The sequence below is a fragment of the Canis lupus genome, chromosome 7 (genome assembly GCF_011100685.1).
Source record: "Canis lupus familiaris isolate Mischka breed German Shepherd chromosome 7, alternate assembly UU_Cfam_GSD_1.0, whole genome shotgun sequence".
NCBI lineage: Eukaryota > Metazoa > Chordata > Mammalia > Carnivora > Canidae > Canis > Canis lupus.
The window spans coordinates 5,620,100-5,680,114 of record NC_049228.1 but is presented as its reverse complement, the minus strand read 5'-3'; the positions used below and the strand labels follow the sequence as shown (position 1 = coordinate 5,680,114).

The 60,015-nt window shown below is 54.6% G+C and overlaps 1 protein-coding gene and 2 long non-coding RNA genes across 4 annotated transcripts; 2 read left to right on the top strand and 1 right to left on the bottom strand.

Annotated features, from left to right (window-relative positions):
• Positions 1-12,189: 12,189 nt before the first annotated feature.
• On the bottom strand, positions 12,190-57,399 carry MAPKAPK2 (MAPK activated protein kinase 2). Of its 2 annotated transcripts, none has more exons than XM_038541991.1 (10): positions 57,061-57,399; positions 17,301-17,440; positions 17,146-17,210; positions 16,895-16,974; positions 16,297-16,423; positions 15,595-15,670; positions 15,067-15,191; positions 14,620-14,705; positions 14,404-14,484; positions 12,190-13,844 (listed from the first exon to the last, which is right to left on the bottom strand). In XM_038541991.1, the coding sequence occupies exons 1-10, from the start codon at positions 57,397-57,399 to the stop codon at positions 13,701-13,703; spliced, it is 1,263 nt and encodes a 420-aa protein (XP_038397919.1). In that variant the 3' UTR covers positions 12,190-13,700. The 2 variants fall into 2 exon arrangements, with proteins under 2 accessions (XP_038397919.1, XP_038397920.1); XM_038541992.1 differs by lacking the exon at positions 57,061-57,399 and adding an exon at positions 41,949-42,062 and having other exon boundaries at positions 13,464-13,844.
• LOC111096601 lies at positions 42,085-43,494 on the top strand. Its single transcript, XR_005361843.1, has 2 exons — positions 42,085-42,625; positions 42,889-43,494. It is a non-coding gene; the product is annotated as an uncharacterized LOC111096601 (long non-coding RNA).
• Positions 47,403-53,807, top strand: LOC119872486. Its single transcript, XR_005361844.1, has 3 exons — positions 47,403-48,772; positions 49,632-49,822; positions 50,436-53,807. It is a non-coding gene; the product is annotated as an uncharacterized LOC119872486 (long non-coding RNA).
• Positions 57,400-60,015: the final 2,616 nt, after the last annotated feature.

Below are 60,015 nucleotides of genomic sequence, written 5' to 3'. Positions count from 1 at the left end.
CTGAAGCTTCACTAGCTTCACTATGTACAGGTCTCTCTTGCAAGTCATTCTGGTGCAGTTGTAGGGAGGCCCTCCAGGATCAGCTGGGACAAGCCAAAGGAAGGGGTGTAGTTTCTGGTGCACGGGGGCTGTGGTCACAGTGTCACACAGCTATGGAACTGCTTCCTGGGAGGGAGCACCTCCCTGGACTGGTGCCTTCAGCCACAGAGTTCATAGAACTCCAGTCCCTAGCGGGTGGAAACAAGGCACACGTGCTGTGAGAACCAGGGAAGAGCTTAATGTTATAAATTTGCAGTTAGTGAAAATGGGTAAAGTGTTACCCCTTTGGGACTGCGATACCTTAAGAAATTCCATCCCCTTGGGTTTTGCTCTATATGTAGCTATTAGGCGGTTTGGAGCAAGAATACTTTTTTAAAAATGTTTTAAAAAATGTTTAAAAAAATTAAAAATTATTTATTTATTTATTTGAGAGACAGCGAGCACCAGCAGGGGGAGAGGATCTTAAGCAGGCTCTACCCCCAGCACGGAGCCAATGTGGGGCTGGATCTCACGACCCTGGGACCTGACCTGAGCTAAAATCAGGAGTCGGTCGTGCAACGGACTGAGCTGGCCAGGCCCCCCCAGGGCAGGCATAGTTTCAAAGCAAAACATTTATGGAGGTGAAACAGGAAAACTATAATTTGGTGTTCCCTGGGATTCCTGGGTGGCTCAGCAGTTTGGCGCCTGCCTTTGGCCCAGGGCATGATCCTGGAGACCCGGGATCAAGTCCCACATCAGGCTCCCTGAGTGGAGTTCGCTTCTCCCTCTGCTTCTGTCTCTCTCTCTCTCTCTCTCTGTGTGTCTCTCATGAATAAATAAATAAAATCTTTAAAAAAAAAATGTGGTGTTCCCTGATTCAGCAGGGTTGAGGAACAGCAGTATCCCTTTGCAGGCCTCCAGCCTGGAGATTCCACCTGAGGGATGCCGCCCAAACGTCCCTCACGCAGCCTGCTTTCTGGTTTGCCTGGGAGAGGGCCCGGGATATAAACCAGGGAAGAGCTAGGCCCCCCCAAATCATGACCCGTCCCTCCCCCTGGAGGCCCCATGCCTGTGAGAAGCCTGTGGCCCTGGGTGTCAGCTCCACTCGGGACCACCGGGTAGGAGCCCGGGGGGCATCCACTCCTCTCCCTACTTTCTCATCTTTCTTTTCTCCTTTCTTTGATTTTCTCCCCGGGCCCGGGCCTGAGGTCGGAGGGGTCGGGGGTCGGGCGGCCGCGCAGGAGGCCACGGCTGAGGCGCCCGGGGGCATCGGGGGCATCAGGCGCAGAAGGAAGCCGCCCCCTTGTCAGGGAGGGGGAGAGTGTCGGCGACAGGAGAGGCCACAGGAGTGGCCGTCCCCCCACCTCCAGAGACCTTGCCCCCCAACCAGGCCTTCCTGGGCCTCAGCTCCTGGGGCTGCTCGGCTGCACCTGCCGCACCTGCCGCGGCCTCTGCTCTGCCTCCTCGGCACCCGCGGGGCTCCGCACCCCCACCGTCGGGGCACCGCTGGGTCTGCACATCCTCCTCGCCGGTGGGGAGCCCTGGGTGCTGCTGGGTCCCTGGGTGCTGCTGGGTCCCTGGGTGTCATGCACTGGCAGGGGGGGGGGGCCCTGGGTGCTGCTGAGTCCCTGGGTGCCAGGCACAGGGAGGGGAGGAGCACTGGGTGCTGCTGGGTCCCTGAGTGCCAGGCACGGGGGTGGGGGGCTGGGTGCTGCTGGGTCCCTGGGTGCCAGGCACGGGGGGGTGCCCTGGGTGCTGCTGGGCCCCTGGGTGCCAGGCATGGGGGGGGCCCTGGGTGCTGCTGGGTCCCTGGGTGCCAGGCACGGGGTGGGGGGTGGGGTGGAGCCATAACAGAGCAGCCGCAAATGCCTGCCCTGGTGGAGTTTGTATCCCACTGGTGATCGGCTCGGTATCTAGATCTGTAGAAGGTGATCAGATCTTGGGGGAAAACATGAAGTCGGGTAGCTCTGCGGAGGGACATTGTATTTCAGTAAAAAAGGATGTTTAGAAATAAAGCCTTGGGGGCCACGTGGGGGGCTCAGCGGTCAAGCATCTGCCCTTGGCTCAGGGTGTGACCCCGAGGTCCCGGGATCGCGTCCCACGTCGGGCTCCCTGCATGGAGCCTGCTTCTCCCTCTGCCTGGGTCCCTGCCTCTCTCTCTGCGTCTCCCATGAATAAAGAAATAAAATCGTTTTATAAATAGATAAATAAATAAAATGAAAAATAAATAAAAATAAAGCCGTGGAAGGGAGTGGAGAGTGCCCAGAGGGAGGAGTCGGGGTGGGAGGCGGGAGACTGCAGTTTTAATTGGAGCAGCGTAGGCTTGGCAGACGCGCAACACCCCGACAAAGGGGAGATGAGCTTAGCTGGTAGCTGCAGGAGCAGCGTTTCACCCGGGAGGGGGGCACTGGGGGCCGGGGGAGGAGACAGCCCATGCTGGGCCCTCCAGCCCTTCAGGTCCGTGAAGGCCGAGGCCTCTAATTTGGCCTGGGTGGCTTCCACTGCCCCCCCCTTTGCTCCAGGGGGACGTGTCCCGAAAGGCTATATCCGGGCCCTGTTCCACGAGACACTGTTGCCTAAGCTGAGCCTCAGTTTATCGATCTATAAAATGGGGATAACAATACGTCTACCTTACAGGGCTGCGGGAGGCCCGAATTCAAAAGAAAAGAGAAGGGATGATCCCAAAGGGGACCAGGCTCCCGGAACAGGGTTGGGCAGGAACGGGGCTGAGGGTGTACACAGGTTGGCTGTTTAATTCTCCCCAAAACGCTGCGGTGAAGATGCTCTCCTGTCACCGCTCACGAGGGGCAGATGGAGGCTTCGAGAAGTCCGAGGCCCCCAGGCGGCTCGCGCCAGAGGCAGAGGCGGGATAGACCTGCGGAGGCCAGGCCGGAGCCCGTCTTCTCTGCAGGTGCGAGCAGGTGGGTTCTGGAACCCACGCCGGAGACCAGAGCAGCTCTCACGTTTCCTCCCCATCAGCCCTGATCTCTGCGACCGCCCGTGCGGGGATATAACCCAGTTTTCGTTGCCAAATTCTTCTAAGAGAAGAGAGCGATACTGCTGAAATCAGGGGCCTGATTAATTCTGACAGCTGTGGGAGGGGAGGCAAGAGACGCATTCTTAGAACCAAGGCGGGCCCCACGCTCAGCACATTCTAGATGCCATGGGCTTGGGGGTTTCGAGAGAAACCCTGTGACTCACCCTCGCTTCCCATGGCCCCTGTTTCACATGAAGGCACACAGTCTTCCCATCATTCTCCCCTGGCCCCCACTCTGCCGGGCACTGACACCCACCCCACCCCACCCCACCCCGCCCCACCTGCCCCCAGGAGGCACCCAGCTGCCCCCGCCCCGTCCCCACGTGAGTGGGGGTCCTCTCTGCTGGGCTACAGAGCCACCAGCCCAGGCCCAGGACACCCCTGCAGCAGACGCACAGCGGCCTCCTCTCTCACCCAAAGCTATGCAGGGTTAACCCCCTTTCCTCTCCTTTTTCCTGGAATCGGTTTGCTCGCACAGCTGCAGTCGGGCTGCTGTGATACGTGGCGATGAGGAGTGCTGCCTGCGTGCCGGGCCTCATGCTCCAGCTTTACCTTGTGCGTGTGCCTCGCCAGCAAGCCCGTAGGGGAAGCCGTGTCATCATCGTGCAGCTGGGCCTTCTGAGAAGCAGATGCCGAAACGCAGTGGACAGGCAAGGGGCTTATTGAGGGGAAAGGTCTTTCCAGAGAGAAGGAAGGAGGCCGGTCAAGCCGGGGGGAGCCATCAGACTGTGGGGGCCCACCGAGGGGCACAGGCGAGAGGGTCGGGCGTGAGCGTGTCCTGCACTACTGTATGGTCTAAAGGAGCTTCTGCACAGTGGCCAGGGAATCCTCAAACCCAAATCAGCCGTCACTAGAGGCCTGGGCCCCCAGGAACTGGCTGGGGGCAGATGGAGGAAATGTGGGCCCGACGCAGATGCAGCAGTACGTTTGAGAGCACAGCGGTTGGGGTCCTAGCTGTGATTGCAGGTCTCTGCAGCACATTCCATAATTAATACTTATAATCCTAAATATTATTAGCAATTTTTGCATGTGTTGTGGGGATGCCTGGGTGGCTCAGTCAGTTGAGCCTCCAAGTCTTGATTTGGGCTCAGGCCAGGCTCTCTGGGTCCGGGGATGGAGCCCCATATCAGGCTCCCTGAAGTCTGCTTGTGTCACCCTTCATGTGCCCCTCTCCCTGCTTACATTCTTTCTCTCTCTCTGAAATAAATCAATCCTAAAAACATTTTGTGTGTGTGGAGTGCCACAATTATTCTCACTGAACTGGCTGATAAACCGAGGCTCCGTGAAGTCACCTGCACACACTTTGAACCCAGTTTACTATGTGACTCCAAGGCTTTCTCCGGGGCAGTGTGCATCTGAGCTATCGACCACCACACCTCAAGCCTGATTCCTCAGACTCCGTAATCAGCAGAGGGCTGGGCACACATTCAGTGTCCCATAAGGTGGTAGGGGTTGGGACCCCTGGGGGGCTCAGTGGGTGAGCATTTGCCTTCGGCTTGGGGATTGAGTCCCACATTGGGCTCCCTGCATGGAGCCTGCTTCTCCCCCTGCCTGTGTCTCTGGCCTCTCTCTGTGTGTCTGCCATGGATAAATAAATAAAATCTTTAAAAAAAAGGGGGGCGGGGTTGTAGGGGTTAGTGTGGCTGAGCTCCTGTACAATGAGAAAAAATGCTTGCAAGTCTCCTGTGTCGCCGGTAACGCCTAGAACCCCGAGGCAGAGTCAAGTCCTTCAGCACGAGCCTTCCTTTCAGGATCGCCCTAACCAGAGGGGAGCCCCTTTCTCAGCTCCCGTGGCCCTCTGGGCCTCTCTTCCAACACCTGCCAGTCTGCCTTATGTCAAAGTCCTTTGCACAACTGTCATCTCCCACGAGGCGCTTTGCAGTCCAGGAAGCCGATCAATAACATGCTCAAGACCAAATGCCAGCAGGAGGCTGAACAAGGCTGGAGCTCAGATTAGTCTTTGAGCCCTTCTGCATACACGCCCCAAAGATATGCAAATAACTGTAATTGAGTGAGCAGGGCCACCGACTCCGAGGGGAGGCTCAAGGAATCCCCCTTGCCCCTCCACATCTGATTCTTCCAGTCTCCCACTAGGCAACCAAGGGTACACATCTATGTTTTGGGAAGTGCTTCAAATGTCCTTTTATTCTCAGCTGACTTCGTCTATCCCCAGATTGCCCCACTGCTGACAGCGAATCCATTCATGGACCTGTCATTCAGAAAGCAATATGCAAAATGCATTCATTCATAAATCGATACTGTCTTCCTGGGAGTGCCGCCCAGAACATGAAATGCACGTGCCCCTTAATCTTACTTCCACTTCTAGGAACCTAGGCTACAGAAATCCGTACACATGTGCACAGAGATGTTGTACAAGATGTTTACATCATTGCAACATTAATACTAATATTTAAAAAAAAGGAGGAAATAAAACATCCATCAAAAGCAAATAATTAAATAAATTAGGGCTCATCTATGTTACAGAATTCTTGGCAGCTATTAAGAATATCATAGTTTTGGTGCACCCGGCAGGCTCAGTCAGTAGAGCCTATGCCTCTTGATCACGGAGTCGTGAGTTTGAGCCCCTCGCTGGGTGCAGAGATTACTAAAAACAACAACAACAAAACAAACAAACAAAAACAAAAATAAAACAAAAACAACTTTAAAATACGGTGCGGGGGGAATTTGATAATTCTGAGTTCAGTCATGGACACACACTAAGATAGGCTGAGTTAAACAAAAAAAGAAAGGCTGGGTTGTTTGTTTTTTTAAAAAGGCTGAGTTTAAAGAGCAAGCTGCACACTGATTGATGGGTATGGAAAAGTTCTGGAGAGGGGTTGTACGACTATGTGAAGATACTTCACACTATTTAACTCTGCACTTCAGAATTGTTAGGATGGGAAATTTTACGTACGGATGTTCGGCCACAATTTCTTTTAAGGAACAAGTTGTAGAACCATATGCCCAGTGATCCCATTAGTACCGGTTATTACCCTCAAAGAAATTTCTCACCTGTGTTTTAAGCATATATGTGTGTAGATACAGTAATAGAAATTTTTGTAGGGCTGGGTACTATCAAATTCACACCCGAGTGTTATGCAAAATTACTTGTGGAGAGGGGGGCTGGCATGGTTGGGTGAGGAGGAAGAGGTTGTGAAGAACTTGCCCATTTCATTCTGTGTGTATACACAAGTGTGCGTTTCTTTGCTGTTTGAATTACTAAAATTGCTTGTGTTAATTATCCTTGCGCTGCGCTCATCCATCCGACAGGTCCTCAGCAGCTACGCCGGCTCAGCTGCCCTTTTCAGAGCTTGGAATAAGCCTGATCAGCCTGGATTTCTCATCTCTTTCTCTTTCTTGCAGACTGGCTCAGGGGACGGCCTGCCCCTGTCCCCTTCCCTCCCGCCTTCTTCCCCGCTGCAGGGGGTGGGGGTGGGTGCGGTGAGTTGGGTCAGAGTCTCGCTATGAGGACCGTTACTTAGAACAGGCTTCTGACCAGAAAAGGAGACGGCCGAGTGCCAGAAAACCATCGGCCCTTCTAGGTCTTCCTGCAAATACCGGGGCTCCCTGGACCGCAGGCTCTAGGCACAGCTAACCGAGGTCTGGGGTTCAGACTTAGATGTGATCGTGGTTTCTTTGAAAAGTAAACCTCTGACTGGTGAATTTGGAACCACAGGTCTCCAAATCAGAGGGTAAGGCCTGGGAGCACTCCGCTCATTGTGAAACTCGAGGCCCCTGAGCCCCGGGAGGCTCTGCTTTTTGAGGAACAAGATGCCACGGCTGCCTGGACTGCCAGAGGGACTTTGGTCACGTTTCCCTTGGGCTCAGGCAGCAGCGGCCTGCGCGAGCCACCGGTTTGGACTGGGCCCAGGGACTCATTTGCATAGCCTTTGTAGGTCCTTGGCCTCTCAGGGCCCCAGCAACCGATCAGAAAGGTTAGGACCAGCACTTGGTCACACTGGGCCTGAGGGACAGAAACAAAACCCAGGGGGAGGGGAATGGCAAAGGGGGAAGGACAGTCCTGATATTTCACTTGCAAATCCCGCTGGCAGTGTCCCATGGAGTAGGAAACTTCGCTGTCCCATAGAGCAAGAAAGTTATGCAAACGAATACATTTGCATGGCAGCCCTGGCCCCTAAAAATGACTTTACCACACACAGGTTCGTGCCTCTGCCTCTCGGCAGCTGCCGCTCAAGTCCCCCCCACCCCACATCTCGCCGCCTGCAAGCCACAGACGAGACTTCCTGGCCAGAGGCTCTGGGTAGTAATTTCCCCGCCACAGCAATAAGTATGCACCACCCCTCACCCGGGGTGGATGTCCATTCCGGTGTAACCCTAGGTTTGAGATGTTGGTTGGTTTGTGAAAAATAAAACAGGTGGAAGGTGAAGCATGTTAGAATTTGTATCTGCTCTGGGGCAGCTGTCAGGGGCCCTTGTCCCGGTGCCCGACGTGCGGTGTGAGGCCCACGAGGCTCCTGCAGAGAGGCCGGGCCTCTGGGTGGCCCTCGGAGGGGAGCAGGGCAGCCTTGTGACAGCCGTTCGGCCCACTGCTCCAGAGGAGCCCCCAGCTACAGGTAACGTTATCCTTTCTCGCCCTGACTTGTCAAATGTGTAACGAAAACTGACCTAAGTGGAAGGCGTCTTTCAAAATTGATGAACTGAAGTCGAGAGGGGAAATCCCTGTCAGGCTCTGTTCCCAAATCTCGGTATAGATGGGGGGCGGGGGGTGCAGGCCTCGTGAATGAGAGGAATCCAGGTGGGAGTGGCTGGAAAGACAGAGTGGAGAAGGGGGGCCCTCCTGCACTGGCCCAGCCGCTCTGGGAACCAGGGTGGAGGCTCCTCGAGGAGTCAGAAATCGAGCTACCCTAGGACCCAGCAATCGCACTACTGGGGATTTACCCCGAAGAGACAGATGTAGTGAAACGCCTGGGACCCCTGCACCCCGATGTTCACAGCAGCAATGTCCACGAGAGGCAAACTGTGGAAGGAGCCTCGATGTCCTTCGGCAGATGAATGGATGAAGAGGACGTGGCCTACAGATACGTGGAAGATTCCCCAGCCATCAGAAAGGACGATCCCCACCACCGACACTGACGTGGATGGACTGGAGGGTCTGATGCGGAGTGGAGCTGGTCCCCCGAGAGGGACGATCATCACAGGGTCTCACGCATACGGGGAATATAAGAAACCGTGAAGGGGATAAGGGAAAGGAGGGGAGCTGAATGGGGAAAATCAGAGAGGGAGACACACCTAACTCCTAACTGGGAACCGAACAAGGGGTGCTGGAAGGGGAGGAGGCGGGGGGGGCGGGGGACTGGGTGATGGGGGGGCATGTGATGGGAGGAGCCCTGGGGGTTATGCTGCATGTTGGCAAATCGATAACAATAAAATAAATAAAAACAAAGGTAAGAAAAAAAGAAAGTGGGCAGAAACACACCCAGGACGCCCTCTTAGGGCGGTAAATCAGATTTCCCTCGGAGGACCTGCTGGGGGTCAAAGGTCAAGCTGAAGGGAGGGCGGAGGGGGCACGGACAGCAGTTCAGACAGAAAGACAGAAGGGGGAGCCTGTGCCCCAAGGGAGGAAGGGCTCTGCAGGGACAGGCGTGGAAGCTCGCCTGCGCCCTCCCCTCGTCGTCTCCGTCCAGACTGCCCGTGCAGGGGGCGCCCCGGGGTCCCAGCTCGCCTGCCCCTGGGGCCCGAGCACCGGGTGCCGCGGAGGAGCTGAACCTGAACGAGCCACTTCAACCTCTGCGGGCTCATCTCGGCCGGTGAGTCAAGGAGGCCGAAGCACTGACCCCCTCACGGGGTGGGGGCCTGCAGCTTGGGGGGGGAAGCGCCCCTTAGGCCCTGGACCGTGCCCCCTGCTTCTCAGAGTCCTGGTGAGGCCGCCTGGGGCGTAGAACTGGTATGAGCCCCAGAAAGGCAAGCATGTGAGGGCTTCGTCCAGAAGGATCCAGGCTGTGCAGCTCTGGACCCCACTCATCCCTCCGACGTCTAAGCTCCCTGGTCCCCAAAGGCAGCTCAGTAAGCGCCCGGGTGTCCCGTGATGTAGGATGCGGGGCGTCTCCTCACACCTGTCCCACAGCACAGGGAGGGGACGGCTGGGTGACTGGGTGAACTTGCCAAAAGGACTCTCGGAGCTGCAGCTTGGTGTCCCTTTCAAAGAGAAGCTACCTCCACACCTGCCCCCCCCCCCCCCAGGCTGACGGAGCACTTCCAAGAGCCGGGCAGAGGCTGCCCTCCGGGCCCCACTCAGGCCCCACCGGTTTGTTTACATCCCCGGGTGGCTAGGACACCCACTTTCCCCGGCCGCACCAGCGCCTTCCTCCTCCCTTGAATAACTGAATTTCCTTCACACCCCAGCAGGCACTACCCACTGTACCCACTCGTCACTCACAGCCCCCCACAGGCACTTCCTGTCTCCGACCAAGGCAAGGAAACCCCCAAATTTACTGTTATTGTTTATCTAACCAACGCCTCCCCAACCCAAAGCACAGACAGGCCCTCCAACTGAGGGCGAGACTGATCCGCCTAGGCCGCTGCCCCACTCCAATCCTAGGGCTCCCTGTGCCCTCTGGGCCGTGGGGCTCGCCACGGCACAAGGCCACCTGGCACCTTCCGGAGCAGGGACATTCATGAGCTCATGGAGCTCCTCACAGTAGCCACGGGGTGCAGGAATGTCACCCCCACTTCAGAGAAAAGGAAACAACTGCACTCAGTGGAGAGGAATCCATTCTGTCTCACCTTGGGTGCCCCTCGGCCCACTTCCTTATCTAGAAGACGTTAGCGATTTTTTGTGTTTTTTTTATTTCAAGAAACTCTATCAACTTGGAAGCTGGAGCTCCAGGCGAGATTCACCTCTGCTTAGTTGTGAGACCTTGAGAGAGTCGTTTTACCTCTGTGAGGCTGTGTTTCCTGTTAGGGGAATTGGAGACTAGTCCTCCAGCCCTCTTGACACCTTACACCACTTTGGCATGTTCCGGAATCACACCCCGTTGCCTCCTGCCCCAGCCTTTGCCTTTAGGTCCAAGTTCTTTCTCATCCTGTCTGGGAATTTAGCAGGAGGAAGTTCAGTAACAGGGAATCACGGAGCCCCTCGTGCGTGGGTCAGGGGCACGAGGAGGAGCACAAAGGGAGGGCAAGATCCCATGGGCCAAGCAGGGCCCCTCCTGGCCCTTCCCCCCAGCCATCCTCCCTGAACACCACATCCAGGCGGGATCGTCCCTGGGCACAAGTGTGCTGAGCCGAGCTGACCCAGCAGACACAAGGGTCAACATGTGGGGCAGGAGGCTGAGAAGGCTGAGCCAGGCCTCTGCGCAGAGCGAGCACCCCGCAGATGCCCACGTCCTGATCCCCGGACATAGGCACATGGTTCCTTACACGGCAAAAGGAACTGCAGGGGGATTAAGGTTAAGAGCCTGGTGATGGGGGAGATTATCCTGGATCATCTGAGGAGGCTCAGTCTAATCCCACAAGTCCTTAACCGTGGAGACCGCGCTCCTGGCTAGGTCAGAGATGGGACCACAGAAGCGTCAGAGGGTGCGACGCTGCTGGCTTCAAGGATGGACGAAGAGGGGCGCCTGGGTGGCCCAGTCGGTTAAGCATCTGCCTTCAGCTCAGGTCAGGATTCCGGGGTTCTGGGGTCTGCTCAGCAGGGAGTCTGCTTCTCCCTCTGCCCCTCCCTCCCACTTATACTCTCTCTCTCTCTCAAGTAAGTAAATAAAATCTTAAAAAAGAAAAAAAAAAAGGAGGGAGGTAAAAGGTCATGAGCTAAGGAATGCAGGAGCCTTTTGAAGCTGGAAAAGGCAAGGCAATGGAATCTTCTAGAGCCTCCAGAAAGGACCGCAGCTCTGCGGAGACTTTGGTTCTAGCCCAGTGAGACCCCATCAGACCTCTGACCTGTGGAACTCCACTACATTTGCGCTGTTTTAGGCCAGAAATGGAAAATGGATGTGGCCTCCAAAGACGGCAGAGCACGGGCGCCGCCCCCGGGCACGCTCACCCTGGCTCCCCTCCTCCCAGCCCTCGTTCCCTCTTCCTCCATGTTCTCGGCACTTCTGACACCTGTCTCGGTGCAGCCAACACAACTGGACTTCCCGGGGAGCAAAACCGCCCGTGGGCTTATCCGAGCCGTGGTTTCTACACGGGTGAGTGGTCTCACGCTGGGCCCCGAGCCTGCCAATCCACCCAGGAGCCATAAAGGGGGGTCGGGGGCCACCAGGGGCCGCCCTGCCTGTGCCCACAAGCCCGAGCCGTGGAGCCGTGATCCTGCCAACGACTGAGGGGCACGAGCAGGCCTCTCCTGTGGGCAGAAGGCCAGGTGTGAGGATGGAGAACACCCCAGGCCTCTGGATCCTGAGTTCTAGTCCAAACCAGGCTGCTATGTGACCTGCAGCACATTCACGTGCCCTCAGTCAGCTCCCTGACTCATGCAGCCGGGGGAACCACCCTGCCTTGCCCTTCTCCCCAGTCAGCCCCGGGGACCACGTGAGAAAATGTGAACTAGTGCATCGCTGTTCCATCTGACTGCAGGGAAGAGCAGTGGGGCCAGCAGACCGATTTCCACCTTAGACCCCACCGCAAACTGGTCCACTGTGTGATCCCAAACGTCCCACCTCTGGGCCTTGCTCTTCCCATCTGTGCAGTGGGGGGAACAGGTCAGGTGACCATGGCAGGGCTCTTTCAGGTCAGTGTAGACTCTTTCAGTGTAAGCTTAACCCCTATTGCCCCCTCCTGGAACTTTCGGGAATGACACCACCCTGCTCCCTTGGTCTCTCCCAGGATTTGAACCCAGAAACACACCCCACCGCGGGCTGAGGCGTCCAGCACCTGGCTGTGGCTAAACAGGTCAAAGGATCATGTGCTGAGAAGCCAGCGGGCTCCCGATTCGGTATTTGACGAGAGAGCAAGGGCTCTCCACCCCATGCTGCCCCCCGACCCTGCTCCAGAGAAGAAAGAGCAGCATTCGTGCCCCTACAGCAGACACAGCCTGGCCAGCCTGCGGCCAGGCCAGGTGCTCCCGCACCCACACCCAGGGAGCCCTCCCAGCATATACCAGCACTCTCCACGGGGGTGCAAAGAGGAGAAGTGGGGGGTGGACAGGCTGCGTCCCACGAAGGAAGAGCAAGAAAACCTTTCAACTATTAAATCCGTTTAGTAAAGACAGTTTCGCTCATACAAAACAACAGTTTACAACAATCTGAGTGCTGGCCACGCCGTCAGGGACCGGGAGGCACTGGGGGCCCTCAGAGCCCTTGCCCACATCCGGAGAAGATCTGGGGTGCTCCTCCAGCAACTCGGCCCCGAGGGAGACGAGAGCTGGAGAATCAGTGCCCACCCCTGGCCCGGAGACCTCCCCCCACGCTGCTCACTAGTACCGGGGGGAGGGCCCTTCCCGCCCCCCCCTCCCCCACTGGCCTGGACACACAAGGCTGAGTTGCTTGGGGGTCGAGGTGAAGTGGCTAACGGAGGCAGGGGCAGAGTCGGGACATCTTTGGTGTGAAGACTCCCCCACCCACCCACGGGGCCACCCAAGGGGTGCCGCCTCTGCCCTCGAGGGGGAGCCGGCCGGTACCCCCAGGGGCCCAGGAGAGGCGGCAAAATGCAAAAGCTCCAAGTCACTTCTAAACAGCCCAGGCTCCCCCCATGGGAGCAGAGAGGAGGCCCATTGAGAAGTGGCTCAAAATATAGGAAAAATCATCAAGAACGGGTTAATCATGGCAGGAAGGGGGAGAGAGGCTACTGGGTAGGGAAGCGCCTCAGAAGACTAGGACCAGCACTGCACGGGCGCCCACGGGTGGGGGTGAGGGTGGTCCAGCCTTCCCGACCGCTGGGCCGGAGCCCAGGTGGCTCCTCTCTGCCTCCCAGAACCACCGGGCAGGCTGCGGGGCCGGGCTGAGTCGGGGCAGGCTTCTCAGGCACTTTGGCAGACCTGACGCAGGCACGGCAGGCCCAAGGAGGGGTGAGGTTCTTGAGCCACAGCAGGGGCCCTCCCTCTGCAGCCCTGCCTGCCCCTGGCCCCATGAACATGCACAGTCCCAGACACAGATCCGGGCACGTGCGCACACACACACACACACACAATCACACTCGCCTCTGTCTGTCTGGCACATCGGTGAGGTCTGAGGGCTCCCGCAGAGGCGGGTGGCATCCTGGCCCCGGCCCCGCAGGGCCCCGAGCTCCCAGAATGCCTCAGTCGCAGGGGCCCCCGGCCGGGATGGGGCAGGAGAGGCCAGGTGGACGCAGGGACGCTCCCTCGGACAGTTGCCACAAACACCCCTGAACCAACCCCGAGCCCTTACACATCCAGAGAGGAAGGGGTCTGGGCAAGAGGAGGCCGAGTGGGGGAAAGAACAATAAAAGAAGTTTCATAAAAATTCCAAGTCAAATTACTGATAAAATTGCAAAATGAGCACAGGTTCCAGAGCGTCTTGCTCTTTTCTCTCCGCACCGCCCGCAGCCTCCCAGCCTCTCCCTCTCCGAGGTGGTGGGAACCACAGGCGGGATGCGGCCTCGGACGGGCTCTGGGCTCCACGCCGCCGAGGAGGGAGGTGAAGCGGGCAGTCCTGGGTCTCTTCGTTTAAAAAATATATTCAGGTCGAGAGTTATTGCTTGTCCGCCAGTGGAGCGGGACGGGCTCAGCAGCTCAGTGAGCGAGGGCCGCGGCCTCCAGGGCCCGAGCTTTCTTCCGCCTCTTCAGAAGGAGAGGGTTGGACGCATCTTCGATCTTTTTTATCTTGATCTGCTCGTAGTCGACACGCATTGTGGCCAAGGCACTGGTCATCTCCTCCTGGGGAGGGGGCAGGGTGACCCCACAGGGCGACAGGGGAGATAAGAGACACAGGGAAGGGCAGGGTGAGGGCGACAGGGGGTGGGAGCAGAGAAAGGACAGGCTGGTCAGTGGGTCCGAGGCTGACAGTAGCCTCAACCCCCGCCGGGGTCACCAGAGCCTGCTCACAACCGTAGGGTGTGTTCCCAGAGCCCCCAGCGACCCCACTGGAAGCAGAAAGAGCACTGGACTAGGAGTCAGGGGACCTGGGCTCTGGTCCACCCCAGCCCATCGCTAGCTGTGTGACCTTGAGCAGGTCACTCTCCCTCTCTGGACCTCGGGCTCCTCATCTGCAAAACGAGGAGACGGTACCAGATAGCCTTTCGGGTTCCTTATAGGGAACCACCGCAGGCCCAGCCTGGCCAGGGAAGGGGCTCAGAGTCACTGCTCTCGCTGTAACAGAAATCCCTGGGGTGAGCGAATGCAGACTCACACCCCCCCACCCCACCGGCCAGCACCGCCCCTCACCCCCGGGCACCCACCCCCACCCCGGGCCCCTCGCAGCCAGCGGTCCCCTCACCTTGACATCCTCCCACCGCTCCTTGTCCTCCTTCAGGACCCGGCTGGTGTGCAGTGGGGTTTGAGGGACCTTTGTTGATTGCTGTGGGGGAGAAAAGGAGTTCAAGGGAAAGCCTGGCGGGGAGCAGAGTGGTGGCTGAGCCCTCGCCCTCGCCCTCGCCCTCTCCCTGAGGGTCGGTTTCCACTGACCCGGGTCCCTCCGGCCCACCAGGCTTACCATGATCCAGGGGTGGTTCATGAATTCCGTGATGGTCATCCTCTGAGTGGGCTCTGTTTTCAGCAGGTTCCGGATGAGCATCTTCACTGTGGGGTGGGGCAGGGGACAGAGACAGCTCAGGGGCCACCCTCTCTCTTCTGCTTCTTCCCAAAGTTTTCAGGGAGAAACCAGACTTAGGGGCACAGGGGGGTGGGGGTGGGGGGTTGCCTGGAGGCAGACTGCCCACAGAGCCGGTCCCGAGGGGCATTATGGTTACACCTCTTGATAGGTTACATGCAGCCCCACACCCGTGGCCCAGGGTGGGTCCCTCACGCAGACAGGACATGCCCAGCAGGTGTGAGCACAGGGATGGACCCACTGCCACACCACTCCTGGGGGCCGGATCCTGCAGGTACCACGTGTGCGCACGCATGTGCACGTGCACAGGGTGGGGGAGGGGGTCCTTACCTTCCTCTGATACCTCCGACCACTCTGGGTTGGGAAATTCATACTGGCCCATTCGGATGCGAGTCTTCATGCCCGGAGAGATGGCGAGACCATGGTTGGAGTAGAAGGGGGGATACCCACACAGCCTGAATCAAGAAGCAGGAAGAGAGGGGGACAGTGCGGGTGTTATTCGGGGGACTTGCACCAGGAACAGAGTGAGGAACAGGCTTCTTAGAAAGGTCACAGAGAAATGCACTCATGGATTTCAGGCACAATATACGAAATCAAGAACAGGCCCCAGAAATCCAACACACCCAGCATCTAAACCACACATTTTCCTGCCTGTGAGCTAGTTTATACCTGCCGCTTAGCTATCAGAATCCAATAAGCATGGAGACAAGGGGACATGCAGGGGATTCCCAGGGAATCCCCCATCCAGAAGGGGATGTGGACCTCTGCTCCTTCCTCTTGTCCCAGAGAGGTACAGGCCTCCTACTCCCAGCCCAGCCCAGCCCAGCCTCCTCCGCACACCCTCCCTGGCACACTCACAGGATGTACATGATGACACCCAAGGACCACATGTCACAGGACTTGTCATACTTCTCGGGGCCCAGCACTTCTGGAGCTGCAAACCAAAGGTCAGTGTGGGTGGATCCGGCCCCTGGAACACTGATATACCCCAGCTTCTCTGCGGATCATGCTCCCTATCCCAACCCTTCAGCCCATCGTGATGATACTGTGGCCGGGGGTGGGAGGGGGAACAGTCATAACCCCATGCTGAGGCTGCGTGGGGGAGAGCAGAAGAGCCTCCTCCAAGAGGAACCCCGGGGCTAGAATCTTAAGATGAGACGATTCCTGGACTGAAGAGCCTTCCCGACCCATGCTGCCCACTTAATTTGACAAACATGAGTTTATTCTGGATAAACGTGAGTTCACTTGGCTGGAGCTGCGGAACCCAATCTGTGTCCCGGGCTCTGCTGGGCATCTGATGGCAATGGCTGCTCTTCTGGGGGAAGCGCACCTGCGTGCACCAAATCCTGCCTATACTCCCAGACGGATCCATCTCCCATAACGTCTCAATTCCAGATTAACTCGCTCAAGCCCTACTTCTGGGCAGGTCACAGCAGAACCAGCTCCGGGAAGGTTCAAAGGACACGACCCCCCCAGGACCAGTGGCCCCTGAGAGCTATAGAGAGCACCTGACAACAGCTCTGGGGAAAGACCAGCTCCCCGGGCCCCCTCTGGACTTACCTACATAGTACGGCGTGTAACAGGGAGTGGTCAGAGAGTTGTGGCTGGTGGTTTCCTTGGCAAAGCCAAAATCTGTGAGTTTCAGGATGGCATTGGGCCTTTTGGAGGTGTACAGGAGATTCTCAGGCTACAGAGAGGGAGACAGACGGACAGACAGCAACGCTGCTGAGCCTGTGAGGAGGGTAGCGATTCCTGCCTCCCCTCACCCTTTCAACAACCATCTGTCGCCCTCGATCGGCACGCCATCAGGAGCATCCGTTGCGCGTGGCCAGGTGCCTGCCTTTGGGAGCTTACAGGGTACTTGGAGACAAGAGACGAGCCCAGAGAACCGCCAACAAACACCACGGGGACACAGAAACCAAAGGTGTGACTGTGTGGCGCTGACTAAGGAGGACCACAGGGCTGGGCGTAGCCACAGAAGGCTTCGCTACTGGGCTGGGGCTTGGCCCAGAGAGGGCGGCCCCGGGGGGCAGAGAACGGCCCCTGCCCTGCTCTGCCGCAGGAGGCGCAGCAGGGCGCAGGGCAAGCCCGGCCACCTCCCAAGGGTCACCGTGGCCCCCCGGGCCGTGGCTCCCACACGGCAGCGGACAGCGGGCACCTTGACATCCCGGTGAGCGATGTTGATCGAGTGCAGGTACTGGATGGCCTCGCCGATGCTCTTCATGATTTCTGACGCCTCTGTGGCAGGGGGGTGGGCGATAGGAAGCAGAGTCGCAAGATGTGGCAGGAGGGTTGAGGACCCAGTTAGCCCCCTCCCACCCCCCACCCACCCGAGGAGTGGCCCCGGTGTCCCCCCCGCCCCCCCGACGGCCCTGCCCGCCCAGGCCTGTCCCAGCAGACCCTTCCTACCTCTTTCCGTGAACGCTTGGTCTCCTCGGTCCTGGATCCGGCTGAAGAGTTCTCCACCATCCAGACTGAAACAGAGCCACGGTGAGAGGGGCGGGCCCGGCCCAGCAGCCCTCTCCGTGCCCCCTGGCCCTCGGGAGCCGTCCGGCCTGGCTTACCACTCCATGACAATGAGCAGGCACTTCCTCCCCGCGTACAGGTTCTCGTAGACATCCACGATGCGCACGATGTGGGGGCACTGGGAGGCCCGCCAGTGCAGCTCCACCTCCCGGCGGGCCTTGGGGCAGTCCTGAAGCATCTGCAAGCCCAGAGGCCTCCTGCGTGACTGCGCCGTCCCCGCAGGCGGGCAGCTGGCGGCCACCCGGCACGACCCGGCGGGAGTCTGTTCCGGGGCGCCCGGGCTCTCCCCACCGGCAGACCTGCTCCTGCTGGTCCCCTACTAGCCCCCCCACCCCACCCCCCGGCATTTTCTCTGGCCTCTCCTCCTAAATCCTGACTTAGAGTTTTGCAGCTCCCTTATCTGCTCTAAAGGGAACCTTCAAGACGACCCCACGACCCCACGGGGCCTCGGCCCAGGCTGAAATCAGCCCCGGGGCCACTCGGTCTAGCCGGGCCTGCAGGCTACCCTGGAGGGCGGCAGAACTGGGCCCTGGGGCACAGGGGCTGAAGGAGGCCTGAGGAGCACAGTCTGAGGAGAAGGCACACAATCACGGAAAGGAGCCGAGAGGAAGGAGAGACTCCAGAACCAGTAGGAACTCGCTCAAGCCCTACTTCTTGGAACTTCCAAGACCCCTCAAGGTCCAGCACACCAAATCCAGAGCAACGCGCTTTCTCAGTCTTGCGCTTTACTTCATTCAACCCCCCATGGCCTCGGGAGTCGGCCGATGTGGCCGGGACGCCGCTTCTCACCAGGTGTGAAACCTCGGCAGGTTCCTTGACTCATGAGCCTCAGTCCTGCACCTTGTCCCACGGGCCAGGTGGCCAGGGGCCCTAATGGAACCTGGATCCCTCACCTGGATCCCTCGCCAGCCTCAGGGGCTGAATCTTGACTAATCCCAGCCAGTCGCATGAATTTCTTTACCAGTGACGAGCTTGGGAACAAGCCTAAGACCCAACGGTGGCCAAGAAGAACTTGGTCACGAGTCTGCTAGCGGCCTCCTAAAGGAAGCACCACCTTTCCCGCACGCGGCACCTGGCGCAGCACCTGGCGGGAGGACGCATCAGCACACCGAGGAAGGCGGGGAGGAGGCGTGGCAGTCACCTGGGGCCTGGCTGACACTGAGCAGCCCTCAGGACTTGTGCTTGGTACGATAATAATCTTTCCTTGCTCTACAGACTGCTTTTATTTTTATTTTTATTATTATTATTTTTTTACAAACTGCTTTTAGTAGAATTTTATTGCTCAGAGCCAAAGGCATCATGGTCTATCCCCCTATAAAATGGGGGGTAGATCTGTCGCAAGGATTAAATGAAGCAATTCTGCAAAGCACCCAGCAGAGCCCCTGGCAGATGCCCAACAAGCAGAGCTGTCACTTTCGTCACGGACTGTTGGCTAAATGCACAGCACTGATGCCAAAATAACCAAGACGCCGCCCCTGACAGACTTCCCATCTCTGTGGGCCACCAAGATGAGCCCTACGCAGTCCCCATCAGAGGGCCGAGGCCGAGAGGGACACGGTGAGGCAGAGGGAAGGCAGGGGGATGGGGCCCTGCTAGGGGGGAGCAGGGATGGGGCAGGTGGGGGATGCAGCAGCTGAGGCTCAGAGACCCGCTGGAAAGTGCAGGAAGCTTGGTCAGAAAGCTGGGACGGCCAGGACGGAGCCAGGTGACCGAGGGCAGCGACAGGCAAATACGGGAACTCCCAGCCCTGAGGACAGACCTCGTCACGCTGCAGGCCACGACATACTAGGCCTTTTCTGACTGTGCAACTGCCATGTTACGGGATGAGGAAATCGAAGCTCAGGGAAACAGTGTGTCCAGGGCTAAGTCCCTAGAGAAAGGCAGGGCCAGGGCTGGACCCCAAAGCCCAGGCCTTTCCATGTCACCACAAAGCTTCCCCAGGAGGGGTGGAGGCCCAGACGGGTCAGGTCCGGACAGACACCTGCAGGCTGACCTCGCAGCACAATCTAAACAAGTGGGGCAAGCTGCCCACGGGGTCACACTGCCACCTCGTGGCCATCTGGGGACACCGCACAGGTTCGAGCTCGGCCACCCACCTTACCATGGCCCAGGAAAAAAAGTTTATTTTCCTCTCCCCCGCTCTAAGCAACGCAGGAGAAGGCACCGGCCAACTTCATTTGCAACTTCATTTGTGGAGCGCACTTCCACTCCACGGGCATTTACTGGGTCCCGCGTTGTGCAGGGCGCCAAGAGGAACAGAGCAGTCCCAGTCTGAAAGAACTCAGGCTGGCGGGGGTCAGGGTACTTACTACGGGAGGCCGACACAGGAAATATTTATAACCCAGTGAGCCAATGTGCTATACAACTGGCAGGTTCAAAGGGTTCAGAGGCAAGAGTCCTCAGAGCAGCCGAGTAAGAAAGATCTCTCTCGCCCCCTGCAGGTACCCTGATCACTAGGAGGCCACAGAAGAAGCACAGTTGGCGGATTTACTCAGAGGCAACCTGAGGTCCGGGATTTACCATCCGTCCAGGGGCGGGGTCTCGAATTGGTCAGTATCTCCAATGACCTTGAAGGCGTCATTACCTTTCTAAGCCTGTTTTGCATCTATCCGTGAGGGGGGCCCCCTTCCTTACAGAGCCATTCTAAGCATCTAATGAAAGAACACCCCTTAAGAAGGCTTTGTCCTCAGAGGGGCAGTTATCACTGGAAACCAGCAGCACAACTGCCACAGCAGAGGCACCCTCTCCATCACCTCGAGTTGAGGCTGGGGCCCACTGAGGAAGCCGGTCCAAGTCACCAGCAAGACTCCAGGCTGGGTTTACGGGCAGCCCAGTGACCACAGTCTGGGAACCAGCTCCATGCCCTGCCCAACCAGAGCTGTGCTGAGTGATGACACGTCAAAGCCCAAACCCAAGTGCCCCTTGGTCCCTCCTGAACTCAGAGCTCCCACTCCAAATGCTGCTCTTTCTGCCTTGGACAGGTTAGACCGTGTGGCAAAGGAGAATTTGTGGGCAGGAGGCATGGGTTCCCATCCCACCTCCGGGCCTACACGCAATTCTTCACCTGGTAGGTGAGCCAGATGGACCCAGTACAATACACTTGGCCTTGGGAACGGTGTACAACTCATACCCCAGCTCTGCACTTCCTAGCTTGGGTCAGGTAAGCCAACCTTCCCTTCTGACAAAAGGATTTCCTCATTTGCAAAACAGAATTAATTTAGTGAAATAAGTAAACTGGAAAGGGTAGCATTTTTTAATTCTAAAAGGAACATAAGAATTTCCCATGAAGACTGGAGACTGGCATCCAGGTACGTGTTATGAGAAATCTCTGAATGGATATGAAGACCAACTCCAGCAACAAAAGTTAAGACCTTCAACTGAGTCAGGCAGGCAGGCTGGCTGATGTCATGGGGGAAGAGCCTAAAGAGCCAAAGAGGCTTTGTGGACAGCTGTGGGGTGCAGAGAGCCTGGAGGGAGGACAGCAAGAATGTGCTAATCTGGAGTACAGAGCTAAGTAAAGAACGGGAGGGGGGGGGGGGGGGCTGAGCTCCAAGCCAGAGGAAAGAGGGAATGAAACAGGATTCCTGGGGTCCTGCCAGGAGCCACCAGCAGGTTCAACCAGAAGCCAATAGAGTCACCTAGGAGAGGTAGGAAAGGCTCACCTCTCTGGCATGGACAAAGACAAGGGCCCAGGTCTATAGATCTCAGGGACCCAGACTGGAGAGAGGGAGACGGGGAGGGTCTTCTCACTAAGAAGCCACAGGCCCTTAGACATTAAGAGCCTGGAAGGGTTTATGAAATATTTTAAGCCCACGCAAAGCACGGAGCAGATACTGTGACTTGTCTCCACCCCCTATAGTTCGCGTCTGAAATTCTCTTGCACTGTAGAAAAGGTTAATCGTTGCATGTGCTAGATTGCAATGCAATAGGCCAGGCCACCCTACCAACTGTGGCAAGGGCCTGGGAAACTCTAGGATGACAGCGGCGATGAGGGAGACACAGGAGCTCTCCCCAAATGCTGTTCCCTGTCTCAGTTTGCTGGAGCCCGAAGGCAAGAGGACCGGGGCCCCCAATTCTGGTTGCCTGTGGCCCCATTACCTCCCATCCTCCCAACCAAGTCTTCTATCATGAGGCCACAGGGAAGGACTCAGGAGCAGTCAGCATCCTAAACTGAGCTGAGCCAGAGAGATGGGAAGAAACAAAGCCCAGGGCCTGGAGCCCGGCTCGCCAGCAATGGGGACATGAGGACTGACGGGAAGGAGCCAGTCCCAGGCCCCAAGGGATCACGCCCTTCACAAGCTCTAACAGCTGCCAGGTGTGTGAACTTGTGGACGTCTTTAACCCCTCCATGCCTCAGTTTCCTATCGGTTAAAGCAGACTAGTAAGAGTCCTCAGCTATATTAAATGAGCTACTAGACTCCCCCTGTAACCTACTGTGAGCAGCACACGCGTGTGTTAGCACTCTGCTCTCACTTCCCGGCCACGCTGTCGCAGTGCCACGGGGTGGGCAGCTGGGCTCCCGCTCACGCCCCCCTCGGTCAAGGGGGTATTAGTAGTCCCGAGGGGCCCCAGAATACCGGCGGGGAGGCGGTCTGGGCATCCTGAGCACCCCTGGCCTCCCTCCACTGCCTCAACCGGACAGCTGGGGGCGGGGTGCACTGTAAGGAGAGAAGGAAGCCACCCCTTTCCTTCCCAGGCCTGACAGGGAGCCAAGAGTGATGCAAAAACCTGAGTCAGGCACTGGCTGTGCTGCCCGTGTGTGGTGTGTGTGTGGTGTGTCGTTAAACCAGACGTCCTCGGTCATAGCAGGTCAGCCCCAAGGCCCCGTGTGTCATGCACCAGCCACCCACCCCCTCCCCACCCCCCACTACAGGATGGGGTGGTGCTGGGTGCTGGGTGCTCTGCGGGCTAAAGAGAAGGATGTGGGCAGGAGGGCTGCTGCTGTGAGTCCCCCCCACACACAGTGCAGGACCCCCGGGAGCAGGGGAAGGGGGACCCTGCCCTCCTGCGTGCTCTGTGCTAAGTGGGTGCTAACTACTCTGAATGGGGACCCCTCATCCACCCCAGAGGAAGTACCTAACTTTTTTTTTTTTTTAAGATTTTATTTATTCATTCATGAGAGACACAGAGAGAGAGAGAGGCAGAGACACAGGCAGAGGGAGAAGCAGGCTCCATGCAGGGAGCCCGATGTGGGACTCCATCCCGGGTCTCCAGGATCAGGCCCTGGGCTGAAGGTGGCGCTAAACCACTGAGCCACCGGGGCTGCCCTCATCCAACTTTATATAAACGAGAAGACTTGGGCTCAGAGAAACTAAGCAATTAGCTCCAAGCCTTCCCGCAGTGGCCCGTGGCAGGGCTGGGATTTGATGTGGGGCCCCACTGCTCCTGACGCTCCTTTTCCACCGCCCCATGGGGGAAGGCAAAGGCACAGAATCCTCCAGAACCATCCATGACATCAATGCCAAAAATGGGGGCGGAAAACATAGACATGCCTGAAAGTACAAACGCTTTGATCCCGAAATCCTGCTTTTAAAATTTTACCCTAAGCTACTACCCTGGATGGAACCTGAATGTATGTACATCCCAATCCCGAGTCCATTATGCCAACCAGAAGCCAGCGGCCCAGCAACCAGCAAATGAGATTGCTTTTTTTAAAAGTGCACTTAGCTATATAATCTATAATCACGAATGTGATGTCTGAAGTGAACATTTAATGCAGAACGGAGTCCCGAGTCTGTTAGGTCCTCCATCACCGTGAGTGGGGGCACTCACCCTGGCTCTTTCTTTGCAGCACAAATCCCAATCTTAGTTTCCCTACACTTACTCATCAGAAAGTATATGATAGTAGGTGAAAAAACCCAGTTTCAAAGGCTTATTATGGCTAGTGCAGTTCTATATTTTTATTTATACGGGGGGGGGGGGGGTGTAAGAGGAAGAGTATTCATACTCAGTAAAATGCTAATTGTAATTCCATCTGAAAAGCAGGATTACAGGGCCTTATTTTTTCTTCTTCAGATCTTTATTTTCTAGGTGATTTACAATTAGCATTTGTACTTTTAAAGAGGCCAAGAAAGCAGCTTAGCTCTCCAAATGTAAATGGGAGGTTGTCATCCACACCCCCAGGCCGGCCAGGGAGCAGAGAGGCTCAGGCTCTCAGGCAGCTCAGCCTCCCCAGGTCCACAGCAGGGGGCTGCCACCTTGGAGTCTGGAGCAGGAAGGCAGCCCGCTGCAGCAGGTGCAGGCTGCAGTCAGGGGGGCGGGGGGGGGGGGGGGGGGGCGGTGGTGAGCAGACACTGGGAACCACAGCACAAGGGGTTCCATCATCCTGCGTCCTCTCCAGCTCCACTCCGCTCTGACCCAGCCCTCCCACTCCCCAGCCAGCCGTCCTCTGTGTCGGCTCAGCCATGGTCACACCTCTCCTTCCAGCCTGGCTGGGGAACTGGACCCCACAGCCCTGTGCTAGCGAGAAAGGGAGGTGTGAGGAGGTCACGGGGACACAGGCCCAGGACACGCTGTCCTTACATCATGTGATCTCTGTCTGGGCCCTTCAAAGCCTCCATCTCTGGGTCCGGAGCCAGGGAGGGAAACAGGTTGGAGACACACAGCACGCACGGTCCAGCACGTGAGCTCACCCTCCCGAAATGCCATCACTCAGCAAACATCCGGAGTACCCAGTACACGCCACACACTGTTCTGGAGAGTGCTGGGATCTAACAGAGAACTGAGCAAGTAAGGCCTGTGCCCCATGGGACTTCCGTGTGCATGCAGGAGGTACACGGTGAGAAAGCGGTTTTAATTCGATCTTGTGATTTGTGCATAAAGAAACTAAACAGGGTGCTGCCAGAAACCAGCAGTGGCGGTGAGGGAGACTCTCCCTCAGCCCCCCTCAAATTAGGGAGAGCTGCTTACAGCCTGGAGACGTGGTCACGTCTCTACCTCTAGCCGAGCTCAGAAACATAAGAGATGACAGATGGGTCTTGGTTGAAGTGGTTTTCCTCTACATCTATGGGGGGGTGGGGCTGGGGTAAGGAGTATGTCCCCTTCTAGAGTTTCTGCAAAGCTCAGCGAGGAGCTACTGTTGGTCTTCCCCTAGAAGTGATCTAAGCAGAAATCTCAACAGGGTTCGCAAGTCTTAAGAAGGTTACTGAAGTAGAAGATACACAGAAGTGCTGCATCAGGGTCCCTGGCTGGTGCATACATTCCCAGATATTTGGCTGGGAGGTAAAAGTAGTACTCTCTATTTGCTACTGGCTTTCGTTATTGTGATAGGGAAACATCTCCACCCAGAACAAAGCCACACTGAACAATGAGGAATCCAAGACTAAAAGCTTTGCAACAACCACACCACACTGCCCAGAAGATGAGCTGGACCTTCTTGTGGTTCCCACCCTCTCTCTCCAGGACCTTCCTGGGGCAGCCATAAAAGACCAAGGTTCAACAAAAAGGCAAGGAGCTTAAAAGTCACACCATAAATGACAATTTAAAAAAATATATATTTGCAACACATAATGGATAAAAGGCTAACTGGGAAATCAATTGTAAAAGATTAACAACCCAATATAAAAATGGCCAAAGAATAAGAACAGGCAGTTCAAAGAGAAAGGAACACAGACGGCCAAATGATTCTTGATGCAACTCATTAAGAGAGAAATGCTTATAAAAACAACGACAGCAATTTCACCCGAATGGCAAACATGTTTTCATGTTGGACCAAAACCAAAGCAAAATAAAACTCTTGGGTCTATGCCAACATTTGAGAGGAAAGGGCACTCTCTCATACACTCAGTAGGGATATAGATCTTGTTTGAGGAGTCTGGCCGGATCTCTCAAGACTGTAAATGTTCAAACCTTGCACGAAGTCACTGCCCACCTAGGAAACCATCCTAATAAATAGGTTCCTAGAGCATTTTAGTGGCCTCAAACTGGTAACAACCTACGTCCACCGCTGTGGAGCTAGTCAGAGAAGTGGCCGGGCGCCCATACAACAGAGGATTTAGGGCCCGGGCCCGGGCAGGAGAGAGGCAGGGCCACACATCCACGCGGTGGTGAGAAGAGAGTGCCCACCCACGGGCGAGCAAAGGACAGGACGACACTCTGGCTTTATCGTTACCATCCCAGCTTGTTTAGTGGACCTGCACCGGCATCGCTTAAGTAACTTTTAAGGTATATTCATAAAAGCAAGCAAGCAAGCACATCAAAGGTTAATTAATGGTTCGCTGTACATGGTGGTAATGTTTTCTTCTTTTGTGTGTTTTTTAAATTCCGAAAAAAAAAATTTTTTTAAGTCCTGAACAGAACAGAAACATAGAATACCATTTGGGTGGTTTTGTTTCTTAAGGCAGAGAGGAGAACATATATGGGCTTGCACTTTTCTGGATGTCTTTACCCTCCCCCACAAAAATGTCAGCCACCAGCTGAACCACCAGTTAAGAGTAGGTTCCAGCGAGAAATGTGCATTTTTCTTGTTTTCCCCCTTCTCCTTTCTGCTTTATATCTTTCTGTTATATTTGGATCTTACCATCTGCATGTATTTCTTTTTAAAAATCAAGCCGAGGGGGTTCGATTCCAGGAGGCAGTACATCTCAGTTCTTACTTGACCCCTGGCCTGGGAAAGTGGCACAGCTGTACATGCCCCATAGCAACCTGGCCCTCCTGCGGGCGAGGGAAGTGGACAGAGACAGGGGATCCCACGCGGACCAGGGGAGGGATGAGGACCTAGCGTAACTCCAGGTATGAGGGCTACCCAGCTGATGCAAAGGCCTGGTGTCTTCCTGGAGAATATTACCAAGTTAATAAAGAACGGGCCGAGGCCCCAAACCACCAGTGATAACCACTTCTGGCTTCTATGGGCATGAATGCTGCACACGGCGGGGAGAGGCAAGCCCTCTGGAGTCTTAGGGAGGAAACTGAACGACTGAGGGACACAGATATTTCTCTTTCTTCTAGCAGGTGACTATGACTTTGAAAGAGAAAGAGGAATTTTCATGTATAACCACACCATCCATGTGTCAGGTGCACTCTATATTTAGAACATACGTTATACATAAGCCTCCTAACCGCCCTGTGGAAGAGTCAATTGCTGATCCCATTTACAGGTGTGGCAGCCAAGGCCCGAGGGAAGCACCCTTCCTGAGGACACACGGCGAGTCACTGCCAGGGCCAAGACGCACACCAGTTCATGCTCCACGTTCCAGACTCTTGTTTTACGGCAAATGAGGTTTTGACAAGCAAATCCTGAGCTGCTAATAGTAGTTGATTGTTGCCCTGGCTGCCTTCCCTGCCCCGTTCACAGGCCTGCCCCCATTTATCTCTGCATCTGTCTGGCCCCGCATCCACTCAATGCTGAAGAGATATAATGTATATGTGTACGATCGGAACCACTTCACTGCCCATGGAGTACAACAGGATACAAGGCATCTTCCCCGAGGACACAAGGTAGACAGTGGTAGGAAGGAAACACACTCAACTCTCCCAGCTGGATTTAAGATAAAATCTGAGTGGAAGGATGAAAACATGCCATTTTCTTCATAATATCTAGGTATGGATTTTAAAAATCCTGAGATGGACAAATTATCAAGAGAAATTAAGATCAGGGCACCTGGGTGGTTCAGTTGGTTGAGCGTCCAACTCAACTTCGGCTCAGGTCATGATGATCTCAGGGTCGAGAGAGGCCCAGTGGGCTCCGCCCTTGGCAGAGTCTCCTTGAGACTCTCTCCCTCTGCCACTCTGCTGGTTCTCGTGCGTACGTGTGCAAACTCTCCCTCTCTCTAAAATAAGTGAATAGGAGCACCTGGGTGGCTCAGTCAGTTAAGCATCTGCCTTCAGCTCAGGTCACGATCCCAGGACCATGAGATGGAGCCCCACATCGGGCTCCCTACTCAGCAGAAAGCTTGCTTCTCCCTTTCCCTCTGCTGCTTTCCCTGCTTGTGCTGTCAAATAAATAAAATCTTTTTTAAAAATGAAATAAAAATTAGTAAATAGATCTTTAAAAAAGAAAAAAAAGAGGGGCGCCTGGGTGGCTCAGTTGGTTAAGCATCTGCCTTCAGCTCAGATCATGATCTTGGGGCCCTGGGATTGAGCCCCGTTTTGGGCTCCCTGCTCAGCCTTCTCCCTCTGCCCCTCTCCCTCCACACCACCCACCCCCAAGCCCTCCCTCTCTCTCTCAAATAAATAAAATCTTGTTTAAAAAAAAAAAAAGAAGGAAAATAAAGACGGAGGGAGGTCAGCAACACTGGTTCTGGCCAGTGCTGCCTCCAGCAACTTGACCCTGTACAGGTGACAAAGCAGATTCAAATTCTTAATTAGAAGTGATAAATGCCATGTCATCATCATCATCACTCCACTTCAGTGGAATGAGATTCATGGCATGTACACCTTCATCAACAGATCTAATGGGACGTAGAGAGAGTAGAGCGAGAGAAAGTGGAAGAAGAGAGGGTCCTACAAAAGAGGGCAACACCCCACCCCTGACAACAATTCCACAATTCCACATGCCCAAGACAGGAGGACAGCAGGGTGCAGAGAGAAGGTAAAGGAGTCAGAAGTAGTTCTTGGGGAAACCTTGGAGAAACTAGAAACTAGATGGCGGAAAATAGGAGCCCCTCTTCCCTAGTTAGCAGATGTGGTCCAGATGCAACACAGAGCTCGCATCAGCTGACACGGACACGAGGACATCTGATGGAGAGAGACAGGCAAGGTGGGTTTTTTGTTTTTTTGTGGTTTTTTTTTCCTGCTAAGAGCAGGGCACTTGATAAATTCTTGCCGTGCCTTTCTAAAGGGTTTACCTGTCACAAAGCCGGAGGTGCAAGGAAGGGAAATGCTCTTTGGACTCAATGCTAACCAGGAAGCAAAGTCTAGTAAACTGCGTAGGAAAACAAAACACCGTAGTTAGCAGTAACAATAACAACAAGAATACCACACTGGGAGGAAGTAACCTTGTCATTTTAGAGTTCAAAGGAGGGGAAGAAAAAACCAGGGGACAAAAACAATTGTTTAGCCTAGACCCGCAGAAAACCAGTATTTAGATGTTGACAACGGAACAGTATGAGCAGAGATCCCACGAGGGGGGGGGGGAGGCATTTTGCAATATAAGGTCTGGTCTCCCCCAAGCAGACTCTGAGCATGTAAATCACAAGAGTCCCCAATTTTCCCGGAACAGGAAGGCGGGAGGACAGAAGCAGTCACAGATGACCAAGTCCACCACACAGGGAGCCACGGAAGACAGGACCGACCCCAGGAGGGTGGCGTGGAGAGTGAGCAGGGCTGGTGGCAACGTGAGAACCACTCGGGGTGTCGTCACCCTACGTGCAAAGCCAGAGAAAAACCAGGGAGCGCGAGGGCCCGTCGTGGGGGCTGAGGCTCTAGGCTACAGGAACGCTGGACGACGCGGGAATGCTCGTCTCCGATGTGTCCCATCCTTTCTGTCCAGAAGGACGTTCTTCCGACGGAACAAGCGAACCGTCTGCACTGAACCGTCTGCACCTCCGATGGGCGCCGGACCAAGAACCAGCTCACGAGCACCGAGGAGGACGCAAGTACAAGATGTCAACCTCACCAGACTCGCGTGCCAGGATGTGCAGACGCCTGCAGGGGTGAGGCCAGAACCGGCGGCGGCGATCGCGCGGGGGGCACGGGGAGGGGGAGATGACGGCAGGAGCCCGCTTCTCAGCAGCATCACCCCTCGGCACCCCCGGGCCCCAGGCACCAGGCTAAACACGTGGGGATTTAAGGAGCTCGCAGACGAGTCAAGGAAACAGATTGGAGGAAACAGAAACGCTCTGCACCAGGAGGTCCCTAAGGGCTGCTTAGCTCCACATCGGTCTCGGACAAAGCTTCGAACGGATTCTGACTTGGACCATCTCGGCCTGGCCTGGGCTCCCGGAGAAGCCCCAGCAGACCCAAGCTCGATTCCTTTATCAGCAGGGTTACTGAATTAGAGACCACGGGGGGCCAGGGGCCAGAGCCCGTGGACGGCCCCGCACCTGAGCACCTCGGACCTCGCAGAGGTGGAAAGGGCGACACGGCGAAGCGCTGCCGCAGTACGTGCGGCTGTTGTACGTGACGATGATAACGGGTTAGCCACGGATCTGGGGCCGGGCCGAACTCCACGCTCCCTCGGCCTTGCTCCTCGGCCTCGGTGACAATGCTGTCACGTCTGGCCAGGCCCCCAGATAGCCCTCGAAGTCGTCATCCTCACCCTCTCACCCTCTCACCCTCTCACCCACAGAACCAATCTGATTTTGTCTTTGGAAAGATCTCCAAAACATTCCATCTTCCTTCTTCCAGTCTTGTTCCCACTTGCTTGGTTCCCTCCTGTCTTCCGTGCCTTCTAATCGGTTTCTAGATGGTAGCCTTAGCCTGTTCCGATACATCCCGTGTCAGGCCCTGAAAGGCAAATGTGAGCAGGACGTGGTCTTCCTTGAACCTGTTCCCTGGCTAACAGGACAAAACCTAAACCCCCAGCCTGGTCTTTCCTGGCTCCTACCTACAAGATCTCCGCCCTCCCCTCCCAACACATTCTCTCGACTTGACCTCCCCTGAACTTCCCCGTTCTCGAACAAGTCATGTCTCTATGTCCACATCCTTTAAGCACCAACGCAGCGTTGCCTCCTCTGCAAAGCCTCGCTGGTGACCACCAGTCAAGCCCCTTTTCCCTCTCTGCTCTCCCAAGACTCTTGTTAAACTCCTACTTCTACACTCATTGGCATTATTTATAAGACCATTTCTCTGCCCCTGCTGGGTAGACCCTGTGCCTCTCAGAGGCTGGAACTGTATCTTATTGGTTTTTTTTGGTTTTGTTTTGTTTTGTTTTTTGAGGTATAGTTGACACTTGATGTTCCCTTAGATCTTGTTCACCTTTGATGTCAAACCGTAGGCCGGATACATGGCAGTATGGCCCTACTCAATAAATACCTGCTTGTTCACTAAACCCAGGGAACAGCTCCAGGGACAAACCAAGAAATGCCTTCTGTGGCTTGGCCTAGTATTTTACCAACAGACTGGCTGAAGACAAAGACTAGACAGCAAGCTCATCAAACCTGCAGGGAACCAAAAACTGGAGGTGTCCTGAGTAACTATCTCTAAAAGATTACAGTAGGTGGAAATACGAGCCAAAACAAAGCCACACATCCAAAAAAAGGCCTCTAATAGCACATGATAAAAGAGCCCTTTCTCCAATCTGACCCGTGTAACACGAGGAGGGAGAGCAAAGGCTGTGAAGCCAGGCTGCCCGAGGACGGAGGAGTCTCGGTTCCTGCACTGACCAAGCTGTGGCCCTGAGAGTCTCCTAACTCCTGTCAGCGTCCTTCAGTGTAACACAGAGATGACACCAGCATCTACCTCGTAGGGATATTGGTTAGGTGACAGGAATAATGAAGCATTTGCAAATAGAATCGTGCCCCACTCAGTAAACTCTATGCGTTGGTGCTGCTGCTGCTGCTGCTGCTGTGGTTGGTAAAAGCTACTTCTAAGAAAAGAGAAGAGAAGCTATAAAGCACTGTGGTTAAAAGCGAGGACCTGGAACTGGATGGTCCTAAGTTCAAATGTCAGCTCTAAGCTTAGTAGCTGCCTGAACTCAGGCAGTCACTTTACTTTCTTTTCTGTTGGTTTTTTTTTTTTCAAGATTATATTTTTAAGAAATCTCTACCCCCAGCATGCAGCTCGAACTCATAACCCCGAGATGAAGAGTCACACACTCTTCTGACTGAGCCAGCCAGGTGCTCTGGTTCTTTCCTTTCTAATCTCCACTGTCTTCATCCATTCAGTGAGGCTTAGTGATGGAATCTGCCAGAGACATCCACTTCAGGGTTCTTTCACGTGGAGAAAAAAGACAACTAGAAAGAAACGAAATGTCCACGAACAGAAAAGTTGTCAAATAAATTACGGTACATCCATAACGATAGGCAAAATGAGATACAATTATCACAAGGAATGAGGTGGATCTAGACATACTGAGATCCAAAGTTCTTCAAAAAAAGGTGCCCTGCAGTGAAAAAAAGTAAACTGCAAATTGATACATTCTATTTTTGTAAAATATTTTGAAAAAAAAAAACAAGAGGAAAAGCAAAAGAAATGTTGTGTATGTGCATTTACCTACACTTCTCTAAATATAGACTGACTTGCTTTGCACACTAATATAGAACCACACACATGACCGTGCAAAGCAATCTTAATCATCAATGGAAAAAATGAAGATTGTTCCATGACCTTTAGAAATTTTTGTCAAAACATTAAAAACTCTCTGTCGGGTATAAATGAATAGAGAAATGGAAAAAATAGTAAAACTTGTGTTTAGTACACTGTAATAAAAAATACTAGACATTGAGAATGAGTGTGTCATTTCTTTGTGAAGAACTTATCCAGAGTAGCTGGGAGAGTGCTTGTCTTCTCGTCGTTGGACACACAATCCACCTCATCTCCGCCTCTGCAACCTGCCATACTCTGTCCCAAGTCTGGGTCACTTTCCCACATTCCATCCTTTGTGCTTTCGACGTTGCAAGACACCTCCAAGAGTGTGAGGGGTTTTTCACTTCCTCTGGAACTTCTTCATGCTTCCATCACGATCACTCATGTCAATGAGTTTGCCTTCCAGAGTTCCTCTGGCTTCATCTGTAGAGTCATGGAATGTGGAGCGGTGGAAGTGTCGACATTCCCACAGCCAGCTAGTAATTCCATGTAAGCTCCGTTTACGTTCAGCTCCAGTTTCACTTCCAGCATTACTACTTTCCGAATCTTTGTGAAAATGCATCTTTGTTGGTCAACTCCCTCTTTTGATTATCCATGTTTGCAAACGGTCACAGGAGGTTATCACTAGGGGACACAGAGGTAACACAAGTGCACACTTTCCTCTGTGTGTGAACCCGACAACAGATGGGCAGCAAGTGACCACCACTGACAGACTCTGAAGGAAGGGAAGTGATTGGGCGCTGATCATAAAAAACATCTGTTATGTACATAGTGATCTGTGGATTGCGGAGCGCGCAGCAAAGTTTAGACTGTGCAATTACTCAGAGTTAATACACCACAGCAAGTGAGGTACTGGGGGCCTGGGGTTACTTAGCTAGGCTGTGCTAACTGAAATCCATGCATACTGGGAACTGCGAAAAGCAAGGATGGTCCTCCATAAAGGACATAATATGGAAATACATATACATATATATATAATATATAATTTATATTTATATATAAATATAAATATAAAAATAATATATTATATATAATACATATATAAGAAGAACACTGGTTACCCTTCAGGAAGAGCTTTATTTTTACTATTTAAAATTTTTTCAGTGACTAAGTTCTATGCCTTAAGAATGGTCTCAACCTGAAATGATTTTCCCCTTCAGGGGACACATGAAAATACCTGGAGACATTTCTGATTGTTGCAGCTTGAGGGGCCAGGGAGTGGGCATGGACAGGATCGCAAGTGGGTAGAAGCCAGGGGAGTTGCTAATTCCTGGGAAGCACAGGACAATCCCCCACCACAAAGAAATACCTGGTCCAAAACGTCAACAGTGCCAAAGTTGACAAACTCTGTTTTAAACCAAAAAGTTTTTATTAAGTTCATTTTAGTGGTGCCTTTCTCAGAAGGTGGTAGCAAAGGATAGAGTGGTGGCGAGTAGAAAGTACAGAGTGAATGCCATTAATACCAGAGGCTCTAGATGACTTCAAATGGACAACCTCAAAATCGCCTGAGATTTGTGGTAATTTTTTTTTTTCACAAGCATTAGCTCATCTGCCTCCAATGCCACGATGTGGCTGCTAAGAAGTGAATATCACCTTCAGTTCATGGGTGGATCTAGTCCTAGAACAAGACAGGAGTCCAGGCCCAACCACATCCAGAATTCAGCACTCACCTCTGAGCAACACATTTGAAAAAGAGCATTTAACTTCCAGAGGGTGATGACCAGGACATTAAAGGTCTGAGAAAATGTCAGCTGAGGAACATTTGGACCAATAGGGACAATTAGCTTGAAGAGAATCCCTGAAGGAATGGCTGAGGGACGAGATGGGGCAGAGGTCCTGAAATTCTATAGGGCTCTCGCACGGAAGAGGCAGAAATCAATAAGGAGCTGCCTCATAAGAGAAGAGGTCAGTCAGGTAATAAGCTCCCCATCCTTGGATACATTCAAGCAGATGCTGTCAGGTGGGCTCTCGGGGGATTCCTATACTGAGTAAGAGAATAATCTAGGTGAGCAAGAAGGCACTTTCCACTACTCCCAAACTTGAGTGCAGAACACAATGAGAGGGCAGGGCGGAGTCCAGAACAAGTAACAACAGCCTCCTTTGACCCAGCAATCCCACTCCTAGGTATTGACCCAAGAGAAATAAAAACATTATGTCCACAAAAAGAATTATGCAAGAATGTTCATAAGCTTTATTCATCATAGTCCAAAACTGGAGACACTTCAAATGTCTATCAACAGGAGAATGGATAGGCAAAAACATGATATCCATACAATGGAATACTACTCAGTATAAAAAAGGAACAGACTCCCAATGAGGTAACCATGTGGATGAACCTTACATAAATAAGTTCATGCCGATGGTTTCATTTCTATGGTGTTTCCACAACAGGCAAAACTTATCTATGGTGAAGAAACACCAGAACTGTGATCGTTTAGAAAGGATCATGAGGGAACTTAACTAAACATTTTTAGATGTTTGTTCTAGGTCTTTTCTTTTTTTTTAAATTTTTAAAAAAATTTTATTATTTTTTAAAAAGATTTTATTTATTTATTAATGAGAGAGAGAGAGAGAGAAAGAGAGAGAGAAACAGAGACACAGGCAGAGGGAGGAGCAGGCTCCATGCAGGGAGCCTGACGTGGGACTCGATCCCAGGTCTCTAGGACCACGCCCTGGGCTGAAGGCGGCGCTAAACCACTGAGCCACCCTGGCTGCCCTTTTTTTTTTTTTTTAGAGAGATGCGGGGAGGGACAGAGGAGGAGAGAATGTTAAACAGGCTCCAGGCTGGGCAGGGCTCAAACCCTGAGCTGAAATTAAGAACTGGTCACTTAACTAACTGAGCCACTCAGGAGCCCCATGTTGACTCTGTATCTTGACAGACGTTTGGAATTCAAAGACGGAACATTTATCAAAACTCATCAAGCGATACATTTAAATTTTGAGCATGTCACAGTTACATAAATTTTACCACCAAAACCCAAAAAAGTAAAGGCACGAACAAATGCCAAACTGTAATTAATACTTCCGTATGTGGAAATGTTGAGGGGAAGCACACTGATGCCTGCAACTTACTATAAAAGGCACCCCCGAGGGTCACCTGGGTGGCTCAGTGGTTGAGCATCTGCCTTTGGTGCAGGTCGTGATCCTGGGGTCCTGGGATTGGGTCCTTGTACTGGGCTCCCTGGGGGGCGGGGAGGGAAGGCTGCTTCTTTCTCTGCCTCTCTCTGTATCTCTCATGAATAAATAAATAATTAAAAGGCACTCCCGAAAGAAGGCCGATGAATGGATGAGAGAGGGAAAGATAGAGAAAGATAGGAGAAAGCGGGCAGAGTGAAATGTCAATGGTAGAGCCACCTAGGTGGCTGGGCAGATGGGCAGTCCCCAGAGAATTCTTTCAAGGTGGTTGCATGTCTCAAGTATTTCATAACAAAAAAGGAGAGGAAGACGGAAGGAAGTAACAGCCAGTAAGGATCACAAGGGGAAAAGAGGTGTCTGTAGGGTCACAGGAAGAAGGTGGCAAGGGAACGAAGAGGAACGGTTTCGGCCAACATCAGGACCTCTCAAGGGCAGAACTGCAAAAGGTCAGGCCGACCTGGGGACAGGCAATCATGGCCAAGAGGGAACGCATGTGAGCTTGGTGCTCAGACCTCTGCGGTCCTAAGTCCTTGTTCCCACGAGACCAGCTCCATGACCGTCAGACAAGTCCTTGCCCCTTGCTGGCCACAGTACTGCCCCCGGAAACTCAAGGGACCAGTTTAGAGGATCCCTCGCGTGCCTTCCAGCTCTGACAGTCTACTGTTCATTGTGTCTGCGCAAACCATGTTTCTAGACAGGTGCCAGAGGACGCAGAGACCCGGTAGCTTCGGCATGCCCTGGCCATCGTACCCATGTGTCCCCGAAGAATGGGATTGGGCGTGACCAGCTCTCTCCTGTCTGCACGTGGACCCTCCCCTCTAGGGTCTAGGGTCTAGGGTCTGTAGGTTAGCCACAGCCAACACCAAATCAATGACCAGGAGCACGCCGCCCCCCCAACACACAGCAGGTTTCTGGGACACAGGGCATCATAGAAACCCCAGAGAATTATGGGGATACATTTGGTAGAGGCAAAACAAATCAGTAATAGTTTGCAAAATCCAATTTTAATAATTTTAAGATTATCTACTCTACTATCCTCCTCCTAACTCCCAATGGCCTGGATAATTTATACCCGATCGCACACAAACTGCCAGGTTTTCTGTGTCATGTTTTCTCCACTCTGTGGCTCTCTACCCCAAGGACACACAGCCCGGAGTTTGCCAAGGGATAGAAGCATCTGCCAGAAAGCTGACTGACCTGGTTCTAGTCCCAGTTCTACAATTAACTGCTGAGTACCTACCTGTAGACAAGTCACTTTTACTCTCTCTCCTCTCCTGTAAGATCTAAGCTACACCAAGCCTACCTGAGGTCTCTAACTCTCTGTTCTTTGACATGATTCTCCAATCTTCCTAGGTAAGTAATACTATCTTAAAATTTGTTCAATTTGTATATATTCCGAAGCCCTTCTGTGTATAACGTCACCTTTAAATCCATAATCCAGGTGGAGCCGGTGTGATCCTCATTTTAGGCACATGGAAACTAGGGTGCTGAGGGTTTGAGATATTTGCCAAGGTTCCCCTGCGGTTGGTGACGCAGGGGAGGGATACAACCCAGGGCCCTGAGTGGACTATGCAGATCCACCCCCGGCCGCCCCCCGAAAGGCACAGGGGGCCCTGGGAGCCCCTTCCCCCATTTCTGTACCTATAACCAGCCCCCGTCTCGCTGCCTTGCCCACCCAGGTTTCCATGGAAACCAGAATCTAGTGCTTCTGGCCTCAGATCTTAAAGGGGAGGGTACATGTGTGTTTCTCAATCCAAAGACCGTTACCTCACAAACCAGAAAACAACTTCTGGCTGGACTTCCTTCCCGCCTTTCTCCTTAGGGCAGGGGGTGGGGGTGGGGGAGGAATGGGAGAGCACACTGCGCAGAGATCAGGACTCGGAAATGGGAGCCAGGAGCCTGGAGGAAGTCTCTCGAGTGCCTGGGGGTGGGGGAAATCCCACTCCTCCCTTGGAATCACTGTGGCACATCACCTAGGGGAAGTCTGGGATGCTCATTATGCAGGACAACCGGACACCCTGCATAGGCCCAGATGTGCCACAGCTGGGGGTGGGGGTGACAGGAGTGGAGACCCAGCCAGGCTAGGGCCTGTGGGGGAAAGGAAGGCCAGGCATGCGGGGTGCCAGCCTCTCCCCCGAGTCCATGCCCACTGCTCACCAGGCTACGGCCACTGATGACACAAGAAGGGGGAACAGGGACAGAGGGCAGGAATGGGGGCTCAGACAGTGCCCTGCCCTGTAGCCTTGAGGGGACAGCAGGTAAATGGCTTGGTCCCTTAAGGCCCGGACATCTAAAGACTCTTCTGAAAAAGTAAAGCCCCACCCTGGGGTAAGAAAGAATTTCCATAATGACCACTTGGTCTATCAGTGGCCTGAATGCATTCCCAGCAGTGGTGATGCATCCCCAGCCGGTGGGGGAAGGAGGGAGTCATCCCCTACTCTTCTCCTGCCGGGCAGTCCTCCGGGCAGTCCTCGGCCACCCTTACACAACACCCACCTCCAGTTAGCTCAGAGGTTCCTGGCAAGGGCTCCCTCCCCAGGGACCGGAGCGAGCCCACGAGGGTCAGAGCTGCTGGTCCCTCCGGAGACACTGGAGCCTGGGAGTCTGCAAACACAACCCCAGTTGGCAGCAGCCTCTAACGCTCCTGTTTCCCAAACCAAAACCTGGCCCACCCAGACTTCCTGTGCAGGGGCAACGGACGGGAGCATCTGCCCTCTCTCCACTAACAAGGGCAACAATCAGAGGGACTGGGGGTGTTCCCCCCGCTCAGTGACTCTGGGCCTCGGGGGCTGTGACCCAGGGAAGGCGAGAGAAGGCCAGAGGAGCTGGGAGGTAAGGGACACCTCACCCCACTTCCTAAGAACAGACAAACCCCTCCCCCTGTGGGAGAAGGTCAAAAGAGGAAAAGCAGCATAAAAAAATATATTAACACATACATCCATACAAACAGGGAAATCCTGAGCCCGCCTTAATTATACAGAGGTCTTCCCACACGGGCCATGTACAACCTCCACGAAGTGACTGGTTCCTACTCACGGTCCCATTTTTTTCCCAGTGGCCAATTTCCTTAGAAATCCTTTGCATTCTAGCAAAGCGGCACAGGGAGGGTACTGAGTCTGCACAAGCCTCGGGAATTCCCTGGAACTGGCTCTGTTCCCGGTGAAGAACCCAGGAAGGGCCCCCCCAGACCTTTCTTAAGGAGCCGGCCACTCACACCCGTCTCCTGTCACCAACTGTCTGAAAGCAATTCTAGCCAGGACTCTCGAATTTTAAAACATCACAAACTTGATGAACCCCACCTCACAATTCTGATTTCTTCCTTAAACTTAAACCAAAATGGCTTCATCTCTGCCCCTCCCTCCCCCCCCTCCCCGCCTTGGGTAATGGAGAGCTAAGTGTCTTCCACCCTCCAGATGCCTTGTGGCTGGTGAAGGGGAGAAAATATCCTGCCCACCTGCTTCTTCCCAGCTACCAGCTCGGGGTTCAACACAATCTTCCCCCATCGGACAAGGAGAATGCAGAGATAAGGGAGCTAAATCTCGCTCCCCTCCACTCCAGGATTAGCAAGCAGCTGCCTCTGGATCACCAGCCCCTCCCTTCGATATGGAGAGACTCTCAGCAGCCGGGGCCTCAAGCAGGGGTGTCTGTTCACTGCTTGCTCACCCCCCACGCTGCAAACTGCCGCTTCCCAGGCATGACAGATGTAGCTGCTATTCAGCATGTTCAAGCCAGGACAAAAGCCTTCTCCAGAAGCACAAAGCCAGCAGGGATGCAGACAGGGCCAACTTCAATAGAAGCCACCTGCCAGGGGCCCTTCTCTGCCACACCCCCCAGCACACACGCACACACACACATATGTACACACACACCTTTTAAAAATCTCTCCAACTTGGGCTGACCTAGAGTCAGGTGAATTCTTCTCGAATCACTGGCAGCTCGCCCAGAGCAGGGAGGTGTACTGCCATTTCCCTAACAGTAGACTAACAGTAGACTCTAAGGATGCTAATAATTAATAGGTTAAAAAAAAAAAAGGGATTCCATAAATGTCAGGAGCACTAGGTTACAAAGTCAAATGGATTCTTTTGCTACAGAACTTCTCAGAGCCTTTAAAATGTTAATGTGAAAAAATAAATAAAAAATAAATAAAATAAAATGTTAATGTGCATGCAGAGCATTTCCCAGATTTATCTCATCAGAGCATCTTGGGACCGGCATTCCACCAACACATTCCAAGACCGTCTGGTGCCTGGAGAGATGGGTAACTCTCTCCTCCACCCTGACCCCTGACCATAGCTCTCCTACTATTGGGAGTATATAAGAAAAACATGTTTTCCCTTCGATAACCTGCCAGTGAACAGACAGGTGAACAGGTTAATGAGCGCACGCAGGCTTGGGGCATCTTCACCCTCAGTTCAACTAGTGAAGTTTCCGAAGGACCGTTACAACTTCAGCAGAGAGACTGAGCCTCTGCACACACCCGAGCCAACGTCGGCTGTGAATCACCTAAGCCTATGTCACCAAGGACAAGGGCTCAACCCCAGGCCAGCCACTGGGTATTCTTCCTGTATCAAGTCTCCTCCTAACTACCCCAACTGTTTTGCATTTGCCTATATGGGTAACCGGGTCATGCACGCAGCGTACACACCTGCGGTCAGTGAGGGGTCACCACCAAGTGTCACATGGTCTGGGTGAGCTCAGCCACCGATGCCACTAATCCCCACAGAGAAACTGAAGAGGATGGCAGGCAAGGGTTGTCACCCGGGCTTCTTCCCGCCACGGGCCAGATACCAATGGAGAGGTCACAATGAGTGACAGACGCTCAGACGGGACACGGATGATGTTAACGTTTCCAGAAAGTCCAGTGTTTTTGTATTCAAACTATATATCTACATCTCGGGTTGTCTCCAGAGGAGCGGACAATAGTCTTCCCCCACCTGCTCCCTGAAAAAAATTGTTTATCAGACACCCTGATTTCGGCCACATGCTCCTTCGGGAGGCTCTCTGGTTTCCCGGGGTGGGCTCTCTGCTGCGTTCCCGATAAAGCAGGCTCCGGACAGGCACCTCCCACTGACCTCTGCGGCTGAGCACAGAGGCAGGTGTCCTGGTGACAGGCTGCAGGGTCCTCTCAATGCCCCCCCCCTCCCGCCCCGACACACACAGGAAGCCTCTGCCTCTCGAGCAGTTGCCCCTGTTCGGAAGCCACGGGCTGTTCCTGGTACGCGAGTTTCTTAGAACAGTGGAGCTGGAGATTGCGGTTAGTATCTGGGCAGCAACCAGAGGCCGGGGAATTCCTCCCGCCGGTTCTGACCTAGGGAGGGAGGAGGCCGAACGTCAGCTCTCGCCTCTCCACGCCTCTCCACGCCAGCGGCAGCGCACAAAACAAGAGGAGACACAGAGAGGCAGCAAGGAGGGGACCGTCTCTATTTAGCCCTGGATGCAAAAGTGTGCTTCAGCACCTCGGAAAAAGCCCCCCCGTTTATTCCTAGTATGTTTCCCCAAATTTCTCTTCTTGTCCACTGGGCAAAATGAGCCTAATCCATACAGGCTGGGGGTAAAAGGGAAGCCCGGCAGCCGTTCCCAAAGAAGCCTCCTGCCCTCCCCAGGCAGCCCCAGGTCCCGGCAGAGCAGCGACAGGAAATACCCTTTCCGGACACCCGGCCAGGCCGCCTGCCCCGGGGCCCCCGCAGGGCCAGAGAGAGCCCCTGACTCCGCTCATTATTCCATTTATCGGAGCCGGGCAGCTTCTGTTTGGATGTAGCTGCTTCTGAAGCAGACACTTTAATTCTTGATTTCAAAAACTTTATTGTTTAAATACCAGTTTTGCCTCTGAGGCAGCCAAGGCTCCAGGCCCTGCGTGCTAATTATCAGCTGCTAAACAGCACTTTTCTCTGAGGAGCTGCTGGGGCCCGAGGCCACTGGGGAGAGAAGGCTGCCCTGGGAGACGGGTTCCTGCTCCCCAAGGCGGGCTCATCGGAATCCCGAGGCCACACGGGCAGGAAGACTACCCCACTTCTGGGGGCACACGCGACACCTCGGCTAAATACCTGGTGCTACGCTTTGCACTGGGGGATTCCGAACAAATGGACACAGTCCTTGTCCTCAAGGAGCTCAGAGTCCAGGGCAGAAGGACACAAGAGTGACTGTGATTCAAATTCAGAGCAGATTTACCACTAGTATGAACTACCTACTAGCATAAGGAAAGGAGCTCATCTACCTGGGGTGGGGGGTGGGCAGCAGGTGAAATCTAAGCTTCGAAGGAGAGCTCGAACCCTACCAGGACATGAGATGATGAACAAATGGGAGGCCCAGCAGAAGATCTGGGAGCCTAAGCAAGTACTCAGAGTGGGGAGTAGTGGTCTCTGAAAGGGGAGTGTATGTGTGTGAGGGGTGGGGGTGGAAGGAAGGTCAAAGCCAGCTTGTCTGAAGGCCATGTTAGGAGTCTCCATGCATCACGCTGGAGGCCAGGGGAGGGTGCTACTGAAGGTCTCTAAGCAGAGTGATGTTTATGGTCCTACCTGATGGGCAAAGGATGGCTGAGTCTCCCAATGCCTCTGAAGGCAAACAGATCAGTGCTCCCAAAAAGCAAGCGTTAACCATGCAGAGAGAAACAGGGACTCTTTCCTACGGAACGGTGTGCAGAGAGGGGGAGGGTACACATGGTCCACACCGGCTGCACAACCTCTAGGAGCCTCCACTGACAGGGTCCACCGCGACACGGACCTTTCCTCAATCTCTCAGCAAGGCCCGATAATTGGAAGGATCAGGGCAATGATGTCTCATCTCTGCATCTCCCTTGAGCCCTTGGCAGGCTGAGTACTCTGAAAATGAGCCATGACGTCAGGTCACAGGCTGTGTTCAAATATCTGCAGAAGACGGAGTACAGGAGACGGAACTGAAGCACTCTGTGAGGCTCCAGAAAACGCAACTAGCACTAAGGAATATTACAAGTTCAGGGAACAAATTTTGAACTCAGTAAACAGAGAACTTTAACAACAGCAGCTTTTTGTTTGTTTGATTTTTTTTGTTTTGTTTTTTTAATGGTAAGGTTTTCTTGAAAAGGGGTAAGCTCCCCCCATCACTGGAGGAATTTAAGCTCAGGATCAATAGATCAGTGGTAGCCAAACCCAGATAATGATCAGATGAGAACACACATACCTGAATGCCACCTCTGTGGTCTCAGACTCAAAAAGATATGGAGAGTGAGGCCCAGGCATCTGTATTTTCAAATGTTACCCACAGGTGACAACTGACTTAGTGCGGGAGCCATGGGGCTACCTGACCATCTACTGGGATGTAGTCCTAAACAAGACAAACTAAATACTATCTGAGGTCCATTTTTAAATGATTACCACCTCTTTACCCCTTACCTGGGCCTTAAAACCTCTCCGTGTGCTCTTCCACAAATCCCCTTCCACCTCGGATAATTCTCTACCAGGGTGCAGAATGATGACCTTAGAGTCCAGCATTGTCTAAGAGAATGTTCTGAGATGATAGAATGTTCTCTAGCTGTGCTGCCCAGTACAGTGGCCACTAGCTACATGAGACCACTGAGCACTTGCAACGTGGCTACTGCTACAGAGGAACTAATGTTTCGTTTTATTTATTTAATTTAAATAGCCACATGTGGCTAGGGCTACGCTACTGACCAGCGCAGCATCCTGTGAAAGAGGGCTGATGTGTTCATTGTGGGATCCAGGTAAACAAGCAAACTCCATCCACCACCACCTCTCAGAGCTCATGTCCAGCCTGAAGGGCACTAGACAGGGAGATTAAATTCAAAGAAAACCGCAGGAAAAGAGGAGCTCTATGTCAGCTGTACCAAAGACAACAGGTACAGAAAACAGCCCAAACTAAAACTCTCACCCCTACGGACTTTGCCCTCCTCTGCTGGAGAAAGCAATTAACGCCAGCAGCACTAGAAGTGCCAGCAGCCACCACGCACCCCAGGCAGTGGGGCATTTCCCAGCTTCCTCAGAGCAAGCAGGCCTCACTCTCAGGGATGACCTAAAACACCCCTTGGTTGACTAAAGCCAGGGTCGCAAAGGTTTGTAGAGAACGTTTTGGCCACGGAAATTTGGGGGGCACAGAAATCCAAGAAAGGGGAGGGGAGGGGAGGGGAGGGGAGGGGAGGGGAGGGGAGGGGAGGGGAGAGGAGAGGAGAGGAGAGGAGAGGAGAGGAGAGGAGAGGAGAGGAGAGGAGAGGAGAGGAGAGGAGAGGAGAGGAGAGGAGAGGAGAGGAGAGGAGAGGAGAGGAGAGGAGAGGAGAGGAGAAGAAGAAACACAACCCCAAACCCACTACTTTTCCAGACCTCAAAATTTCCCATCAGGAAAATAAATCATCTGCATGCTTTCAAACATAACTGGATTCCTGCCCAGGTACAGTACAAAGGCCAAATTCAAACCTGACCAAGAACTCCAGATTAACGTGTGTGGTCTTCCAGCCTTGATTCCCGCCTCCCACATGTCAAGGCCCTCTGCCCAGCACCTGCCTAGGCACATGCTCTGAATCTACCACCGAGTGTGATTACCTGAGCCGAGAAGTATTGCCTCGGCCTTCTAGAATACCCAATGAACACAGCCGGATGCGGGAGCAGGAGAGGCCAGGTGGGTGTCGGGAACCACCTGTCCTCCCTCACCAGCTCCCACTGTAAAGGAGAGGCCGCTGGGCAGCCCACCAGGCAGCCGGCCTGCTGCAGGGCCACGGCCCTGGAGGAGAGGGACGGGGGAGGAAAGAAAGATCTCTACCAAGAGCGCGGGGGGCAGGGGGGCGGCCAGTGCCCTCCATCAAAGACTAGAGGCTGTGACTGAAGTTTGAAGTTTACTGGAAGATGGTTTTCCCCTTCTATAAAAAGAGAAAAAAAAAAAAAAAAGAAAAGAAAGGAAAAGAAAAGATCGTGTTGCAACTTCCTTCACCACAACACTCGCTCAGGAAAAAACCCAGGCCTTGCTTCACTTTCCCAGCTGTGCTAACGGTCGGCTCCGACCTGAGCCCGGACTCCGGAGGCCCCGAGAGGCAGGAGCCTAAGGTGGCCGGAGCCCGGGCCCGAGAGCCGCCCCGGCACCCTGCACGCCGCCTGCCCCCCACCCCCCCACCTCAGGCGCGCAGCTCGGCGTGGCCCCTCGGAGCCGGACAGGAGTCCCGGGAGGGCCCAGCGGCCCATAAAAGTCAGCTCTGCCACGGGGTCAGCCCGGCCAACTCCTCATGACTCCTTTCCTCCCCGGCTCTACTGGACGGCCGGCCGCCAACACCCCACCCCAAGCATTTCCTATTACCACGGAGATCCCTGGGAGGAGGTCAGCCTTGCCCCCCTGGGCCGAATGGAAGGTGGGAGTACCCAGCGTCATTCTTCACGTTATTCCTCAAGATCCCTCCCACCGGCCACACTTTTATCTGCCCCCCACCTTGTGTGTCACAGGTGTGATTCCATGATGTGTCCTCTGCCCACTCCGGGCAGAGCTGACCCCCTCCCAGGTGTCCCTGGCCACACAGCCCCGACTCCACCACTTACCCACCGCCGCCTCCCCGAGCCTCTTTCTTTGTATTAAACCCAGACATCAGACGTCCTGGCCTGCCTGTGTCAGAGACCGTCAAATGAGAGTATGTGTGAGAGGGCACAATCCGGATCGCAGGGCTCATGGGGGGGGACGGGGGTCTTTTTCATCTTTTTCACTCCTTTTATACTCACACAGGTGTTCACTCCCCGTCTGGACCATCAGTTCCCAAAGGCAGGGCCCATACCCTATCAGTGTAGCGATGTGCACAAAATAAGCATTCCATAAATATTTGATGATACAACCTAAACTGCTAGGGCAACTAAGTACTAAGTTACAACGGATTCGTAGAGGAACTATATAGAGAGGCAGTATGGCAAGCCAGAGGGAGCGCAGGCTGAGTCCGACCCTCCCAGCACCGGCAGCCTCATGGCTCTGTACCTGATGGCTCCCCTCCCAGGACTCCCAAGTGCAATCCCAGTGCACCTTCCCTGAGCCACACACACGCCCAGCAGTCCAGGGCCTCCTTTCTTTTTGCCACCATGTTTTTTTTTTTTTTTTTTTTTAATATTTTATTTATTTATTTGTGAGAGAGACACAGAGAGAGAGGCAGAGACACAGGCAGAGGGAGGAGCAGGCTCCTTGCGGGTAGCCCGATGCGGGACTCCATCCCGGGGCTCTAGGATCACGCCTTGGGCACTCAACCACGGAGCCACCCAGGCGTCCCTTTTTGCCACCATCTGACAAGCTGTATCATTTAATTGATTATGTCTTGTCAGTCTCCCATTGCTAGAATGCAAGCTCCATGCAGACAAGATTTTTTTTTTTTTTGGTCTGGTTTGTGCACTTAACAGATCCCCCCAGGGCCGAAAATAATTGACGGCGCTTAGCAGGTGCTCAGTAAATCGTTGCTAGCAAATGCACTGTTCTGAACGTGTCTGACCACTTTCCCCTTCTGTAAAGTCTAAGTGTTCTGTAAAGACTTCGACCTTGCAGTATTATTTAAGGGATTACCAAGAATGTAAGTAAAACACCTCACACAATGCCTGACACAAAGTATCTGCTCAATAAAGACTTGTTATTAATCTGGGAAACCTTCACAGTATTGCTAAACGGTTAACAGTGATCTGAATGAGGCAGGAGACGGAGGACTGTTATATGCATCAGGGTCCCTGTGCCGCTCTGATCTATCCTCAGGGAGGCTGCAGAAGTCATCCTCAGCGCTGCTAATTAATTTTCTCGAGTAGTAAGTTGCTTCGGATCACAGAGGGATAGAAGGCACCCTAAGGCAAATCCTGCTTAGAAAGGCAGGAGTCTAGTCTAAGCTGCTAGAAAGAATCAGCCCTCATTGTTCCAAATTCCTCTCATCTCATATAGCAGAGGTATTAAAGGGGTCTAAACCCAAGGGGATGACCCTGACTGTCTCCCATTCGAGGCTAATCCTGCCATCTGGGCGTCCTGATGGCCAGGCAGCAGGGAAGGCAGGAGGCAAGCATGGAGGAGAATAAATGTTTATAAACACTGGCTCAACGGCTGAATGAATAAAAATACTACAGCCCTGGGAAAGGTGACGGAACACTGGCCTGCAGAAGGTGAGGGTAGAGAGGAACGGTCCCTGCTGCCCGGAACCTGGGCTGCCCACCTTCTTCCCAGCATAGGGTTGTTTTCCCAGCAGTGCGGGAACAGTAATACAGAAAACCCTTCATTCAAGGCAGGAGTCCTCTACAATCAAGTCTGAGATCAAGCCCGAGCCCTGTGATTCACAAATGAGGAAACTGAGTGAGGCCCAGACAGGTTCTCGGACCTGCTGAGGACCACACAAGCCAGGGCGCTCAGATACCAGTCCCAATCTGTTTCTCCTACAAATCTGTGGCATGGAATTAAGTGGCCCCATGGAAATTCAAACCTCTGACCTCAGACCTGGCAACTTGGGGCTCAATACGCATCTCCTTGTGACACGCAGGAGCGAGGCCAGCCGTCACATCACCCTGGACCGCATCTGTGTGTCTCTGCTTTGTCTGGAGCTAACTAGAAGATGCCAAGAGCTGGAGGAGAGCTGGCTAGTTCTACATCCGTCCCGCTCTCAGTTAAAATTCTCTGAGAGACAGAAGGATCATCTCCGTAGTGGAACAGGAAAAGGAGGGGCTCTGGAGCAGGGAGGAGAAAGAGAAGAGGCATCAATGGGAAACTGTGGTCAGGGCCCTTACAAGAACGAGAAATCCGTTAGTAGAAACAGAAGGTGCCAGCTTGAGTCAGCAGATCCGAATGTGTGGAGGGAAGAAATGCCCAGAAGACTGTTCTGCTATGAATGGTTTCTTAGCAGATAAGAGGAAGAACAGGTTCGGACACGGTCGGGGGGTGGGGGGCGGGGGGCTTTACTAGGCCCCTGGCTCAATCTCAGAGAGCCTAGCCCAATATTGCTCCACGCCCTGATCGGCTCCTCTTGTCCCCCCTCCACCTGAGGATCACTATCAGGACCTTACGTTCATGCAGGTAGCGCCCACTATTACTCAGCGATCACACCTTTATTAGGCAGCTAGGTATGATGCACGATGCCAAAATACTCCATGATCTTTTTTTTAAAGAGGGTATATAGTCACATGGAAATAAGAGGATATATAAATATCGAAGATGTGAATCTTCGGGGACTTACAATCCAGTATCTAGAAGAGCCCCCTTGAACGTGGAGACAGACTGAAACAGGGGAAGAGTGTCTTGGCAAGCTTGACAGGGAAGGTGGGGGAGAGCCACTTCTAGCGTGAAGGCTTTCGTGAAAGTGGCAGCATTTGTACAGGGTGGAGTAGCTAGATACAGAGAGGGGTGGGGCAGGGAGGCAAAGATGATACAGGTGGACAGATGGCATACATCCCGTGAGCAAAGGTGATGGGGGTGGGGAATGAGAGGGAGGCAGGGCCCTACTAAGGAAACAGCAAAGGTAAGGCACTTCAGCTGAAACACAGCAGGTATTCAGAAAATAAACAGCAACAACAACAACAACAAAAAAAACCCACAAAAAAACAGATTGGGTCACATCAGGGAAGGATCCGGAAATGTCCTGTATTTTACAGGCAGAGTGAACCCACTGAAGGGTTTAAGCGGGGAAGCTGCATGATCAGAGCTGGCTTTAGGCAGAGTAATCCCCCAAGGAACAGAGGGGGCAAGACCTCCCTTCCCCAGCTGAGGTTCTCAGAGGCAGCCACGCGTTTCTCTGGCCTGGCCCTACCCCACCCCACCCACCCCACCCACCTCCGGCTCTCCCTTCCTTCTTGCTCTCATTACACCTCAAACCCCAGTCTCTGTTCCTTTTAAAAACCTAAGGCAAGGTAACCAAAACAAGTCCATGAAATCAGAAGGGTCCAGATGCGGGCCGAGGGTCACTGGTACCCCTCCTCCTCCCCGCAGGGAGCCCAGGTGACCAGCACCCTGCCAGGCGAGGGGGGACATTGGGGGGTCACATGACTGTATGAAGTCCCTGAGGATCCCACACCAGCTCCAGTGGAAAGGATGTGACACTCAGGAGCCCGGCGGTTGGAGGGAATAATTAAACTTCAGTGTTTCTGTAAACACAGGCATTTCCAAAGCAGGCTACTATATGCACTGGCTCTGTCCCCGATTCCTTCTCCCCTTCAGAGCTCCGGGTGCCTATGAGGACAGAGGCACCTGAAGGGCGCAAGATGACCCCTGCTACCTTCTCCTTTGCTGGCATTTGCTGGCGAGTCGGTCCAAGGCCCCTATGGCCTCTACACCAGTCCACCTGCATTCCTAGGATGCTCTAAGTTCCACACTTGTGGCCTCCAATGCCCAGGGCTCCCCCTCCACCTCCCTGCCCCTCCCCCCAGGGTCCTCTGAGCTCTACAGAAGTCTGGCCTGTCCAGCAACTGGCAGATCCTCCACTTGGAGAGGCTTCACTGCCCCAGCTCCCCTGAAGCCTGGCCTTTAGAATCTGCAAGCTTTCCTCTAAGAATTTCAGAAGCCAGAGGAGGAGGCCCGGGACAGAGAAGAGGGAGGGTATGGTTACTCCAAGGACAGGGGCTCCTTCTGTCAGAGTTAAAAATAAACTCTTAGCAATTTACACCCAACTCCTCCCTTCAGAAGCCAATGGGCCTTGGCAGATAAATCTCTCCCCGCAGAGAAAATGAGGCCCCAGGGGGACAGACAGGAGAAAGCAGTCCACAGAGACACAGTCCAGTATGTAACTCGAGCTGAAGCCAGAGGGCCCCCCAAGACCTACCTCAGCTCCTATTACCCTCCCTCACACACCTCTTCTCCCAAACAAACCTCAGTCTCAGAAAAAAAGATGCAGAACCCTTGTTTGCATGGTTAGTACCAACACCTGTCCAAGGATTAGGAAAATCAGAAAGAATGTCAAAGTCAAGGTAAAAGAAATGGTCCACCCAGTATCTATCATGCTGTCACCTAGCATCTCTGTTCTGCTTCCTCGCCTGCCCAGGATCCCCAGGCAGGAAGGGAAGAGGCCACCCCACTGGGCTTCGATGAACATGGATCAGCAACAACCCTGCCCCCACAGTCAGGAGACAGAAGAGACCGGTGTTCTCTGTGATATCCTGCAGGTGGCAAAGCTGAAAAGGCTGGAGGAGCCATGCCTGACTCGGGAAGGAGGGCCCAAGAGCCAGGGCCCAGTAACCAGGGCCCAGTTACGCTTGGAGGCGGACAGTATGAGGTCACATCTCTGAGCGTGGTAACCCGAAGCCCCACACAGCAGGGGGGAAGATTATAGCTGAGCAACGGGACAGGGACAGGAGTCCTAGGGCAGGTAGCAGGCGGTCACGGGGCAGTCGGGGGAGGGCCCGGGACAGCCCCACGTAGGGGCAGGGCCTCCTAACTCAGCCATACACCTTGCGGCAGGGAGGCCTGCTTGCCAGTGTACCTTGCAGGCAGCCAGGGCAGGAGGCAAGCACGGGGAAAGTCTCATGGACTCTGATGAGCTTCCACACCCTCCCCCTAGCCCTCCCCCCGATGGAGAAGCAGGGCAGCTCCCCGGGCCCTTGTACCCCTTGTACAGCGGCGGCCCCCTGCCCTTGCAGCCTGAGCTTGGCAGGTGGTTGGGGGCAATCACTTTTATCGCTCTTCCGAGTGCCAGGAGTGAGATCCGCCACCTGGAGCAGCCCCAGCCATGCCTCCCTCCCAGGGCTCGGGAAAGGCAGTTGGCCCCAACCACCCACCAAGCTCAGGCTGCAAGAGAAGGGGCCGCAGGGGGAGATATCGAGCTAGAAGAGAGACTCCGTCTTCTGCAGTGTGGCAGGGACAGGAAGGCTGGGGCGGACAGCAGGGCCCGGCTGCGAGGGGAGACTGCACCAGTGGCAGGTCTATTTTTAGCTGTTGGGACAGAGGGGCTGAGTAACAATTCTAGGCCCTGGGCGGGAGGCCAGGTTGCAAATGTCCCGTGTGTAGGCTGGGAGCCTAGTGACAATATGGATCATCACAATGGCAGGGAGGTGATTGACGCCATCACCTGCCACGGAGGGGTGGAAGGCAGAGGTTTGTCAGTAGGTCCCCAGCAGGGGCTCATCAGTAGGTCCCCCTCACCTTTGCTCTAGGTTCAAAAGAATCAGTGGGGCCGAGTCACGCAGAGAGAAGGCCCCCTTTGTTCCCCTCATCTGCTAGGAGACAGGAAAGCCTTGGAATGGTGGCCACCCAGCGTCTGCCTTGGGCCACCACCCCTCACCTTCCAGATGAGCGCTAGATGGCCGCTGGCCACGGAGATGCCTGGAACGTCCGTCCCTTCAGAGTAAGATGCCCTTTCACATGACCCTTCTGGGCAGCTCAGGTTCCTAGCAGAATAAACACAGAGCCTGGCCGGTGCTGGAGGGGAACACGACTAACAGATAGGGTTTGACCTTGGGGCCTCGTCCCAGCCTCTCCCACCCACCAGCTTGCACCCAGAGATGTTTACTAGGTCGGAGAACCAGGAGCCCAAGGCTGCACTCCCAGGGGCTGAGCACAACCTCATCCCCTTCTGCCCTGGGTGTCTCATTCCTCCAACCACGCAGGGTGGCCTGGCCCACGGGACCCCACAGCCAAAGCTTCTGGGCTGAAACCACGGCTTTGGCACCAAGTGAGCCGGAAGAGAAGGAAAGAGGCATCCCCAGGCATCTGTCTTTCCTCTTGCTTCTCCGGACTTCTGGTCTCTAGTCTTACATAACCTTGGGGAGGGGGGGAGTGCTATCTGGATGTACATCCCGATTTCCTCATGGGCTTTGGGAACAGCCCCCAGCCCCCACCATATCTCTGGGTGACTTAGAGGGAGGCACCCACTGGGACGAGCCCCACCCCAAGGCAACACGAAGCCAGACTAGTGGACAGCAGGTCAGACTACAGCCCTCACCCCCGCCCCCTTGCAGGGCGCAGCCTGCACAGCCAATCCCCGCAGCCTTGTTTGGACCCACACCTCAAATGGGAACAAAGTTCCAGAACACGAAGAGTTCTTGCTCTCCACCCTGAGACCCCACGACACTAGGATTCTTCTGCCCTCAAGGTAAGAGGAGACCCCCGCCCCGCCCCGAGTTACACAGCCCATGCTCTCCGCCGAGGCGCCCGCTGGAACGCTTGCCAACGCTTGCCAAGTCTTCCCACGAGAGAAGGAGCAGCTGGTCGGCGATGAGTATTAATTAACTGGACGCAGCTACCGTGGAGCCCAGCATCAAGCCTATCATAGGGGCATCCCCGCTGGCCCCGGCACTGCTGATGGTCCGACAGGGAGCAGGTTGGGCACAGCCTTCCACCCCGTACCCCCCCCCCACCCCACCCATGCCAGTGCTCAGGAGCAATTGGGAGCCTGACCTCAGACACAGGCACCAAAGCCTGGGAAATTTAACTGACCTGTTCAAGGTCACATGACCAGTTAGCAGGGCACATACACTGGACATCATCTTTTCCTTTCTTAGCTAGTACATGACCAGTAATAACAGACTCATCTTCATAAATCTGTACCCATATATATCCTAAAATGCAAAATATCAGTATCCAGCTAATGATGAGAAAAGGTACCAAATCTGATTTAGGTTTTACCCCTGGTGTACGGTAAGCTGCCCAGGGGCATGGCCCCTTCTCTCCACCAATGTCCCCATCATTAAGGTGACCTATGTAGAAAAAGCCCAGGGAGCAGTTAGTTCAGCTCAGTTTTGCCCTGCAAGGGCCACAGTCCCAATACTACTACCTGTAGCAACCAAAACATCACGGGAACCGAGACTGAGGGAAGATCCCAGGGAACTGCATCCCTGATGAAGACCAAGGGTAAGACCTGGGAACCCTTCCTGCCTGGCCTCACCTCCCACTCTGGTGAGATGGAAGGAGTCAAGAAAGATGCCCAGGGAGTGTCATCAGCTCTAAGGTGCAATGAGGTATGGGACTCTTCCGCACGGGCCTTAAATCATTACCAAGAGCAGCTGCGGCCCCTTGGAACACTAAGAACAACTCTGCCCTGCCCGCCCCTCCCTCCTGGAACACTGAAGCATCTGCAAGGATGTAGTCCGGGAAAGACAGGGAAAAAGAGACCCTATGTGGCCCTTGGAAGGGCCCAAAGTGGAAGAGAGGAAGCAAGACCTCCAACCATCAGGGAGAGTTCTGAATCAGAGCCCTGAGGGCCTCCTGGTAAGGACTCCAATGCAGACACCAGTGCCCTGTCCTTCCCCACTGTGGCTGACATTCCTCCTGGGATTTGCAGGTGACAGGAGCTTTGGCCTCTCCTCCAACCCAGGAGCTGGCCAGGGATTAAATCTGCAGTCCCAAAGCTTGGCCCCTCCAGACCTCTCCCTGAATCCCTGCACCTGCTTCTTAGGGAGAATCGTCAACTGATGATGAGTCGACTCCTCTGGTCCCAAGCAGTCAAAACATGTTAATCGTGGGCCCCGATACCGTCATGCCCCCCTGAAAAGGAGCCTCTTCATTTCCCAGGCACCCACCAACATCTGGTCCCGAGGCCTGGGGCTGCTTTTCTCCCCCTTTCCATCAGCCACTGATCCCAGATCTTAGCTGGAAACTATTTTCAAGCTCCATCAAAGCCCAGAATTCACAAGTGAAAAAGGACCCTACGTTGATCCACCTTTGATCCTGCCTCAGCGGGCGCCAAGGCCCCACGAGAGGGAGGGGGTCTCTGAAACCAGAAACTAGACCTCCCTGGTCTGAACCTCTGTGATCTGTCACCCTTCTTTACAACAGCCTGTTAGTTTACTTCATGCCCCACAAATACTGTAAAGCCTGCTTTTAATACAAAGCTAGGTTCGCCTCATTTCTGGGCCAGCAGCCCTACACGCTCCCTGCCCACCTGGTCTCCTGTTCTCCCCTCAGGGCCAGGGTCACCAGCCCCTCCTACAAATCTGCTTAAACTTCAGAGGCCCAGCAATGAGCCCTCCGTGGCTCCTAGGCTCCTCACAGATTTCCCTTCCAAAACTCTTCTATCCCCAACCACACAGTTTCACCTCTAGATCAGCACAGTCCAGTAGAACTTTCTACGAGGATGAATCTATTCTTCCAAGCTATCCCGTTCAGTAGCCAGCAGCCGTGCGTAGCTTCTCAACACTTGAAAGCTGGCTGGCTGATTTTTTATTTAATTTATATTAATTAATTTTAGCTTAAATAACTGTGCGTGGGTATTGGCAACCATACTGGACAATGCAGAATCCATCTGTTAATCCTGCCTTCTCCAAATCGGTTTCTTGACCCCCTAAATTTTAAGGCATTTTTTACGTCTGTATCTCTGTATCCTCTACACCACCAAGCATATGGTAGGATGCTCAGCGAAATGTCAACAACCTATAACCACAGTGGATTTAAAAGAGACTGATTTGGGTGTCGGTCAGTTAAGTGTCTGACTTGATTTCAGCTCAGGTCATGATCTCAGGGTCATGAGATCGATCCCCTCCTTGGGATCCACACTGGGCCTGGAGCCTGTTTGAGGCTCTCTCTCCCCCACCTCTCTTTCTTTAAAAGAAAAGAGGCCAATTTAGTCAATGAAACTGTCCCCCCATGTAATTCCAACCAGCAAAGACAATTTGGGGACACTGCCCCTCACACAGCCAGGCTACCTATCCTGCTCCCCAGGAGGTGCTCAGCATGAGGTGTGCTGAGCAGGATGCAGCCTGTACTTCGGGGCCGTGGGAGCGCCTGTGTTCCCCTCTGCATCCAGAACAACCACGGGAGGTTCCGATTATCTCCCCTTCAGAACACCATAGGAAGCCACACCACAGTGACACAAAGTGACCTAGGGAGGGAGAACCATAGGAGAAAGGAAAGGAGACGACATCACAGGACCTTGTTTTCTCTAATCCACGCAATGGAAAGATAAACAGAGATAAGGTATGATAACAGTCTATATTTTGTACGGCAATAATATGCTTCAACTAATCAGAGTCACACAGCAGAGAGGGACAACGGTGCCAGCTTTAATTAAATTTGTTCAGCTAATACCCAAGAGTCACCATGACACAGAGCAGCAGGAAGCAGCTGAGGAACCCCCCGGGGAGTACAACCAATTATTACACAAGTGGATTGAGACTAGGTGTCCTTACCAAAGAAAGAGTTAGGAGAATTCCCACATTCTTATACAAAAAAATAATAAGTACGATTTCTATCAAACGCTCCCTCCAAGGGGTGGAGGTGGTGTAAAAAAAAAATTTTTTTTAAAAGTTCATTACCCAATTTAAAATTCATGAACCGGGATCCCTGGGTGGCGCAGCGGTTTGGCGCCTGCCTTTGGCCCAGGGCGCGATCCTGGAGACCCAGGATCGAATCCCACGTCGGGCTCCCGGTGCATGGAGCCTGCTTCTCCCTCTGCCTGTGTCTCTGCCTCTCTCTCTCTCTCTGTGTGTGTGTGTGTGTGACTATCATAAATAAATAAAAATTTTTTAAAAAATAAATAAAATAAAATAAAATTCATGAACCTGCTGAGTTGGTATATAAGCTGCCACCCCCCCCCCCCCCGCCACCCCAACTCTGGAGTTATTGCTGGAGAGGCAATAAATACCCACCGGGCATCCCCTCGCCAAGAGCCACGAGGGTAAGAGGGCAGCTCCTCGGGCTTAGGGAGCTCTGGAGCAGCAGCCAACCCCAGGTCCGAGCCTGCGGACGTCACTGCAGTTATGAAGTGGGAAGAGGTCTGAGATGGGGAGTCAGGCGCCCCAGGTTCTAATCCTGCCTCTGCCAAGTGCATGGCTCTATGACCTCAAGCAAGTTTTTGCTCTGGGCCTTGGTTTTCTCCTCTGCAAGAAGAGGGGGTTTAGAGGAGATGACCTCTGAAGTCCCTTTCGACTCTGACAAAGTATGAGTATGACTCAGAACTTAGCAAGAGCAGCCAGGAGAGATGGTGAGGTGAGGTCACAGCACCCACTAAAAGCCCTGAAATGCTAGCTCTCCGAGGTGGAGGTAGAGAAGCAGCAGGGTTAAGTGGGGACTTTTTTTTTTAAAAGCACTGATTTCACTTAAGAGGACTAAGAGGTCATCAGACCACAGAAGGAGCAGGGCATCCGGGGCAGCCATCACCTCCCATCCACTCTCAGAGCTGTGAGACAGCAGAGATCAGAAGCCCCCCGAGGCCCAGCTCCAGCCCTATAGCTCCTGCCCTAAATCCTCAGGAACGGCCTGACACTGGATGTAGAGTAGAGGTCTGGTCCCTTTTTCCTCAGGCACCTTCCAGGTGGGGTAATCCGTCCTCGCCTGCAACATCCGCCTCCCTCGTTTTATAATCAAAGCACTCCTGGTTCTGAAAATCGTTTCACTACTCAGCATCTGAGGTTAAGTTCATCAAGATTCAAGATCTAGAAATCTCTTTGGTGTATGTCTCAAATAGGGTTCTTTGGCCCAGATTCCCCCCACAAGCTGTAATTATGTCTTAGCCAATATTTGGATATGGAAGTACTGTTGACACTGCTGTCACTCTCTGAATGCCTCATACCTTCTTTCTTCCTCTATTATTAAGTTTTTACACAAAGATGTGTGGGAATCTACAATTTAACAGTTGAGTCAACTTATAATATCTGGGAGCAGACTGCCTGTCAAAACAGACTGACTTCTAACCTGAGCAGGATGAATTATGAGTGTTACTTAGACTGCTGCTGGATTTTTCCTTTCAGAACGATTTACAGGAGGGAAACGTCCAAATCTCTCTATTAATTACAATAATAGAAACCTGAATTACGATAGAGATCTGAGTCGCCAACCTAAAACATTTTAGCCTATGGTTTTACGTGTCATGAAATAGAATAAAGGAAGAAGTTGTGAGTTTCTGTTCTGAAGTCTTTATGCAATATTCCAACTATCCAAGGGGATGAACAGCCATCGTCCCCAAACTGCCAACGGGTGAGGGCAGATGGCCTCTCAGAGGGAATAGAAAACTCTCCCAGAAACAACGTCTGTCACTTCCTCACCGGTACAGGTTAACTGTGGTCAAACAGCTCCACTCACCTCCGCTCCTCAAGGTCAGAGCCACAGGTAAACCACCACTCTTCCCACCTGTCCCCACTTGTGAGTATGGAAAAGAGTGGTCTAAGGCACAACAACCGAAAGCCCACGGCAAGAGCTTGGAGTCGAAACCTAAATTCTGACAACGCTGAGACTAGCTGAAAGCCCTCCCCCAGAAAAGGAGGATGCGAGCAGCAAGAAAATCACCGTAGAGGCCTTAAAATCTGGACACTGGCTGTGCTTGCCCTCTGCAACTGCAAAGTGCCAGAGTTTTATTACATCTAATTATATATTCCAACAGTTCCACCCATCACACCTATCTGAGTTTTGTATTAAGAACTTAAACACAGCTAGCTGGGGGGGGGGGGGGGGGGTAGGTGGAAGAGAAAAATATAACACAGGAAGTATTTTTCTACTCCTCCAATCATTTAAGACGCCCCAGGGGAAACAGGCCTGATGTGTCACCTTTAGAGATGTGGTTTGATCTGAAACCTGTCGGAGGGGAAAACCTTCTTAGTGACCCCGAACCCTGGCTCACACTGCACGGGGGACCCACCTGTGGCATCAAGACCTCCAAGTCCATTCTGTTTAACTCCTGAAGCGGGTATTCTCACTTAAATCCTTATCCCCACCCCAACCACCACACCCCCTTAGAAAAAAAAAAAAAAAAAAAAAAGAGGTTGGGTTTCCCCAGCTCGAGGATAACGTCCACCAATCCCGTGTCCGGGGCTCCGGCGCCCTCTCCGATTTGCGGAATCAGCACGGCCCAGGCGCGGTGCAGCCCCGGGAGCGGCGGGCGCAGGTCGGAGCGGCTGCTCGGGGTCGCCCCCCCCGCGGCCCCGCGGAATCCCCGGCCCGCACCCCCCCCGCCCGCGCGCCCCACGGCGGCTCGGCCGCGCTCCGGAGGCCCAGGGAAGTGAAATCACACATTCCGGCTCCCAAATAAGGAGCGAGGCTAAAGCAACCCCTGATCCGACTTCTCCAAACTCCGCGACCAACCGGCTCAATGAGTAATGGGGCCTTTTGTGCCCGCGGAGGGAAAGAAAGGAGGCAGGAGAGGATGGGGAACCACAGCCCCCGAAAGTCACTTCCTCGGGCCGGCGTGAAGCTGGCAGAAGTGGGGTCCCCGAGCCAACCGGCCTGCGCCCCGGCTGGGGCCCGCTGCAACCCCACCACGGCAGGGACCTCCCGGGTCCCTCCCGGTCCCGCCACCCACACCCGGAGGTGACCGGAAGCCCGGTCGGCGGCGTGGCGGGCGCGGACCTGACCCCCCCGCCCCCCGCGGGCGCCCCGACTCCCCCCGCCCCCCGCGAGCGCCCCGACACCCCCGCCCCCCACGATCGCCCCGACCCCCCCGCCCCCCACGATCGCCCCGACCCCCCCGCACCCCGCGGGCGCCCCGACCCCCCCGCACCCCGCGGGCGCCCCGACCCCCCGCCCCCCCCGACCCGCCGGCCGACGCCGGGTCCCGCGGGGCTCGGTGCGCTCCGGCCGCTCCGGAGCCGGGGGTCCCCGGGAGCCCCTCGGAGCCCGCCCCGCCCCGCCCCGCCCCGCCGCGGCCCGCGGACCCACCTTGAGGGCGAATTTCTCCTGGGTCCTCTTGTTGAAGATCTGCAGAACTTTGCCGTTGATGCCCAGCCCCAGGACCTGGGTGGTGACCTTGTAGTCGTCGATGATGGCGTTCTTCTTGATCTGCAGGCTCGACTTGACGTGGAACTGCGGGAACTGCGGCGGGGCCGGGGCCGGGGCCGGGGCGGGGGCCGGGGCGGGGGCCGGGGCGGGGGCGGGCGCCGGGGCGGGCGCGGGGGGCTGCGGCGCGGCGGGCGGGCCGGGCGCGGGGGGCTGCGGCGGGGCGGGCGGCGGGCCGGGGAGCGGCGCGGGCGGGCTGTGGCCCTGCGAGCCGGACAGCATGGTGCCCGGGGGCGGGGGCGCGGGCGCGGGCGCGGGGGCGCGGGGCCCGGCGGCCGCCCCCCCCTCGGGCTCGGGACCGGGTCCCCGCCGCCCCCCGCCCGGCGGCCAAGTTTGCTCGGGGCTGGAGGCGGCTGCCCCGGCCCGGCCCGGCTCCAGGCTCGGCGGGCCGCGGGGCTCCGTGGGTCCCGCCGCGCGCCGCTGGCGCCCGCCGGGCCTGCTGCCTCCCTCGCAGCCTCCCCCCGGGGGCCTGGCGCTCGGCGGCCGCGGGACGGCGGGGCCCGGCCGGGGGGAAGCGGCCGCGCGACGATGCTCCCAGCCCGGGGGCCGGCGGCCGCGTCACAGCCTCGTCTGCGTCCGGGGCCGGCCTTAAAGGGGAGGGTCGGAGGGGCCGGGCCGGGGGGGCGGGGCGGGGCCGGGGGCGGGGCGGGGGCGGGGCGGGGGCGGGGCCGGCCTTAAAGGGGAGGACGCGAGGTGCCGCGGGGCGCCGGGGCGCGGGGCCCGAGACCGCGGTTGGCCGCCCGCCGGGGCCGCGCGGAAGGCGGGCAGGCGTGTGCGAGGAGCGGCGCCCCGGAGCCCCGAGATCCCCTCTGCTCTGCCGCGTCCGTCCGTCTCTCTGGGAAGCAGCAGCCACGGGGGAGGACGGGCGGGCGGCCGGCGGGCAGCAGCCGCGGGAGACCCGGGCGCGGGCGGGGCGGCGGCGGACAAGCCCGGGGTCCCGGGGACCGGGTGAGCGCGCGGGCAATCGCTTCGCGACGTTCATTCGCCTCTGAGTTTTGCATTTCTCTTCCCATCGGTGTATCGCTCTGCCCTTAAAAGGTGGATCGTGGGGTAACCGCCAACAATGTAGCAATGGTAACTTTGAACTTCTTTTATGTAAATGAGCTACAAAAAAAAAAAAAAAGGGAAACTGAATGGGAACAGGAGAGACTGACCTTCAGCCTTCCCGGAGGGCCCGAGCAAGCCACCTGCTCCTCTAACCCAGCGGAAAGGATAGCAGCACCTTTGGGGGGGGGGGGGCGGGGGAGACTCAGAGAGGACTCTGTGGCCCAAAGGGAGGTCTGGGGACTAGGTTCTGATCCCCGGCAGGGAAGAGTTAGTCGCTGAACCTACACCATTAGGAGAAGCGGGTATTTTTCAGAAGTCGGGTTGGAATCCAGATTGGCGCCGGATCTCTGGGAAAGATCCCGAGGACCTAGCTGGGCCTGCAGTAGCCCGGGTCAGGGCAGGTGGCTGGGGAGGCCCTAAGCATACGCCGCCCCAGGGCCTCTGCACGTGCTGAGGGTGTGGGGGATGATACCAAATACACCCCCTGCCGACCCGCTCCTGCTCTGACTAGTGGGACAGTTGAGAAATACAACAAAGGAACCGGACAGGTGAAGACAAAGCCTCAGCTTGATTACTGATAAGGCAAAATTAAAAATAGGGCTTGGGCTGTGGCCACACGTGGCCCCTAATGTGTCCTCCCTCAACACTCCAGAGCTCCCTCTTCCAGGGAGATCCAGCTCAGGGAGAAAAGAAGGGAATAGCCTGAGGGTAGGGGCCCCCTGAGGACTGACCCCAGGCTGGGACGGAGCAAGAGGTGGAGCAGAAGGCTAGCCTTCTGGGAGGGCCTCCCGGAGTGGACCGCAGAGTCCACCGCGTGGGGCTGGGAAGAAAACAGTTCCCCTAACATAAATATTAGCTCTTTCGAAGCAGCGTTAATTTTTTTTAAGATTTTTATTTATTTACTTATTTAAGAGAGAGAGAGAGCACACGGGGCAGGGGGCAGGGGGAGAGGCAGAGGGGAAGCAGACTGCCCGCTGAGCAGGGAGCTCAATAAGGGACTCGATCCCAGGACCCTGGGATCATGACCCGAGCCAAGGGCAGATGCTTAACCTTTGGAGCCACCCAGGTGCCCCAAAGCAGGGCTTATTCAGTGTACAACTTGACTGTGTACAAGGTTCCATGCTCAGCCTCTCAGTGGCAGGTAGTGTTAATGTGTGGGGAAGAAAACAGAAGGGTGCAAGGGAATGGCATGGCCAAAGTGGTGCAGACCCAGGTCTGGGAGCTGGAGGGGGAGGGATTCACCTCCAGCTGCAGTAGTTGAGCGTGGATGTGGTTAGAGTTCCCCGCCCTGCCACCCCTCACTCTTCAAAGACACTGAGACTGCCTAAGGCCACAGAGATTGGAAACCACCTTCCCCTCTCCAGTGCTGCAGTGGGGCTCTCACCTCCCCCAAGGCACACAGGGGAGATGCCCAGGGACGGAGAAGGAAGGAGCCAGGGATGGGGAGGTGGAAAGCTCCAACTGCTCAGTCTCTCTCTCTGCTGACTGAAGGTCCCTGTCTGGTCTGGGGCTGCTCCACGCTCTGAGTTGGTCTTTTTCTGCCCACAGAGAGTGTCACTGGGGGCTTCCTACTGCTTGGCATTGAGCTTTCACCTGGCTTCTCTCCACATGGCTGGAAAGAAGATTAGCTCTCTGCCTTTTCAGAGATAGGAAAGCACAGAGTTTAGAGACAAATGACCTGAGCTCAAGTCCATCCTCTAGTGGAGGTACCCTCAGCAAGCCATCTATCCTCTCTTTGTATCTGAGTAAATGACAAAAATAATGACATTTACTTTTGGGGCAGAGTGAGAA

What these genes read in the sequence shown, in the direction of transcription:
- MAPKAPK2 (XM_038541991.1), bottom strand. Translation starts at nt 57,399, where the DNA reads ATGCTGTCCGGCTCGCAGGGCCACAGCCCGCCCGCGCCGCTCCCCGGC. An exon ending in AGGAGAAATTCGCCCTCAAG is followed by an intron (nt 17,441 to 57,060) that starts GTGGGTCCGCGG and finishes CTGGGCTTGCAG; the next exon opens with ATGCTTCAGGACTGCCCCAA. An exon ending in GGTGTCATCATGTACATCCT is followed by an intron (nt 15,192 to 15,594) that starts GTGAGTGTGCCA and finishes TTCTTGATTCAG; the next exon opens with GCTGTGTGGGTATCCCCCCT.